At 41.4% G+C, this 72,089-nt stretch overlaps 1 protein-coding gene across 1 annotated transcript; it reads left to right on the top strand.

Moving 5' to 3' along the window:
* The first annotated feature begins 9,769 nt into the window (after positions 1-9,769).
* PPEF2 (protein phosphatase with EF-hand domain 2) lies at positions 9,770-54,845 on the top strand. The gene is made up of 16 exons (XM_049885957.1): positions 9,770-9,824; positions 22,011-22,138; positions 22,290-22,347; positions 24,501-24,676; positions 26,423-26,537; positions 28,208-28,254; positions 29,457-29,623; positions 30,096-30,132; positions 30,227-30,376; positions 36,141-36,527; positions 42,346-42,531; positions 47,186-47,328; positions 49,975-50,081; positions 51,405-51,568; positions 52,193-52,280; positions 54,592-54,845. The coding sequence occupies exons 1-16, from the start codon at positions 9,770-9,772 to the stop codon at positions 54,843-54,845; spliced, it is 2,262 nt and encodes a 753-aa protein (XP_049741914.1).
* Positions 54,846-72,089: the final 17,244 nt, after the last annotated feature.

The raw sequence follows: 72,089 nt of genomic DNA on the forward strand, positions 1-72,089 counted from the left end.
AAACTGGTAATGGGGAACCCAAGGTTGAGAAGGGGAGAGTGTTGACATGTTGTGGGGTTGGCAACTAGTGTTACAAAACAATATGAGTATTAATTGTTTAATGAGAAACTAGTTTGCTCTGTAAACCATCTAAAGTGCAATAAAAAAAATGAAATGGAATGCATAAACATCGAAATCCTAGGCATTAGTGAGCTGAAATGGACTGGTAGTGGTCATTTTGAAACAGACAATCATATGGTCTACTATATTGGGAGTGACAACTTGAAGAGGAATGGTGTTGCCTTCACTGTCGAAAGAACATTTCAAGATCTGTCGTGAAGTACAATGTTGTCAGTGATAGGATAATATCCATACGGCTACAAGGAAGACATGTTAATATGACTATTACTCATATTTATGCACCAACCGCTAAGGCCAAAGATGAAGAAACTGAAGATTTTTATCAACTTCTGCAGTCAGAAATTGATCGAACATGTAATCAGTATGCATTGATAATTACTGGTGATTAGAATGTGAAAGTTGAAAAGAAAGAAGGATTGGTAGCTGGAAAATACGGCCTTGGTAATAGAAATGACACTGGAGATCATATGATAGAATTTTGCAAGATCAACGACTTCTTCATTGCAAATACCTTTTTGCAACAACATAAACAGCAGCTATACACGTGGACCTTGCCATATGGAATACCCAGAAATCAAATCGACTACATCTGTGGGAAGAGACAATGGAAAAGCTCAATATCATCAGTCAGAACAAGGCCAGGGGCCGACTGTGAAACAGACCATGAATTGCTTCTATGCAAGTTCAGGTTGAAGCTGAAGAAAATTGGAAAAGCCCACAAGAGCCAAAGTACAACATTGAGTATATCCCACCTGAATTTAGAGATCATCTCAAGAACAGATTTGATGTATTGAACACTAATGACGGGAGAGCAGACGAGTTATGGAGTGACATCAAGGACATCATACATGAAGAAACCAAGAGGTCATTAAAAAGACAGGAAAGAAAGAAAAGACCAAAATGAATGCCAGAAGAGACTCTGAAAGTTGCTCTTGAATGTGGAGTAGCTAAAGCCAAAGGAAGAAATGATAACGTAAAAGCTGAACAGAAGTTTTCAAAAGGCAGCCCGAGAAGACGAAGTAAAATATTATAATGACATGTGCAAAGACCCAAAGATACGAAACCAAAAGGGAAGAACATACTTAGCATTTCTCAAGCTGAAAGAACTGAAGAAAAAATTTAAGCCTCAAGTTGCAATGTTGAAGGATTCTAGAGGGGTAATATTAAACAATGCAGGAAGCATCAAAAGAAGATGGAAAACATGCACAGAGTCAGTATACCAAAAAGAGTTGGTTGACGTACAACCATCTCAGGAGGTAGCATATGATCAGGAACTGATGGTACTGAAGGAAGTGGTCTAAGCTTCATTGAAGGCGCTGGCGAAATCAAGGCTCCAGGATTTGACGGAATACCAACTGAGATGTTTCAACAAATGGATGCAGCATTGGAAGTGCTCACTCGTCTATGCCAAGAAATTTGGAAGACAGCTACCTGGCCAACCAACTGGAAGAGACCCATATTTATGCCTATTGCAAAGAAAGGTGATCCAATTGAATGCAGAAACTATTCAACAATATCATTAATGTCACAAGCAAGTAAAATTTTGCTGAAGATCATTCAAAAGTGACTGCAGAAGTACATCAACAGGAAACTGCCAGAAATTCAAGCTGAATTCAGAAGAGGACCTGGAACCAAGGGTATCATTGCTGATGTCAGATTCATCCTGGCCGAAAGCAGAGAATACCAGAAAGACGTTTACCTGTGTTTTATTGATTATGCAAAGGCATTCGACTGTGTAGATCATGACAAAGTATGGATACCATTGCGAAGAATGGGAATTCCAGAACACTTAATTGTGCTCATGAGGAACCTTTACATAGATCAAGAGGCAGTAGTTCGGACAGAACAAGGGGATACTGATTGATTTAAAGTCAGGAAAGGTGTGCGCCAGGGTTGTATTTTTTCGCCACACCTATTCAATCTGTATGCTGAGCAAATAATACGAGAAGCTGGACTATAGGAAGAAGAACGGGGCATCAGGATTGGAGGAAGACTCATTAACAACCTGCGTTATGCAGATGACACAACCTTGCTTGCTGAAAGTGAAGAGGACTTGAAGCACTTACTAATGAAGATCAAAGACCAAAGCCTTCAGCATTGATTGCCCCTCAACATAAAGAAAACAAAAATCCTCACAACTGGACCAATGAGCAACTTCATGATAAACGGAGAAAAGATTGAAGTTGTCAAGGATTTCATTTTACTTGGATCCACAATCAACAGCCATGGAAGCAGCAGTCAAGAAATCAAACGACACGTTGCATTGGGTAAATCTGCTGCAAAGGACCTCTTTAAAGTGTTGAAGAGCAAAGATGTCACCTTGAAGACTAAGGTGCGCCTGACCCAAGCTGTGGTATTTTCAATCGCATCATCTGCGTGTGAAAGCTGGACAATGAATAACGAAGACGGAAGAAGATTTGACGCCTTCGAATTGCGGTGTTGGTGAAGAATATTGAATATACTGTGGACTGCCAGAAGAACAAACAAATCTGTCTTGGAAGAAGTACAACCAGAATGCTCCTTAGAAGCAAGGATGACGAGACTGCGTCTTACATACTTTGGACATGTTGTCAGGAGGGATCAGTCTCTGGAGAAGGACATGATGCTTGGCAGACTACAGGGTCAGCGGAAAAGAGGAAGACCCTCAAGGAGGCAGATTGACACAGTGGCTGCAACAATGGGCTCAAGCATAACAAAGATTGTAAGGATGGTGCAGGACTGGGCAGTGTTTTGTTCTGTTGTGCATAGCATCTCTATGAGTCGGAACCGACTCAACGACACCTAACAACAACAACAACAATATTATTCTCCCGTATGTATGTTAGAATGGTTGCATGACCTATGACAAATCATTGTAGAATTTATGGGCTTTTAGGTTATTTCCAACAATTTATATTCTCACCAATAGTGTATGGAGAGGGCCCTTTCTTTCTACTCTCAATAATACAAGGTTTTATCAGTCTTTCAACTTTTAGTCAATTTGTGGAAAAAAATATTAGTCAACCACTGACAAAATGTGAGCTGATGTGAAAATGTTAATACCAGTTAAGAGAGAATTTAAGGCAAAAAGGATTTAAAAGGGCAGAGTGATATTTTGTTTTGATAAGCAACCTTCTACCAAGGAAATGTAACAGTCATAAACCTCCATGTATTGTGTTTGTATAGTAGTCAATGGCAAATTCATAAGGTGCAGCCTAATATCGAATTCCATAGCTTCAAAACATAAAATGCAAAGACTCAGAAATACAAGGAGAAATTACTATCTGTACTCACGGCCTAGGGTAGCTATGAGTACAAATCGACTCGACATCACTGGGTTTTTTTTTTTTTTCATAATAGAAATCTTCTTTCAAAGATAGATCAGGAAAAATAAATAAGGATAAAGAAGATTTGAATAACATAGCTAGCAAGCTTGACCTACTGGATATATGTAAGTAAACAAAGTATACATTTCTTTGCAAAATCCCACGGAGTATTAGTATCAACCTGCTCACCACATGAGCGTCTTATATCAATTGAAAAAGTGTAGGAGCAGTGATTAACATTTAGCCTCTATCCAAAGGAAAAAATACCCATAATGGGAGTAAAAATAAAAGGGCAGAATATTTGAATCAAGTTTTGCAAACAGAAAAGCCAGCAACAACAGATGAATGCCTTAGGTCTCTTGTGTGGCTTTCAGTGGAAAACCCCTGTAGCTCTGGAGTCTCCTCTGTGGGCCCCCAGGCCCCTTTGTCTTGTCAGCGCTTCTATTTCTGGCTAAGGAGCTCAGGCTCTCAGATGAGGCTTGGGAAACACAGCCTCCTAATCCAGGAGAGTAAGAAGATTTAGAACTGTGGCGGAAGTGAGAGGAAGAGAAACTGTCTTCAGGAGTTGGGCCTGGGTGTGAGGGAGACACCTCGGACTATGCAACCTCCCCTATTAAATCCTCCCCTTGGACCTGATCTGACTGAGATGACGCGAGGGGGGAGCCTGGAATGTCCCTCAGGGCTGCGGATGTCCTCATTACCTTACAGGGAAAAGGTATCCCCGACTAAGACTGCACCTTATTTATTAGACCTGTAGGCCTGGAGGAAGTCAGATCAGTCTGGGATCTCGAAGCCAACTCTGAACGCAAGATGGGGATCTTGTCTCTGTGTTAAAGAGGGTTTCTGCCTCACTGTATCTCAGTAAAACTCACCAAAGAAGGTAAGAGCTTTCTTTCTAGCCAGAGGACAGAAATGGATGACATATGAAGGCAACAAACTGAAGTTTTCATGCAGGAAATAAATACAGTTTGGTTTGGGGACTAGTCAGAGAAAAGACCCTTTGTTATCTCATCAGCTCATTCAAGGAGGGCCTTTGCTGTGTGTTTTGGGATCTTCAAGTCTTGGAAGACCAGTCTTCCTTCCATTTCTGGGGTTCACTTAGCAGGCAGATAAACATTTACCTACTTTTTTTTTTTTTTTTTAATGATATCACGTATGGATGAGGCTAAGGCACGTCCTGATGGAGGCAGTGGTGGTTCAGTGGTAGAACTCTTAACTTACACACAGGAGACCTGGGTACATTCCTGGCCAGTGCAGCTCATGCGCAGCCACCATCCGTCTGTCAGTGGAAGCTTGTGTGATGCTATGATGATAAATAAGTCTCAGTGAAGCTTCCAGACTACGACAATCTAGCAAGAAGGACCTGGTGATCTACTTCCAAAAATCAGCTAATAAAATCTCTGTGGATCACAGTGGTTCCATCTGTTTCATTCTGTTGTACTTGGGACCACTGTGAGTTGGGGGCTGACTCATTGTCAGCTAACAACAAGTCAAACCTTAGAAGAACAGGGAGTCTCACCCATGTGGGTAGGCGTGATTGTTACTTGACAAGACAGTGCTGATGGGACACCATTAGGCAAAGCAGTCATTCTCATAAAAGGCTGATCCAATCATCTGAGGCTACTGCAGGCTCATTTTCCGTAATCCTGTGAAGTTTTTTAGGTTTTTTTTTTTTTCCTGAGAATTATTTTACTTCTCCTTTCTATTTATTTTTTTAGTGACTTTTAGGAACTTTCTCTGCTGGTCTGTAGATGACTTCACTTTCTTCTCTTAAACAACCATACTTAATCAGAGACACTTTCTAATTTCTTTCATATGTGGGAAAATTTTGGAAAATATTATTTACTGATTTTTACATATGAAAGTCGTAACAGAGCTATATAACGTTAAAAATGAAAGTCCCTCCCCAACCCCATCCTCCAGAGGTAATTGCTATTAACAGTTTTGTGTGCGCACTTTGATTTTTATACACTTGCTGACTTCTTTTAATTACGTAAATGAGATCAAATTCAGCATACTGCTCTGCAATTTGATTTTCTTCATATAACAGTATATCTTGGGGGACATTTTCATACCATCACAGGTAGGCTTGCCTTGTTCTTTTTCATGGCTGAATACTATACCACTATTTTTAATGTACCATGATGTATTTATTCAATCCTGACCTGATAAATATTTAAGGTACTTTTTATTTTGGAGGAGGGAGGAATTTAAAGAGATTTCTAAGAAGGTTCCTCACCTATCCTTCTCATGACAATGACAAGCATTTACAAAGCACTCATATACTAACTTCATTTTACCCTCATAACCAACTGTATAATGGAGTTACCATTATCCATACCAAAACCAAAAAACCAAACCCGTTGCTGTCAAGTTGATTCCAATTCATAGGGAGCCTGTAGAACTGCCCCATAAGGCTTCCAAGGAGCGGTTGGTGGATTCGAACTGCTGACTTTCTGGTTAGAAGCTGAACTCTTTACCACTGAGTCACCAGGGCCCCAATTAGAGAAAGATGAGGTTGCTGAGCCCAGTGCAGTGATCATGTGCACCTTTGCTGTGATAATGGCCACTGGGTGTCCCCTCCCTCCTTCTACATGGTGTGAAAGCCTGTCCTTTCGTCTTTGATTACCCACTGGACATGAATGTGCTTGGTATCCGTTACAACTGGATGTGCTGCTGGATTAGAGACTCTATTTCTTTCACCTTTAGAGGTTGTTTTAAATAGCTTATTAGTCCATGATATTATCACTTCCTCAATCAACAGCAATGTCATATTTCTATTTCCAATGGGTTTTTAAAAAAAAAATTTTATTTTCTTTTTTGTTGTTGAAAATATGCACAGCATAACATACAGCAATTCACCAGTTTCTACACGTACAACTTAGTGATATTGATGACATTCTTTGAGTTGTGCAACCATTCTCACCCTCCTTTTCCAAATTGTTCCTCCCCAACTAGCATAAGCTCATTAAGCTTCCTTTCTAAATTTTTAAGTTGCTATTGTTAATTTGATCTCATAAACCAAATCAAATCCGTTGCTGTTGAGTCGATTCCAACTCATAGTGGCCCTAAAGAACAGAGTAGAACTGCCCCATAGGGTTTCCAAGGAGCAGCTGGTGTTTGAACTGCTGACCTTCTGGTTAGCAGCCGAGCTCTTAACCACTGCACCACCAGGACGCCAATCCCAGTTAGACTGTTATTTGAAAGAGCACTGTCCTTAGGGCAGACATTCTTTACTAATTGAGCTAGACTTCCTTTTTTTTTTTCACTAATAAAGCTAAACTATTGTTTGGTCTAAGGAGGCCTTAACCTTAGCACAAAGGTTAAGCACTCAGCTGCTAACCGAAAGGTTGATGGTTCAAACTCACACAGCGTCTCTGCAGGAGAAAAACCTGGCGATCTGCTCCTGTAAAGATTACAGCCTAAAAACTCTGTGGGGTAGTTCTACTCTGTCACATGGGTCACATTGCCATTGACTTGATGGCAACAACAATATTGTTTGCTTTAAAGAAGACTTCAGGGTATATTTTTGTTTTAGGGCTTAAAGATTGTCTCAGGGCAATGGTTTTGGGAGTTCATCTAGTCTCAGTGGCTCCAGAGAGTCTGGATTCCATGAACATTTTAAATTCTTTCAAGGGCTTTTTTATAGGGTAGATGATCGGACAAGGTAGTCTTAATGTATCAAGATTTTTTTTATAAACTCTTGTAAGAAACAAGGTGTCTGAAGGACAAAGGAGGAATTACTTAATAATAACAACTTTTGACCCAGCAATAATTGTTGGTTCATGCTGCATTGGGCTAGTATGTCTCTTACTCAAAACCTGTTGCCGTCAAGTTGATTCTGACTTATAGCCACCCTATAGGACAGAGTAGAGCTGTCCCATAGGGTTGTTAAGGCTATAAATCTTCACAGAATCAGACGGCCACATCTTTCTCCTATGGAGTGGCTGGTGAGTTCAAACCACTGACCTTTCGGTTGGAAGCCAGGCACTTAACCACTGTGCCATCAAGGCTTCTTCAGTATGTCTCTTACTGCCTCCTGTATCTGAGGCAGGGACATGTTGTTGGTTGTTGATATTTTAAAAGAAACATGGTGTCAGGTTCAGTCCATGAACATATGGTAAGGCTCTATGATATACTGAGCACTTTAAAGATGTTATTTATAAATTTCCAAGTTACACAGATGAGAAAATGAGTCTCTGAGAGGTGCACAAGTTCAAGTGAGAAACTGATCTCCGCACTTCTAAATACCAGACACTCTTCAATATTCCACAGGACTCTAAAGACAAGTTACCAATGTATCAAAGCAAATTGCAAGTGAGTCGTTGGTGGACTCAATTATTGCTGAAGTCTAAAACTGTTCGGGTCTCTAGGGGGGGTTTGGTTGGTTTGATTGTGATGTCTTCCTGCTTTACTCCATTCTCAGATTTTGGTTTCATGACATTTCTTACAGCTGGTAACCTTTCTGCACACACAAAAAGAGAGTATAGTCTCTCACCTTTCCCCACCCCCACACCTTTGGTTATTTACTCAGAATAAGGTAGTGTAAGCACGGTGAATCTTTCATTTTTCATTTGCAAGGAAAAAGGTAACAATTCTTTGACTAACCCCAATTAGTAAACTTCAAGAACAAAGTAAGAAGGATGGGGTAGAAGTGAATGAGGGGGAAAAAAAAGATGGAAGTAGAATCTACTCTCTGCATTAAGTCAGTATTTCTCACATTGCTTCCTGAAGAAGAGCCAGAGAAAGATTGATTCATCTTTGTTGTGTAAAAATTATTATTGTGTAAAGTTTATTCCATTAATAGTTATTGAACCCCTGCTATGTGCCAGGGGATAAAAATGATGAATAAGATAAATTTTGCTCTCAGGGAGCTCATGGTCTACTAATAGTGAAACACAAAAGGGAAAGTTATGATACAGTATTCTTTCTCATGGTTTTCTCTTTTGTGTTTCACTGTCATTAGACTGGATCTCTGGTGACGCAGTGGTTAAGAGCTTGGCTGCTAACCAAAATGTTGGCAGTTCGAATCCATCAGCTGTTCCTTGAAAATCGTATGGGGCAATTCTACTCTGTCCTATAGGGTCACTATGAGTTGGAATTGACTCAATGGCAATGAGTTTGGGTTTTTTGGATCATTAGACTGCGAGTCTAATCAACACGCATGGAAGCAGCAGTCAAGAAATCAAAGGACGCATCGTATTGGGCAAATATGCTGCAAAAGATCTCTTTAAAGTGTTAAAAAGCAAAGATGTCGCTTTAAGGACTAAGGTGCGCTTGACTCAAATTATGGTGTTACGGGTCGCCTCATACGCATGTGAAAGCTGGACAGTAAAGAAGACTGAAGCAAAATTGATGCCTTTGAATTACGGTGTTGGCGAAGAATATTGAATAAACCATGGTCTGCCAGAAGAATGAACAAATCTATCTTGGAAGGAGTACATCCAGAATGCTCATTAGAAGCAAGGATGGCTAGATTTGTTTCACATACTTTAGACATGTTATCAGGGGGACCAGTCCCTGGAGAAGGGCATCATGCTTGGTAGAGTAGAGGGTCAGCAAAATAGAGGAAGACCCTCAACAAGATGTATTGACACAGTGGCTGTAACAATGGGCCCAAGCATAATAACAATCGTCAGCCTGGTGCAGGACCGGACAGTGTTTTGTTCTGTTCTACCTAGGATCCCTATGAGTCGAAACCAATTCAATAGCACCAAACAACAATGACATATTACAGTATTGCAGTGATGGAGATATAAATTGAATATATAGGAGCTCAGAGGAGGCGATGTCCAACTGGCTTCTTTAAGGAAGGTGGTACCTAAAGTGAGCCCTAAAAAAAAAAAAACCAAACCCATTGCCGTAGAGTCGATTCTGACTCATAGCGACCCTATAGGACAGAGTAGAGCTGCCCCATAGAGTTTCCAAGGAGCGCCTGGCGGATTCGAACTGCCAACCTCTTGGTTAGCAGCTGTAGCACTTAACCACTACGCCACCAGGGTTTCCAAAGTGAGTCTTAGGGATGAGTAAAGAAAGAGAAAGGAAAAGCCAGTATAAAGGTTGAAAACACAGGAGAGAGATAGGGTGACAAATGGAGGGAATTCTCAGAGGAGGAACACCTCATGCTCTGAGACCAAAGAAGTGAGGAGGATGTTCTCCCATGATAGTCTTGCAATTTTTTTTTTTTTTTAAATCACACGGGAGACAAGATTCCTACATAATTTGGTCAATATGCACTAACACTCTGCCTGAATTTCCCTGTTACAGATTTCCTTTTGTCAGCTAACAGCCCAGCCTCCCTTGGATCTTCTATGTGATTACTGTACAAGCACTGTAACTGGGCTATGGGGAGCGGCACCTCCACCCAGCATCACTTTGCTTTCCAGAATGCAGAGAAAGGTATGTGGTTTTCACCTCCCAAGCCAGCCAAGGGTGCCCCAGGGCCACCATTGTGTAGGGAGGGGCTGAGGATAGTCCCTAGAGATTCTCAGCGTAGAAGCAGGAAACCATTACATTTCTCCTCAAACCAACTCCGAGAAATTTGCTTCTTCTTGGTAAACTATACTTGACAGAATTAAAATTAACTCAGTCAGTCTTGTCCATTGTGGTTCAGCACAAACTATACACATACAAGTGAATGAATTAAGATTTGGCAAAGGGGATGAAAGAGCATTCCACGTAGAGGGTACAGCAGGTATAAAGGTCATGAAGTAGGATGAAGTGAGGCGTATTCACAGAACTGAATGATCATTTTGTTTGGCCTGACCTGAACTAAATAAGGGTGGCATAAGATGAAGCTGCTGAGGTTGGTGGAGGCCTCGTCACTAAGGGTCTTGTAGGATTTAAATTTTATCCTAAAGGCAATGAAGAACCATTGTAGAATTTAAAATAGGGAGTTCTATAATAGGATTTAGATATTTAAAATAACCTGGCAGAGCAATGGTTAAGAGATGGGCTGCTACCTAAAATGTTGGCCATTCCAACCCGCCCAGAGAATCTGCAGGAGAAAAGATTTGGTGATCTGCTCCCCAAAAAATTACAGCCAAGAAAAACTCATGGGACAGTTCTGCCCTATCACGTGGGGTTGCTATGAGCCAGAATTGACTTGATGGCACCTAACAACAACAACAACAATTGGTTTCTGTGAAGAAGGGATTAGAGGATTTAATTGTAGAAGGGAGAAGAGCAGTTTGGAAGCTACTGAAATCATTCAATCAAGAGATGATGATGCCGTAGTCCAGAGTCAGTGGCAGAAGAGTTGGAGAGAAGAGGGTGAATTCTGACAATATTTAGGAGATGGAGTTGATTGGACCCAACTGTTTAGATGTATGGGGTGAGAGAGAAGAACAAATCAGGAATGACTTCCAGGTTTCTGACTAGCAAACTGGGCAGATGATGATGCCAATTAGTGACATAAAAAAGGAGATTCTCCTGCATTGAAAAACAAAAACCAATCTTATTGCTGTCAAGTCATCTCCGACTCATGGAAACCCTATGTGTGTAGGGTACAACTGTGCCCTTTTGGAAGCAGATCACCAGATCTTTCTTCTGAGGTGCTTTTAGGTGGGTTTAAACAGCCAACCTTTTGGGTAGTAGTCAAGTGCTTAACTGGTGTGCTACCTAGGGACTCCTTCTCCTCCATTGTGTTGTTATTGTTAGGTGCTACCAAGTCAGTTTTGACTCATAGCAACCCCATGTGACAGAGTAGAACTGCCCCATAGAGTTTTCTAGGCTGTAATCTTTATGGAAGCAAATTGCCAGGTCTTTCTCCCACAGAGGTGCTAGGTGGGTCCAAACCACCAACATTTCTGGTTAGCAACTGAGAGCTTAACCATTAGGAGAACCAAATTTGGCTGAGGGGAAGATGGTGAGTTTATACAGCCTGGGTTTGAGGTGCTCATGAGACATGCAAGTGGAAGTGCAGAGTAGGCAGTTTCATATTCAGATCTAGATTTCAGAGGCGAGATTCGGCTGCTGATATATACATTTGGAAGGTACTTGAGTTTAGGTAGTCATTGAAGCCATGGGGGTGACTGAGGACCTTGGATGAGAGTAAAGACAGAGCAGCGGCCAGGGCCTAGGACGGAGCCATGAGGACCCCCAGCATTTAAGCATCAGGTAGAAGAGAATGAGTCTGCAAAGGAGGCTGAGATGATGTAGCCAGAAATGTAGGAGGAAAATAAGGAGCATGTGGTATCTTACGAGCCAAAAGAAGAGTGTTTCAAGAGTGTGGTCAACCTTCAATGCAGTTGAGATATTAAATAAACGACAAATATGTGTTGAGATATTAAATAAATGACAAATATGTGTATCGGATTTAGTGACATGAATGTCACTGGTAACATTGGTAGAATCAATTTCATGCTGGAGGTAAAATCCAGATTATAGCATGGGTTGAGGAGTGATGGAGAAAAGAAAATGGAGAAACCCTTTAAGAATCTTGGGTGAAAAAGTGTTCATATTAAACAGAGGGTCAGTATTATACAACAACTGGTTAAGAGCCAGACTAACTGGGTTCAAATCTTGGCTCCACCATTAACCAGCTATGAGGCCCTCTTAATCTTATTGAGTCTTGGTTTCCATACTTTTAAACCATACTTTTAAACTTTTAAACCTACTGTCATATTTGCTGTGTTAAATGAGTGAATTAATATAAAGTGCTTAGAACAGCATCTGGCTTATAGTAAGTGTTCTAAATAAGTACTATTCTTGTTGTTAGCTGCTGTCAAGTCGACCAACTCATGGTGACCCCATGCGTTACAGAGTAGAGCTGCTCCATAGAGTTTCCTTGGCTGTGATCTTTACGAAAGCAGTTCACCAGCCCTTTCTTCTGGGGAGCACTGGTTAGGTTTGAGCCAACAAACTAGGTTGGCAGCCAGCTGATTGCAAACCACTCTCGCCATCCAGCACCAAATAAGTTTTAATTACCTATTATCAAAATTTGTGGGCAGGTTGAGAAACAACCCGATGCTAGCTATTTGTTAATTACCTGAATGATGGGATAGAGGAAGTATTAATAAATAGCCTGTGGTGGTCCCACCAAAATGGGATGTGTGGGGAAAGATGAGTGGGGCAAGAAGAGGTGAGTGGGTAGATACTTTTCTATATTTTGGAGAGTTGTTTTAAAAATCAAACTGAATAAACAAATAAATATAAATAAGATAAAGAAAATTCAAAGTGGCACTGACCCTTTTGAAAGGTGAATGGTTAGAACAAGCTGCAGACATTCTCAAAAAGCGAGCATTGGCTGGCCAATCTCTGAGGGAAAGATCTAGAATGTAAAACACAACGGTCAGAGGTACAGAGGAAAGTGTAACGAGGGTGGGTATTTGAGTCAGAAGACCTGGGCTCCGCCTTACTCTTCACTGGCTGTGTGAATGCAACAGCAGCACTACTCTTCAAGGACTCTGTACCTCCATCTGTAAAACGCAGACAATAACTGAAGGCAATAGTTATCCTTTTCTAAGTACTTACTACATACCTGGTACTGAGCTAAATCCTTTACGTGCATCATTTTATCTTCTCAGTAGCCCTGTAAAGTACATTTTACTACTTAACAGTTGCAGATATTATTTCCCTTAACCCTTTTCCATGTTGTGAGTCTTACATGAAATCATGTATGTGGCAGTGCCTCTGTTCCTCCTGGGTTTTCATCCTAGTCCTTTATTTATTACCTGGCAGTGCACACAAGTCTGATGTGGAGGCCTGCAAGCCTCAACATGATATAGACTTAACTTTTCCAAAATTATTACTTTGGAAAAAGATTAATAGCCTTGATTAATTTACCTTTGGAAAACAGTGACCTGTCAATGTGAATGAGGGGGACAGTGTAGGAGGAATAGCATTTAATGTCCTTGGACTGGAAAACCAGGCTGTAGAGAAGCTGGTTCTAACACAAAGAAGAACACAGTAAGTGAGCAAAGACCAGCTTGAAACTGTAGGACAAGGAGATTACGTTAGGATGGGGAAATGCTGACAGCCGCAGACTCGTAAGATTATGGTGAGGATTATATGAGCTCATATGCCTAAGAGCTTAGAACGGGCCCTAGCACTGAATTAAGAATTCAGTAAAGGTTAGCTGTTTTTATTTACTTGACATTGCATAGCTTCAAAACTCTTTTACACCTGTTAGCCCATCCCAAGTTCTCCTTGTCTTTTTTTACTTCATATTATGAAAATTTTCAAGCATGTAAAAGAGTGGAAGGAATAGTAAAATAAACCCATATTCACATCACCTAGATTTAACGTTGACATTTTGCTATATTTGCTTTATCATATTTTAAACTATTTACAGACTTCATAACATTCATACCATATAGTAGTAAAGCAAGTAACAGTGTATGACATTACACCCCATATTTCAGTATGCATGTCCAAAAGAGGGCATTTCCCTGCATAAACACAATACCGTTATCACTCATAACAAAATTAATAACAATTCCTCAATATCTACCACACATTCACATTTCCCCAACTGGCCTCGAATTGCTTTTTTTAACAGCTTGTTTTTGTTCAAAAGAGAATCCAGTAAAGAACCATGTATTGCATTTAGTTGTTACATCTCTTTAGTCAATTCTAATCTAGAATCATTCCTCCTTACCTTTATTTGTTTGTTTGTTTTCATAACTGACTGGTCGATGAGACCAGACCATTTGTCCTATAGGATGTTCCAATTTCTGGATTCGTCTGAGTGTTTTTAAGTGGTGTCATTTAACTTGTTTCTCTATATTCTGTATTGTCTATAAATGAGAAGTTGTATCTAACCAAATGGGATTCAAGTTAAACATTTTGGCAAGAATATTTCAGAGGTGGTGCTGTGTACTTCATTTTGCATCATACCAAGAGGCACATGTCTGTTTGTCCCACTTTCAATGGTGCTAAGATTGATCTGGGTTGAGGAGATGACACCCAGGTCCCTCCATTGTAACGCTGCATTTTCCCAAGAACACCATGGAGTGGTTTTTGAGACCATGTAGATACCCAACTCCCATCAACCTTTCACTACAGTTTATATCTGCACTGATGATCATTCCTGAATATGTTATTTCATTGTTGCTGTTAGGTGCTGTCAAGTTGACTCAGTCCCTGACTCATGGCGACCCCATGTTCAATAGGATCTAACCATTGTGCTTCACAGAGTTTTCATTGGCTGACTTTAGGAAGTAGATGGCTAGGCCTTTCTTCCTATTCTCTCTTAGTCTGAAAACTCCACTGAAACCTATTCAGCATCATAGCAACACACAGCTTTCACTGACAAATGGGTGATAGCTGCATTTGAGGTGCATTGGCAGAGAATTAAATCCAGGTCTCCCACATGGTCGGTGAGACTTCTTCTTCTTCACCACCATTGCCCCCCTTATTTCATTACCAAAAACCTATTGCCGTTAAGTCGATTCCGACTCATAGTGACCATATTGGACAAAGTAGAACTGCCCCATAGGGTTTCCAAGGCTGTAAATCTTTATGGAAGCAGACTATCACTTCTTTCTCCTGTGGAGCAGCTGGTGGGTTCGAACTACTGACCTTTCAGTTAGCAGCCAAGTGCTTAACCACTGCATCACCAGGGCTCCTTGTTATTTCATTAAGGGTTGCAAAATGGTGACTTTATATCTCTGCAATTTCTTCTACTTATATTAGCTATATCAGTCTTTTGTAACAAACAAACAAGGAAACAACCTGATTTCTTTAAAGTTATATATTTAGTGGATCTTAGTCCATCTGATGCCTTTGAATTATGGTGTTGTGAGGACTATTGAATACACCATGGGCTGTCAGAAGAATGAACAAATCTGTCTTGAAAGAAGTACCACCAGAATGCTCCTTAGAAGCAAGGATAGTGAGACTTCATCTCACTTACTTTGGACATGTTATCAGAAGGGACCAGTCCCTGGAGAAGGGCATCATAGTTGGTAAAGTAGAGGGTCAGTGAAAGAGAGGAAGACCCTCAACAAGATGGATTGACACAATGGCTGCAACAATGGACTCAAACATAGCGACAATTGTGAGGATGGTGCAGGACCAGGTCACATTTCATTCCATCATACATAGGGTCTCTGTGAATTGGAACCAACTTGACAGCACCTAACAACAAATTTCATCTGATGTCCATGGGGTATGTCATCAGGAGGGACCAATTCCTGGAGAAGAACATCATATACTCTCTTGGTCAGAGCAGGCATAGGCCCACCCAGATTCAAGAGTAAACAATATGGTCTACCTCTTGGTGGGAGAAATGTCAAAGAATTATGATCATCTTTTTAATCCTCCACAATTCCAAAGTCAAGTCTACACAACAAGGCACATTCAGAGAAGTATAGTTTTTGTCTTTGTCCCCTCCACTCTGTTCCTTCCCTCCACTTAAAAGTAACTACATTAGTTTTTGGTTTATTCTTCTGTGCGTGTGCGTGTGAGTGTGTGTGTGTGTGTGTATGCATATTCATATTTTCCCCCTTTCTTAGATATATGATTGGTGGTATTGTTGTTGGTGCTGTTGAGTCATTTTTGATTGAAAGCAACCCCATGTGTTATGGAGTAGAACTTCCCCATAAAGTTTTCTAGGCTGTAATCTTTATGGAAGCAGATTGCCAGGTCTTTCTCCTGTAGGGCAGCTGAGTGGGTTCGAACAGCCAACCTTTCAGTTTGCAACTGAGCGCTTAACTGGTAATGTCCAGTACATCCTGTCCTGAACCTTGCTTGTTTCACTTAATATATTTTGTAGATTATTCCATAGCAAAATATAGAGATTTTCCTTATTCCTAGAGGTTTTACAGCTCTATAGTACACCACTATATGGCAGAACCATTGTTTTTCAACTAATCTCCCTGTTGACAGATATTTGAATTGTTTCCAGCCTTTTGCTATTACAAATGGTGCTTCATTAAATAGTTTTGTGCATGTGCCTTTTCATATTTTTGTCAGTATTTTTGGTATAGTAGGATTGCTCAGTCAAAGGGTAAGTACCTTTGTAAATTTCTTAGATACTGCCAAATTCCCCTCCAACTGCATTCCCAACAGTAATGTTGAGAGTGTCTGTTTCGTCACAGCCTCATCAACAGAGTGTGTTGCCACGTTTCAGATTTTTGTCAATCTAATGGGTAAGATGTGATATCTCAGAGTAGTTATTAATTTGTATCTCTCTTATTATAAGCAAAGCTGAGCATCTTTTCCTATATCTAAGCCTTGCTCATTTTTTCCTCTGAACTGTCTTTTCATACTTCTTGCACATTTTTTCTATAGAACCTTCGTCCTTTCTCCTTTTTTCTTTATTTTTAAAAGTTCTTTAGTATATAGTAGGGGTATAAATCACAAATATTTTTTCTTTTAGCATCAGCTCAGGGTTTCTTTACAAGGCAAATAACACAAATTCAGCCCACACATGGTGCAGACTCAGAATTTCCATCTCATGAGGAACTCTGTTTGAAGTCAGCTCACTCCCTGCTGTGACTCAGGGCTGGGAGGCAGAGATTTATTGGTTCCCACTGTGGAGGAAACTTCCCTAGCTCCTGCCTTTCCACACAGAGCCCAGTTATAGCTCCCTGCTGTGCACAGAGCCTCAGGGCTCCACTGTCCTCCCCAGGTGGGTGTTAAACCCCAGCTGCCAAGACAGGTGTCCAGTCCTGGTTGACTGGGCTGCCTGACTTCAATGCCCTGCTCCTAGCTTTGGCTATGGGTTCTATCTTTCAGTGCCTGCCCCTCACTTTGGCCATGGATTCTATCTTCATTTCTTACACCTGGAGATTTCCCTTTAATGCTTTTGAGTTCAGCTGTTTGTTAACTTTTTTTTTTTCAAGTTAGTTTATACAGCATTTATTGTGTATTAGGGTGTGAGGGCTTCCTACATCTGCTTTTTGTTGTTGTTCTGTGCCGTTGAGTTGATTCCAACTCATAGTGACCCCATATGACAGAGTAGAATTGCCCCATAGAGTTTCCTAGGCTGTAGTCTTCTTGGTTCGCAACAATGACAGTCTTTCTGGGAGCAGATCGTCAGGCCTTTTCTCCTGAGGAATGGTTGATCAGTTAGAACTGCAGACCTTTTGGTTAGCAGCCAACCACTCAACCACTGCACCACCAGGCATCTTAAGCATGCCATGTCTAACTGGAAGTCACTATTAGGGCCTCTGTTTTCCGTAAAAGAATGTCATTACATTTTCAATGTTTAACTTTTGTCAAGCTTGTATTTCCCTTAGATAAAGGTACATCTTAATAAAGGCATTATTTTTCTTTTTCAGTCCAGTTAGTATAGAGAGATAAGTATTCTTGACAAAGGTAACGGAAATAAGAAGGTGTTACAGATTGAATTGTGTCCTCCAAAAATATCTGTCAACTTGGCTAGGCTATGATTCCCAGTATTGAGTGATTGTCCACCATTTTGTCATCTGATTCGATTTTCCTTTGTGTTGTAAATCCTACTTCTATGATATTAAAGAGGTGGGATTAGCGGCAGTTATGTTAATGAGACAAGACTCAATCTACAAGACTGGGTTGTGTTTTAAGTCAATCTCTTTTGAGATATAAAAGAGAGAAGTGAGCAGAGAGACAGGGGACCTCATACAACCAAGAAACGAGACTCAGAAGAATGGCATGTCCTTTGGACCCACGGTTCTAGCGCTGAGAAGCTCCTCGACCAGGGGAGATTGATGACAAGGACCTTCCCCCAGAGCCAACAGAAAAGAAAGCGTTCCCCTGGAGCTGACACCCTGAATTCAGACTTCTAGCTTCCTAGACCGTGAGAGAATAAATTTGTTTGTTAAAGCCATCCACTTGTGAGATTTCTGTTATAGCAGCACTAGATAACTAAGGCAGAGGGTAACCATAAAAAAAAAAAAAAAAAGAAAAAGCCTCTATTCTATTACATTTCTCTTAAATAATACATTAGTTCTACTGTGCTGATTTAATAAATGCAGCATTGTCTTGGTTCACAATTTTCTGACAGTGTTCTTTAACATGGAGTTTTAACAGCCAGCTGTATTTGTAACTTGCACTCTAGGATTTAGTCTAGTTACATGGCCCAAGCATTTTGCATTGTGCTGTTGGGAAGGGATGAGGGATGTCTAATTATCTAGTGCTGCTAATACAAAAATGTCACAAGTGGGTGGCTTTAACAAACAAACTTATTTTCTTACAGTTTAGGAAGCTAGAAGTCCAAATTCATGGTGCTGGTTCTAGGGGAAGGCCCTCTCTCTCTTTCTGTCGTCTCTGGGGGAAGGTCCTTATACCTTGGCTCTTTGGTGTTCTTCAAGTGGTGTGGCATGTGTCTTCCCCCATCTCTGCTTCTCTCGCTTGTTTACTCTCTTTTATATCTCAAAGGGGTTTGACTCAAGACACACCCTAATTCTGCCTCAGTAACATAATAAACATAACCTAACCCCCAATGACATAATCTAATCCTGCCTCATTAATATAACAAGTATCACCCATTCACAAACGGGATTATAATCACAGGCAGAGGTTAGGATTTACAACATATTTTTGGGGGGACACAATTCAATCCATAACAAAGGGGTTGTTGTTAATTGTTGTTGAATTGGTCTCAACACATGGCGACCCCAGGTACAACAGACTGAAATGTTGCCCAGGCCTGTGCTGTCTTCATTATCATTGGTATGTGTGAGTCTATTTTCACAGCCACTGTGTATTTCAAGTGCTTTCCAACCTAGGGGACTCATCTTGTAGCACTATATTGGACAATATTCTGTTGTGATCATTAGGATTTTCATTGGCTGATTTTCAGAAGTAGATTGCCAGGCCTTTCTTTCTGGTCCATTTTAGTCTAGAAAGCTCTCCTGAACCTGTCCACCATGGGTGACCCTGCTGGTATATGAAATACTGGTAGCATAGCTTCCATGCATCACACCAGTACACAAGCCACCACAGTATAATAAACTGACAGACTAGTGGTAGGTTGAAGGAACTTTGTTGTTGTTAGGTTCCTTTGAGTTTTTCTGACTCATGGTGACCTCATGTGTTGCAGAATAGGACTGCTTCATCGGGGTTTTTTGGCTGTATTCTTCACAGAAGTAGATAGCCGAGTCTTTCTTTGCTGGATGGGTTCGAGCTGACAACTTTTTGGGTAGCAGCCGAGCTCTTAGCCATTGTTGCACCACCAGGGCTCCTGGATAAAGGGGTAGAGGATCTTAAACTGTTCTGCAACTCACAGCTCCCATCTCAACTAAAGCTATGCCAGGCCCCATGTAGAGGTCTGGGAGAAAGAAAAACAGAAGGAGAAAGAGAGGTGTTTCCTGCTCCGCCTGCCCTAAGTTGCTGAAGCAGGACTGAGGACATACGTATATTTAGCGTTGGCAGCACTTGCCTTAAAATTTCCACTGCAAGGTGTTTTGCAAGCAACATTTTCACAGAACCTTGATGTCCACACTCTTCCTCAGCCGTTATTAAAACTTTAGTACACGTAACAAGCATACCTGGGGCTTACTAAACTTGTAGACACCTGGCTTCTATCTGTATAGATTCTGATGCTGTAGGTCTAGGCTGAAGTCCAGAAATATACATGTTTACCAGGAATTCCTGAAGAATCTGTAGCGCATAACCTGGACATTTCATTTACAGTTCTGAACATGGTTTTACAGAATTCAATCAGTAGAACTTCAGCCTCATCATTTATTATTTAAATGAGTGCCCTTGAGAAATACTTATTGTATGAAACCTTTTCCTCCTAGGATATCAAATTTAGCTTTACCTAAATTCCTCCTCCATTCTCTTTTCCCACCCATCCATTGTCTTTCCTCTTAGGGAAATCAGCAAGAATTCTATTAGCTCCCTAATGCAAGCTAAATACATTAAATCAATCTGTCTACTGTTCACGAGGTTGACCTGAGTGAACCCACAGGGTTTCCTTTGTAATCCAGCTTTATCCACAAATACTCCATTCATTCAGGTGGCATATCCAGTCCCTGGAGCTTAAGAACACTCTAATTATATATGTGGACAGCTGTCTCTTTCTCTGGCAACAACACCTGACCACAGATCCTAAACCTAGTATGAAGAATTAGACCTGAAAAATAAATACCCCTCACCCCCAGCCTGTGGTACAAGTTCACTTAGCACCAAACCAAACCAAACCGAACCGAACCAAACCAAACCAAACTCATTGCCATCAAGTTGATTCAGACTCACAGTGACCTCATGTGTTACAGAGTAGAACAGCTCCATAGAGTTTTCTTCCCTATAATCTCAGTAGAAGTAGATTGCCAGGTCTTTCTTTTGTGGTACCAGTGGCTAGATTTGAACCACCAACCTTTAGGTTAGTAGCTGAGGACAAACGGTTTACGCCACTGAGGACCTTCACCTAGCACAGGTCCTGGCAATAGGAGGCAATCAAAGGCAGCCTGTCAGACCAGATACTGTCAGCATAGTTATGGAGGTGTTTTGATGGGGATATGCAGACGGCCTGCCAGAAGAATGAAAAAATCTGTCTTGGAGCAAGTATAGCCAAAATGTTTCTAGAGGTGAGGATGGCGAGACTTTGTCTTGCTTACTTTGGACACATCATCAGGAGGGACCAATCTTGAGGTAGACATTATGCTTGGTAAAGTAGAGGGTCAGTGAAGGAGGAAGACCCTCAATGAGATGGATTGACATAGTGGCTGCAACAACGGGCTCAAATATAGCAACAATTGTGGGGATGGCACAGGACTGAGCAATGTTTCATTCTGCTATACATAGGGTCACCGTGAGAAGGAACCTACCCAACAACACCTAACGATGTAACAAGATGATAAACCCAAATTTGTTGTCACTGAGTCAATTCTGACGCATAGTGACCCTGTATGACAGAGTAGAACTTCCCCATAGGGTTTCAAGGAGTGGCTGCTGGATTCAAACCGTTGACTTTTCAGTTTGCAGCCCAGCTCTTAACCACTGTACCACAAACAACGTGATAGGGAAGCTTTAAAGCCCACAGGGATATCAGAGAACCTGGGAATAACAAGAACAGGACCCAGTAAGCACCTATCACCACCTGCCATAATATTACGTATTCATTTATGTATTTATTGTTTGTTTTCTCCAGTCATCATCTAGTCCAGCCCCTTTTCCAGATGCGGACATTGAGTCCAAACAAGGTGACTCACCTGAGGCCACATAGCTAGTCGGGGCAGTTTCAGGCCCAGAATCCAGGTCTCATGACACCTAGTCTATTGTCACAGTATCACAATGTCCCCCCTTCCCCTGCATTATCCCATCCTTCAACAATGCTGCATCTTTGCAGCCTTTCCGGTTTGTATCTCCTCAGAATCCTGGCAGTCTAACTCTTCCATCTATACCCATATACGGATTTTCCTCATTAAGTGGGAATTCCAGTAAATCTCCAATGATACCGTATAGCCACTGGGCAAGAATGGAGGTGGGGTCGGGGGCAGGGATGGGGAAAAAGCACTGTGGGCAGTGATAAGGCAAATACTTCCACTGGCAGCCATGGATAGTGCTTCTCCCACCATTTTGTCCCCACGTATGTGTGCTTAAACTTTACTTTGAAAAGTACAGTGGGAGAGGATCTGGTCCCTGCCTCTCTGCTCTCCCCAGGTCTAGGGTGGCTCAGCTCACAGACTTGCTTCTCCATCTGTGTCACAGCCTTCAAGGCGGCGGCCCTGATCCAGAGGTGGTACCGGCGCTACGTGGCACGCCTGGAGATGAGGCGGCGTTGCACCTGGAGCATCTTCCAGTCTATAGAGTATGCTGGGCAGCAAGACCAGGTCAAGGTGCGGCGGGATATGGGACTGAGAGGCCTCCAGCTCTGCCTTCCAGCCCCTACTCAGCAAGGCCCGGGGGCTCAGAGGTGCAGCTGATCTGGGCCACTCCTGGGTCTCTTCATTCATCTCTAAAGCCAAGTCTTCTTGGGTTCTTCTGCAGCTCCACGATTTCTTCAGCTACCTCGTGGACCACTTCACCCCCAGCAGCCACAACGAGAGTGAGTATGAACCGCCAGATGGGACAACCTCCTATCTCAAGGTCATAGATGGAGGGTGGGCTGGGGCTGTACAGGGAGGGAGAAGGTGAATCCAGTGATAGCCAGGGAATGAGCGAGGAGGCTGACATAAATGGCTGAGTGGAAATTTACCCTGGGTTTTCCCAGAAGCACACCTGGAGACAAGAGTTTGAGTATTTGCTAAATGCAGGAAACACTGGGAGGACATGGGAAAGAGATTCAGGAAAGGGAAGGCAGCTCTGGGCTGCTAACTGAAAGGTCCAAGGTTTGAATTTACCAGCTGCACTGCAGCAGAAAGATGTGGCAGTCTGCTCTGACTCAGCAGGCTTTGGTTTTGGACTGTATTAGTGTTCTAGGGCGGCTGGAACCAAACAGCACAAACTGGGTGACTTATAAGGTCGGAAATGTATTGTCTCACAGTCCTGGAGGCTAGAAGTCCAAATTAACATGTCCGCCAGGCTAAGCTCCCTCTTCTGGCTCTAGTTGAAGATGCTTTCTTGCCTCTCCCAGCTTCTAGTGGCTCCAGGCATTCCTTGGCACATAGATGCATCTTAACATGGCCGTCCTTTCTTTGTCTCTCTCTGCCTCTTCTCTTTTAAAAGAACACCACTCAGGCTGGATTAGGACCCACCCTACTCCAGTATAAGGGGGCCTGGTGGTGCAACAGTTAAGCACTCAGCTGCTAACCAGAAGGTTGGCAGTTAAACTCACCCAGCAGCTCCTCAGGTGAAAGACTTGGTGATCTGTTCCCATTAAGATTTCAGCCTAGAAAACCATGCGGGGCAGTTCTACTCTGTCTCATGCGGTCGTTGTGGCTTGGAATCGACTCCATGGCACCTAACAACAACAGCTACACCACTGTGACCCCATGTTCACTGAAAACATCATCAAAGACACTATTTCCAAACAAGGGCCACATTCACATGTACCAGGGGTTAGGACTGCAACATATCTTTTGGAGGGACGCAATCCATAACAGCTACTAAGCCAGCAACTTAATGTGACTGGGAAGTAGTGCCAATCACGAGCCTCATTAATTCACCTGAAGGCCAAGAGAACTGGAGACTTTATGTCTTAACTCTTGAGAGTCAGTGGTTGAAGGCTACTGGGGGTGGGGACAGGAGTGTTAATTCCACAGCGTTTCCAGCCCGCCACACCTGGCCTTCTGTGGATCCAGGGAAAAGCCTTCAGGCTAAAGACTCAGAGGCTGACAGTTGGAAGTTGCCCAAAGAGCACTGAAGGGCATCTACTATGCCCACTATATGCACTGTAAATGCCTATGATTTTTTTTCCCCCACATCATGGCTTTTCCCTTTTCTCCTGCTTACAAACCTAGGTCTGCAAATTTCTATACTAAGTCTGTCAAATACTGACCTTTTAAAATAAAAACAGAATGGATATTGTCATGGATTGAATTGTGTCCTCCCAAAATACGTGTCAACTTGGCTAGGCCAAGATTCCCAGTAATGTGTGATTGTCCACCATTTTGTCATCTGATGTGATTATCCTGTGTGTTGTAAATCCTACCTCTGTGATGTTAATGAGACAGGGTTAGAGGCAGTTACGTTAATAAGGACTCAAACTACAAGACTAGATTGTATCTTAAGCCAATCTCTTTTGAGATATAAAAAAAAAGTGAGCAGAGAGACATGGGGACCTCATGCCACCAAGAAACAAGAGCCAGGAGAATAGTGAGCCCTTTGGACCCAGGGTCCCTGCACTGAGAAGCTCCTCGACTGGGGAAGATTGATAACAAGGACCTTCCCCTAGAGCCAACACAGAGAGAAAGCCTTCCCCTGGAGCTGGCACCCTGAATTCAGACTTGTAGCTTCCTAGACTGTGAGAGAATAAATTTCTGTTTGTTAAAGCCATCCACTTGTATTTTGGTTATAGCAGCACTAGATAACTAAGACAGATACCAGCTAATATTTTTATTAACACCAAAACATAACATTTTCCTCCTGCCCATCCTGATCTGTCATCATTTCCCTCTTTCCTTTCTCCTCTCCTATGTTGGAGCCAATGCCATACAGACCAGTCTTTCTTCAACTACTGTCTAGTGAACTACCGTTCATTATTGCCCACTGGACTCCGTGTCTGAATCATAAGCTGTCCCACTTTTTCTGTCCTGATAGGGGACTTCCTGAACCACATGTTCACTGAGGAGAGATTCCTCAAGGACTCCGAGATGGAGAAATGCAGTGACTATGACTCCATTGAGGTACCAGACAATTACGTGGGGCCACATCTCTCCTTTCCACTCCTCCCGGACCATGCAACTGCCCTAGTGGAAGCTTTCAGACTGAAACAAGTAAGTGCACCTGGGCAACCTGGGAATCTAGGCTGCTTCCAACTCTGCGTAACGCGTAGAGGGAGACCAAACAAAACAGAAGGAATGGCCCCGAATTAAAGTTGTTTATGTCACGTGTCCATTAAAGAGATTCCACTTCGTATCTGCTCAGCCAGGGCTTCATGGCCAATCAGCTAGTTTTTATCAGTGGAAAATCCCTAATCGTGTAGTTTCTAGTTGTTTATCCATCTCACAGATAATACTGAGCACTGAGGATACAGCAGTAAACCAAACAGACACAACTCCTGCCCTCATGGGGCTGCCATTTTAGTGAGAAGACAGACAAGATATGGCTTATTAAAACAAATAAGGAAATTATGTAGCATATTAGAAGGTGATAAGAGCTATGGAAAAGAATAAACTAAGTTCTGAGTAGAGAAGATGGCAATTTTATAAGAGTGGTCCAGGAAGGCATCCTTGGGAAGGTGATTTCTGAGGCAAGGTTGAAGGCGGTGAGGGAATGGGCCCTGTGAGTATCTGAGGGAAGAGTGTTCCAGCAGAGGGAGCAAACACAAAGGCCTTGAGGCAGGAACTTACCTGGCTTGCTCAGGGACATCAAGAGGGCCAAAGTGGCTGGAGAGGAGGGAGCCAGGGGAGAGTAATAGGAGATGGAGGCAGAGAAGTGAGGGAGGTGGACTCATTCTTCTGAAAGAGATGGGAGGACATTGGACATTGAGCACAGGAATGCTATAACCTAGCTTGCTTTTTAAAATAATCGTTCTGGCTGCTGGTTAAGAGTATAGAGGCCAGGGAGGCCAGTCAGGAGACTATTGCAGTAGTCCAGGCTAAAGATGATGGTGGCTTGAAACCCTGGTGGCAGAGGCAGGCATGGTCAAATTCTGGCTCTATGCCCAAGACACCGCCCTCAACCCAGTCACATGAAGATAAGAAGATAATTAACTTCAGGAAGAACTCTGATGATGTTTCCCAGTAGTGTCAGTACCATCAGCACCCAAGGACTTATTTACAAGACAGTCATGTGTTTCTCTCAAGCTAAGGCAAGGCAGGATTGTAGACTGGATGTGAAAGGGGAAGTTATTTCAGTACTTGGGGGAGCAACAAATGGGAAGGATGAAAAGCTGAAAGAAGGGCAGAAGATGGTGAAAAAGAAAGGTTCAGTGAATATGGTCCCAGAAGCAGTTAACTAGAGTCACTATTTTTTTTTAAATAGTTTTAGCATTATTTTTATCTATCTGTCTATCATCTATCTATCTATCTATCTATCTATCTATCTATCTATCTATCTATCTATCTATCTATCTATCTATCTATCTATCTATCTATCTATCTATCATCTATCTATCATCTATCTATCATCTATCTATCATCTATCTATCATCTATCTACCTATCATTTATCTATCATCTATCTATCTAGCTATATCTGTCTTGCATTTATCTATCTATCCATCCATTCATCCATCTGTCCATCCATCCATCATCCATCCATCCACCCACCCACTCACCCATCCATCCATCCATTTATTTATTTATTGTGGTAAGTAAATAGGTAACAAAATATTTGCCATTTTAACATTTCTTACATGTACAATTCAGTGACGTTAATTACGTTCATCATGTTGTTCAGCCACCATAGGATTACTTTTGGGATCTTCGTGGCTGAGTCATTAAGCAGTAATGGTGAGGTCCATCTTCCCTCACAGATATCAGTGTTGTTTTGTTCCCTCTCTACTCTTCCTCCTAGTAGCAGCTCCATGCGCGGTATGTCCTGAACCTCTTGCACGAAACCAGGAAGCACCTCATACAGCTGCCAAACATCAACCGGGTCTCCACCTGTTACAGCGAGGAGATCACAGTGTGTGGTAAGGGCCAGTCAGAAACGGCTTTGAACGCTAGACACAGACACGAAAACCCTGCCTGTGGTCAGAGGAGGAAGAAAAGCTGGGCTGGAGGGAGAGTTGATGGCAACTAGGGCACGTTTCACCCCTGAAAACTCACAGAATTTAAGTATTTGTTCCACGTTTACTTAAGAGATTGTGCAGTGAAGGAGAACTGAGAAGGAGGAGGACCCGGCCTGTTTTTTGTTTTTCCAAGCAAATCGGATTTGACCCCAAACTCATCCTTTCCATTCAGGAGAACAAAAGCCCTGCAAATAACCAGACTCACCCTTGGTATGGAGTCCCCATCTGGTGCAAACAGTTAAGCTCAGCTGCTAACCAAAAGGTTGGTGGTTTGCATCCACCCAGGGTCACCTTGGAAGAAAAGCCTAGTGATCTACTTTCGAAAAATCAGTCACTGGAAACCCTATGGAGCACGGCCCTGCTCTGCACACACGGGACTGCCGTGAGTTGGAACCGACATGTGGGAACAGGTAGCAGTGGTGCTTTCCTTGTTAGAAGGCAGTTGATTTGTTCTTACTTGAGCAAGCCCAAAAAGCCCAGTGCCCTGCAAATGATTTCTTCCATCCATGCGTATTCCTCCTTCAGAGAGAAATCCTGTCGACAGCCTTGTTTTCCGTGATATTGTCACATCCACTACAGACTGACGCCCACAGGGCAGGGAGACTACAGTACACCAGGGATTGCAAACTGCCACTCAGGGGGCCGCATCAGAAAAAAAAGTTGCTATCAAGTTGACTGTGACTCATCGCGACCCAGGGTGTGTCAGAGTGCAGCTGTGGTCCATAGGGTTTTCAATGGCTGAGTTTTTAGAAGTAGATCACCAGGCTTTTCTTCCAAGGTGTTTCTGGGTGGACTCAAACCACCAACTTTTTGGTTAGCAGTCAAAGGGTTAACCATTTGCACCACCCCAGGGACTCCATACAAACTGCAGGTATGTTCTGTTTGCCCCTCAGTGTTATTAAATTTTTAAAGTTATTTCCAACATTTGAAAATTGGAGGATTTCATATGAAAATCCAGATTTCTAACTTCTGTTGAAAACTCCGGCTATATTGGCCCAAATACCTGCATGGCAACATTTGGTTACAAGTAAAGAGCAGCCTCCTCCATTAAAAAAAAAAAAAAAAAGATGAGGCAAAATCTCTCTAGTTCTCATCAGAGTTTGCAACCCTGCATTTTTCTGTCCCATTTTTGCTTCAGTAAAAATAGAGACCATTTACCATTTATGGTAATCAAGCAGAAAATATTACACTTCCTACATCCTACAAAAAATTGTGCTTTCTACAAAATTTACTGTGACTACAACAAGGGAAAGTAATATTTGCCCCTATCTTACATATGGTGCCCTGGTGGCATAGTGGTTAAGAGCTCAGCTGCTAACCAAAAGGTTGGCAGTTCAAATCCACCAGCTGCTCCTTGGAAACCCTTTGGGGCAGTTCTACTCTGTCCTATAGGGCCACTGTGAGTTGGAATTGACTTGACAGCAATGAGTTTATGGCTCATCTCATACGTCGAAAATGAGTAGCTGTGAGTTTCTCTGTCAGATTTTTCTGTCTATTTCCTTTTTATAGTAAATACAAAAAACAATGATAAGGGCTATTCAGAACTGATACTTTTATTTTGTCTTTGTTAGGAGACTTACACGGCCAGTTGGATGACTTAATATTTATATTTTATAAGGTATGGATGTTCAAATTTAGTTTCTTTTTTGCTCTGGGGCTTAATTTAGAAGTTCAAATAATGTATTTATTAAATAAATGCTTAACTATTGCTTGGATTTAAAAGATATTATTCACAACCTATATAGCAAATATGTAATATAAAAGTCAGCAGTGCATTATATTCTAGTATATTATTGTAAACTGTTTAACAAATATGAGTAGGTTAATAAATAGAAGGTCTCATTACTCAGCAACTGATTTTTTTCCAAAAACATAATTATCCAAGCAACCTAAAGCTATTTTCATATCCACTTTTAGTCGTAAAATGTTGTAGAGCATATAGCAAAACATATTAACATAACAATATTTTATTGTTGTAATAATACTTTAAGGAGGCCTGGTGGCCCAGTGGTTAAGGTGCTTAGCTGCTAACTGAAAGGTTGGCGTTCAAACCCACCAGCCACTCCTTGGGTGAAAGATGTGGCAGTCTGCTTGCATAAAGATTTACAGCCTTGGAAACCCTATGGAGCAGTTCTACTCTGTCCTAGGGGGCCACTACGAATTGAAATCAACTCAGTGACAATGGATTTCGTTTTTGGGTTAGGTAATATTATTTTAAGAAGCCCTGCAATGTTTAAGCACTTGACTGCTAACTGAAAAGTCAGTGGTTCAAATCCACCAGCCACTTTGCGGGAGAAAGATGTGGCAGTCTGCTGCCTTAATGATTACAGTCTTGGAAACTCTATGGGGTAGTTCTACTCTGTCCTGTAGGGTCGTTATGAGTTGGAATTGACTTGACGACGATGGGAATATCACTTTATACCTATAGAGCACTTTCCAAAGCATTTTCCCATGTATTGTTTAATCCTGATGGCTCTGTGGCAACTATTGTAATTATTGCTAGTTAAAGATAGTGTGGCCAGAACTTAACATTGGCCTTCAGATCACAAGTTTAGTGCTCTTTGCTCCACACCACATTGCAAAATTCTGGTTTTGTATAAAGCATTTAACAAGCCTCAAAATAACCTCAGCCTGGCTGGAAAGGAAATACAAGACCAGTAGAAAGTATGTCCATCTTTTACTAATATTTCACTTTTGGAGGAGACCCTGAAAACACAGAATTGGCCTTAGACCAGATGTGACTGTCAAATGTGAACTAGCTTTAACCTGGTTTCCTATTCCATCCTGGACTCCTCTTTGCCTTATTTCCTTCATGGGAAGAACGGCCTTCCGTCGCCAGAGCGGACCTACGTGTTCAATGGTGACTTTGTGGATCGAGGCAAGGATTCAATGGAAATCCTGATGGTTCTCTTCGCCTTCATGTTGGTTTACCCCAAAGAATTCCATCTTAATCGAGGAAACCATGAGGACCATATGGTGAACTTACGGTATAAACCAAAACATCCTTGGTATTTGATATTTGCTTGTAGAGATTGTCAAAATTTATTTCTCCACAGCTTCTTCTTTGTTAGGACGTGTTTAAAGAAGATTTTTAATTTTTTAAAGTGAAATGCAAATACATCAACATTAAAGAAAAATATTGTAAAAATTTTACACATTATCCTATTCCAATAAAACTATTTTTAATATGTTTCCACATATCTATACTCTTTATTATACAGATAATAGGCATTTATTATAGAAAAAATATACATAAGCAAAAGGAAAAAAATGATAATATGCCATAATTTCTCTACCCATAGATAATGTGATTGTTGTAAATATTTTGGTGATTATTCTTCAGTCTCTTTTCTGCATATTTAAGCATACATATAGAATATGTTTTTAATAAAAATATGATTGTGTTATAGCTATTGTCACTATATTTATTTTAATATCTATTTTTGCTTCTAAATCTAGATATGGCTTCACCAAGGAAGTGATGTATAAATATAAGGTACACTGCCTTTCAAAGCAAAAGTTTCTCTTAGTTCAAATAAACTGAGTGAATTATTTGAAACTCAACATCTTGTTAATATCGTTTTTTTCAGATACATGGCAAGAAAATACTAAAAACACTGCAAGATGTTTTCTCTTGGCTTCCGCTGGCTACTCTGGTTGATGAGAAAGTCCTGATTCTTCATGGTGGTGTGTCAGACATGACTGACCTGGAGCTTCTGGCTAAACTAGACAGACACAAGGTATTGACTAAGGAATAAAATAATGCAAATTTCACCATCATGCCCAGTTTCACTGCCAACATGAAATAAAGTCCATCTCGCATGCTGACTTCAGTTGACTGACAATGGCTGCTTGGAGTGTGGAGAAGGATTGAGAATCCACACCTCAGCTGAGGGCGCAAGTGTGCTGTGATCAGTTAGTGACGTCTGCCATGGACATGATAGTGGGGAGTGGCACCTGGTGTGATGTGTTTGCCACCCCTGTCCTAGATAATTTTAATCACTACTTCTCAATTACTGTCGCTTGAAGAGCCTACCTTTCCCAAATAATTTACATCATCTTCAGTTAAACTCAACAAATACGTATTGAGTGCCTATTATGTGCAGGGAAAGTGCTATTGGCAAATACAAAGATGAATATCAATTTTAATTAAACTCAACACGTATGTCTTCAGTGCTTATTGTGTGCAAGGGAAGTGCTGAGAGAGACAAAGATGAACCAGAGATGATGCCTCCCCTAAAGGAATTTTTAATGACCTGGGGATGGGGGGTTGGGGAAGTGTGAGACAGAATGTATTATACCCAATAACAATGTGTCAGTTTTCCATTTCATTTTGGAAATGGAAGCCTAGAAAGTAGAGATTCTGTCTACTTTTTATTTTTTTGGAACATTTCATTGTGGTTTGGGTGAATATTCACAAGGCAAATTAGTTTCCCGTTTAACAATTGATAGACATTTTGTTTTGTGACATTTGTTGCAATCCCCTCAATGTGACAGCACTCTACCCTCTTCCTCCCTGGGTTCCTCTTTTCCATTCGCCCAGCTTTCCTGGCCCTTCCTACCTCTTAAACTTTACTTTTGAGCAGATGCTGCCCTTTTGGTCTCATATGGTTGATTGCTCTGAGGAGCACGTTCTTCACAGGTGTTATTGTTTACTTTATAGGCCTGTCCATCGTTTGGCTAAAAGGTGATCTTCGGGAGTGGGTTCAGTACCAGGTTTGAAGGGTGTATGAGGGCCATAGTCTCGAGGATTCTGCCAGTCTGTATCAGACCAGTAAGTCTGATCTCTATTTTCTTTTAATCATAAATTCTTACAGTTGAACGATACCTTTTGGCTTCTGTACTCTAACTGCTCATCCCATACAGATAACCCTGCTACAACATCCTTGACAACGCTTGCCACTGTAATTCCAAAGACAGGGAGCTTATTGCCCCACAAGCCAACCTACTCCAGCTTCAGGCAACTGTAATCGATGTAAAAGTCTGTGTTAGGTGAGATATAAATGGGATCATGGCTTTAGAGTCAGACAGACCTGGATTTGAATCTTAGAATTTACAGTTCTTGGCTGGTACAGCAGTTTTGATCTATTTGGTTGTCCAGGGACTTAACCTGTTTATGTCTTGTCACTCTGCCACCCCTAGGATGTCATCTCTTTGCCCTCATTTGCATGGCCCCAGATGTCTTGTCACCACATCTGGGTTCCAAGGGAGGAAGGGAGGAATAGTATACCTACCCTTAAAGATACAATGCAGAAATTGCATGTATCTCTCTGCTCTCATCTCATTGGTCAAAAACTGATTACATGGCTACCCCTTGCTAGAAAGGAAACCGAAAATTCAGTCTTTCTTTATGGTTGGCCATGTGCCCAGCAAAAACCCTGGGTTTTCTATTCCTATGAGAGAAGAGGGTGAAACAAATTTTAGGCAAATGGTAGTCTTTGCCACATATATTCAAGTACAGAAGTATTTCCTTTTCCCCTAAGTAGGTGTGGTGAATAGTTAACCCGTGGCTTATGATGTCAGGTAGAAATAGATAAAAATTCTGGTTTTGCTATTTATACCTTTGTGACCTTGAACCAGTTATTTAATTTCTTATAATCTCAGTTTATAAGTCTATATAATAGGGATATGAGTAACTACATCATACAAGTGTGAGAATTAAATAAAAATATATGTACACATGCCTTATAAAATTTGTACTCAGTAAGTGGAAATTGTATTAATTAGGTTTTGGTGAAGTGACAGAAAATTCCCAACAACAGTGGCTTAATGTTTCTTTCTTATATAAATAAAGGCTAGAGGTACACAGTTCAGAGCAGATATAGTGAGGTCCCAAAGTTGTTAGGGACCCAGACTCTGTTGTCTTGCTACTCTACGGTGTGTATCATGGTCCAGGGTGGCTGCTTGAGCTCCAGCCATGAAGACCACATTCTAAAAAAAAAAAAAAAAAAGCCAGCAGATATTAGGAAAAGCAGAAGAAGGGCATGCTTCTTCCCTTTAAGGGTGTTCAATTACACACAGAATTTATGTTCATATATAATTGATAAGAACTTAGTCATATGTCCACACTTACCTCAAGGGGAAATTGGAAGTATAGTCTTTCTTCCAAGTCAAGTAAGAATCAGAGGTTTTTATTACTAAGGAAGAAGGGTAGGCACATGTTATGGTAGCAACACTCTGCCTTGATCTGCCCCCTTTGGCTTCCAAATTTCCATGCACACCCTTCTTGCCACACTTAGCATGTGCTCATTTCCTCCCTGAAGGGAGTCTACACTCAAGTCTAATCCAGGAATTGCATCTACCTCAAAGTTTAAGCTGTTTGGACTCAAGTTCTATCTGCCAGGCATGGATATGGCTCCTTATGGTCTGGCAACTAAAAGACTATTTATGTGTTCCTGCACACTAAACTCAATGCTGGACGAGGAAAAAGATAACTCCTTGGGAGGTAGGGCAGAGCCGCAACGCTATGAATGGCTCTTTCCCGAACTCTTGTTTACAAAGTGCTCTCTCTCCATCTCCACACTCTCAATCCTTTCATATTGTTGAAGTGAGTGCGGGGCCCAAGAGTTCTAAAATGAGTTCTTTTTCCTTTATCAATTCTGCATATTGTCCTGCGCCTTGTTTGTTTGTTTTTTTTTTTACTTCCACATCTCTTGCACCTTGGTATTTCTCAACAAACTTTCAATTCAAACATCTGTTCAGCTGCGTCTGTGTCTGGAGGTAGGGACAGCAAGTCACAGCAGAACAGAAGATCTTATATAAAGAATCATATTTAATTATGTAGACCTAAGAGAAGTAGGAACTTTGGGAGAGTTTTAAAAAACAACTTATTTTCTGTGGCTTAGCAGAAAGCCACACTTCCCAATACTTGGTTTGCAAAGCTCTGGGGAGGGGTGGTGTACTAATCTGTACAGAATTCAGGAACCACTGGGAGGGAAGAACAGAGTAGTATGGGCTTTAGAGTCAGGCTATTTGCATTCAGTCCTGGTACAGTTTTAGCAAGGTCAGTGGTGGTTCAGTGGCAGAATTCTCACCTTCCATGTTGGAGACCCAGGTTCAATTCCCATCCAATGTACCTGAAGTGCAGCTGACACCTGTTTGTCAGTGGAAGCTTGCATGTTGCTATGATGTTGGACAGGTTTCAGCAGAGCTTCCAGACTAAGACAGACTAGGAAGAAATGCCTGGTGATCTTCTGAAAAGTCAACCAATAAAAATCTTATGGATTACAACCCTGCAATCCCATTGTGCATGGGGTTGCCATGAGTTGGGGGCCAACTTGATGACAGCTAACAATAACAATCTTAGCCTTTCTGTGCCTCAGTTTCCTTATCTGTATGGTATACAAGGATGCTATCTCGGGGGGGTGGTGTGAGGGTTAATCAGTTCATATAAAGTGCCTAGAATAGTACCTGACATTTGAAAAGGGCTCAGTAAATACTAACTACTATTGTTCTCCTTAACTTTCAAAGTTAGGGATGCCTCTTGGGGCAGGTAATAATGTCCTTAAAATAAAATTACCTGAGGGTAGAAAGCAGTGGGGCTGGTAGGCTGGCCCCACCATGAGTTGGCCATGAGGGAAGGTAGTGTTATGAATCAGTTCAGAGTCAATGCCTTGGCCTTACCCTCTCTATGCTTGGCTTGGAACTGCCTAGGAAATAATTAGCACTTGTCCAGTGTCAGAGAATAGCCTCTGTTCTATTTTATTTTGGGTGGCTTCCTCTTCAAACATCATTCAGGTTATGCTGATCCTCTCTGGGTGTCCTTTGTTCATGCCCAAAGCCTGTCCACACTGGGACATGGGTTGCTTATATCACAGTCCTGATTTCTATTTGCAGAAAATTCTCCTTCTTTGATTAAGCAATAGCAGAGAGTTCCCTTTATGAAGCAGATCTTTACCATTCACATCCTTTTAGAAGTGTGTCCCCACACTGTAGCACTCAGGCATGCTGGGAATGTTGTTCTCTCTTTTTGCTTGATGGCTGCAGCTCTGCACTGTGGCCTGACGCCTCTCTCTGACTCCTGTAATCAGAATTCTTCCCACTTGTGTCCTCTCCATTCTCAGCCCAATCCCAGTACCCTGACAAATGTGAGTCAGTGGGAGGGACTATAATCAGCTCCCTTTGGCAAGAGGAATGTTTTCCTGATTAGGTCCAGGCTGAAAATACACACCCTCTTCCCCTTATCTGCACCCCCACAACAGGTGGGATACCATGGTACTTCCTTGAAACACAGTTAAGTGCTGCTTCCCCTATAGCAAAAGGCAAGGTTTTCCTATTAAAACATTTCCCAGTCACTAACCACATTTCTTCTCCTTTGCTTTAGCATCTGTGGAACTACAGAGTTGTGTCAGGAAAGTCAGTAAGGGCTTACCTTTTTGAGATCATTGCTGTTTCCCATTCATGTCTAAAAATCACTAGCCTCCTAGGGGTAAACAGTGACCTAGGTTAGTGGTTCTCAAATTATCTGAGAGTAGAAATTATCTGAAAGACCAAGTTTTTTTTTTTTTAATTTCCAATTTGTAATAGATCAATGATGTTGTTATTGTTGGTTGCCATCGAGTGGGCTCCAGTTCATGGCGACCTTATGTATAACAGAACAAAATATTGCCCGGTCCTATGCCATCTTCACAGTTGTTTGTATGTTTAAGCCCATTATACAGCCACTGTGTCAATCCATCTCATGGAGGGTTTCCCTCTTTTTTGCTGACCTTCTGTTTTACCAACCATGATGTCCTTTTCTAGTGATTGATTTTTTCCAGTGATGTATCCAAAGTAAGCAAGTTGAAGTCTCACCAGCCTTGCTTCTAAGAAACATTGTGGCTGTATTCTAAGACTGATTTGTTCATTCTTTTCACAGATCAATACTTTTTAAAAATGCAGTAATTATCAAACATTAGATAAATGAAATAACAAAGTAAAGACACAAAATATGAGCCCACTGATCATGTGTTGAATTCTCATGACAATATCAAATTGCTGTCCCCTCAAAATGCTCCTTCCTAGAATTTGCCTGCCATCAGGGGAAATCAAGGATTAAAAAAAAAAAAAAGATCAAATATCCTTCCACGTCAATTCAGGGTAGGTTTTTTATCCTCCCCTCCCTCATTTGCTGTTGAGTCAGCTCCGACTCATGGTGACCAGGTATATTACAGAGTATAATTGCTCCATGGTATTTTTTTTTTTAACTGCAATCTTTATGAAAGTAGATCTCCAGGCCTTTCTTCTGCAGTGCCATGGGGTGGGTTTGAACTGCCAAGTTTTAGGTTAGTAGTCGAGCACAAATCGTTTACACCACCCAGGGACCACCAGATTTCTGTAAGAGTTTCTGAAGCTTACTCTCAAGTTCTGAACTTACATTGCCCTGGACCAGGCACACACAATTCACAGACCAAGACTTGTCTGTTGACCCAGGGTGAGCAGCATGACCAAATGGCTGCCAGAGAGGTACTCAGAAAGGGACTACGGCTTCATTCCAGCATCTTTATCTTTTCTGGACATTTTTAGATTGTTTCCACTATGCGGTGCAAAACAAGAAAGAAGAGTGAGAAACTGGCAGAGGATAAGAGAAAAGCCAACCAGACGAGCTCTCCAGGGAGACCCTCCCCGTGGTTTCTCCCTGTGACCCGTTCTCTCCCCTCTTCACCCCTGCATGTCAGCTCCCACAAGGCCCACAAAGCCGGACGCTCCTCCAGCATTCCCTGCAGCACGGCTCTGGGCCGGAAGGAGCTTTCCCGGCAGGTGCGGCGCTCCGTGGACCTGGAGCTGGAGAGGTGCGGGGAGCAGGCAGGCTTCCCCGTGATCCGGGAGAAAGAGGACCCCTTCCTCTTCACGGCAGAAGTGGACCGTGACGCTGGAGAGCTGCTGGAGCCCACGCAGGAGGAGTGGAAGCAGGTCGGTTGTGGCTGGATGCTACTTCCTAGAATTTGGCTGCCATTATTTAAAGAAATGATCAAATAACCTTTTATGTCAATTCAGAATATATTTTGGGGCCCCTCTTTCTCTTTCTCCCTGGGGTTAGAACACCTCATAAGGATATATATTTTTTTAAGTTGCTGTTGAGTCAATTCTGACTTACGGCGACCCCTTGTGTTTCAGAGTAGAACTGTCCTCCGTAGGGTTTCCAATGGCTGATTTTTCTGAAGTAAATTGCCAGGCCTTTCTTCTAAGTGCTTCTGAGTGGACTCAAACCTCCACTCTTTTGGTTAGCAGCTGAGCTCGTTACTGTTGGCATCGCCCAGGGACTCCAGAAAGATAGAATATTTGCCTGCTGACTCAGAAATACCATAAGTGGATGGCTTTAACAAAGAGAAATTTATTTTGTCACAGCCTAGTAGGTTACGAGTCCAAATTCAGGGCATCGGTTCCAGGGGAAGGCTTTCTCTCTCTGTCGGTTCTGGAGCAAGGTCCTTGTCCTCAATCTTCCCCTGGTCGAGGAGCTTCTCAGGCACAGGGACCCCATGTCCAAAGGATGCGCTTTGCTTCTGGTGCTGCTTTCTTGGTGTTATAAGGTCCCCAACTCTCTGCTTGCTTCCTTTTCTTTTTATTTCTTGAGGGATAAAAGGTGGCACAGGGCACACCCCAGGGAAACTCCCTTTACCTTGGATCAGAGGGGTGACCTAAGTAAGGCTGCTGTTACAATCCCACCCTAATCCTCTCAACATAAAATTACAATCACAAAATGGAGGACAACCACATATGGCCTAACCAAGTTAACATATATTTTGTGGGGAACACAATTCAATCCATGACATTCCACCCTTTGGCCCCCCAAAAATCACATCTTTGCAACATGTTTTGCATATTCATCCCATCATATCATAGCAAAAGTCTTAACTCCAAGTCCCAAATCCAAAAATTCCTCTTCATCTGTGAAATCTACAAATCAGGTTATCTGCTTCCAAAGGTACAATGGCAGAACAGGCACAAGCTAGATATTTCCATTACAAATGGGAGAAACTGTAGGAAAAGAAGGGATAACAGGCACCAAGCAAGTCAGCAGAACATATTACATTAGCCCTCAAAGCTTTGAAAATAATCCCCTGTTCTCTGAGACAATTTACACAATGGCCCTGCCCTTCAGACTCTAGGTATTGACTATACTCTCCAGATTCAGAGTGGAGGCCCCTAGGCCCTGGGCTTCAGCTCCGCCTTCCAGACCCACTGGGACAGCAACTCTGCTCCCTCGGCTTTAGACATACCATTCTCCTAGTCCATCTGAGTGGCAACTCCACCCTTAGAAACACCGGAGGCCATGGCTCCACCCTTTGAAACCCCTGAGGCCATGGCCATAGCTTTTGAGACTAAAGCAGCTCAGCTTCTTGGGTTCCTTGTCTCTTCAGCTTCTGTTGCCTGGTTTCTTGGTCTCTCGGCTCCACATCTGCCCTGCTGGGGCAAGCGTTCCAAAGCTCGGTAGCTATACCAATAAGTGCCTGGAGGCACCCCACTCCGCCAGGAAGCCTCAGGTGCACAGGCACTCAGCTGTCTTACTCTTTGGGTTGGCTCCAGTGCCTTCTCGCACTGGCCTCCTGGTTCTGTTGCTTCTGGTTGTCTGCTGTTGCCACTTCTCTGCCGCTGCAGATTCTCTGCTGTGCTGGTCTTTTGCCACTGTCGCAACTCTATCCATTCAATTTCAGAACCACTTCCACATTTTAGGTATCTGTTAGAGCAGCACCTCACTCCTGGTACCAAATTCTGTCTTAGTTACCTAGTGCTGTTATAACAGAAATACCATAAGTGGATGCCTTTAACAAAGAGAAGTTTATTTTCTCACAGCCTAGTAGGTTACAAGTCCAAATTCAGGGCATCGGCTCCAGGGGAAGTCGCCTCTGTCTGTCGGCTGTGGAGGAAGGTCTTTGTCCCCAATCTTCCCCTGGTTGAGGAGCTTCTCAGGCACAGGGACCCCGTGTCCAATGGATGTGCTCTGCTCCTGGCGCTGCTTTCTTGGTGGTATGAGGTCCCCAACTCTCTGCTTGCTTCCGTTTCCTTTTATATCTTGAGAGATAAAAGGTGGTGCAGGTCACACCCCAGGGAAACTCCCTTTATCTTGGATCAGGGAGGTGACTTAAGGGTGCTTTTACAATCCCACCATAATCCTCTCAACATAAAATTACAATCACAAAATGGAGGACAACCACATATGGCCTAACCAAGTTGACACATATATTTGGGGGGACACAATTCAATCCATGACACTCATGGAGTCCCTGTGTGGTGCAAGCGGTTAACACACTCAGCTGCTAACGAAAAAGTTGATGGTTTGAGTCCACCCACAGGCACCTTAAAAGAAAGGCCTGGTGATCTACTTCAGAAAAATTAGCCATTGGAAACCTTAGGGAACACAGTTCTGCTATGACATAAATGGGGTCTCCATGAGTCGAAATCAACTCCATGGCAACTGGTGGTGGTGGTGGAATGACTCAGACCTTTGAGAGTTTTATAAAGCATGGAAAGATATAGCTGAAGAGCTCTACTGCCTGAGAAAACCTGGTTTGGTGACCCAGCATCAAGAGGGTAAGAAGGTAAGCCACAATTTATTGGATACACTTACCTGCTGTTTTCTGTGAATCAGTAAGATGACTGCTTCTGCTCAAAGCCGAAAGGGCTACATCAGTAGCTTCTGTCCTCTGTTATTGGACAGCTAAAAGCTTTCCCTGAAACCCTAGAATTGTGTCACATGGCAACCCTTACCTGCAAGGGAGGCTGGGAAAGCAAGCATTTAGCTAGGCACATTGCTACCCCAACCTGAATCAGAGTTCTGTGAGCAGGGAGGGAAGAGAATGAATATTGAGCAGGCAATAACGGTGCTTACCACAGTAGATGACTCTGGAAGCCATGTACAGGTGACATTTCACTGGGACAAGCCTGTGGCAGGGAGACCCCAGTGGGAGATGATGACAGTGATCTTGTGTGAACTACATGAACTTGTCAGTAGCCAACCATTTTTGACCTATAAAAACAATTTCATATGGGTCAACGAATATTCATATGGTTGGAAAAAGAGGAAAGAATGAAATGATTATTTAAGAGCTAAATGAGCATAACTTCGCGATTGATTGGATGGAGGGTGCTGAGAAAGAAAGAGGAGTTGCAGCTGGCTCAGGCCAGAAACCTCAGGGAAATCGATGGTGAGTTTAGGTTACATTCTGTCTGAGTTATCAATCTGGGCTCTAACACCAACTTAGACAAATCAAATGCCGTTTTTTTCTTTCTTTTTTGTTTTGTTTGTTTTTTTCCCTTAAGAGAAAATTTAGAAAGTATTAAGCGTCAACCATGGAAATATAACCAGTTGTTTCATGTCAGCTATGTAAAAAACAAAAAAAAAATTTTTTTTGTTTTATGTAAGAAGCTAGTGACTGGCAGTATTTTCTGGAGTATTAACAACAGGGTAGGAGCCCCGTGGCACCTCAGAAGAAAGGCCTGGTGATCTGCTTCCAAAAGGTCACAGCCTTGAAAACCCTATGGAGCAGCCCTACTCTGTACACATGGGGTCGCCTTGAGTCAGATTCAACTCAACAGCAACTGTGTTTTTGTTTTTGAACAATAGGGTAGTATCAAAATTGCTAGAAAAATTGCTTAGTTCTTCTGTAAATTTTTTTAAAATGCTGAAATTAAGAAATAAAAAGTCTGATTGTCCTTTCCCAGGACCCCATCTTAGGCCTCGTGAATGCTGCATGGGAGATTGTCTTGCCCACCCCCAGGACTGCTGGCTTCTCTGGGGCAAATGTCCAGGAGCCTGGAGTACTGGCTGGGATGAAAGCTTCAACTGGAGCAGCTTCTTTTTTTTTTTTTAATCTGTTTTAGTTATTGAGCTTTCACATATGATTTATCTTCAAGAAAGTATTCCACCATTTAACAAAAAAGGGAGAGAAAAGAAAAAGAGAGTGGGGAAGAGAAATGAAGAGGAATTGAATAGAAACAACGCTGTCATCTGTCTGCCTAGTGCTCTTAAGTTGCACTTGCTAGTCATATTGCTTGAGTGTTATTTTGGAAATGTATCCTAAGATAACATGCAGAACCTGTAGAAAAGGAAGGGCAGTTGGATTAGTTAGCTGTTTTCTTTGCTTCTAGCCAGTTTCGAATTTAGGAGGATCTTATTCAGACGCCTTCAATTGTAAGGAACTGAAACAATCATTAAGCTGGCTTAAGCAAAAAAAAAAAAAAAAAAAAGGAACCCTGGTGGCGCAGCAGTTAAAAGTTCAGCTGCTAACTGAAAGGGTGGCAGCTCTGTGGGAGAAAGACCTGGCAATCTGCTCCCGTAAAGATTACAGCCTAGAAAACCCTGTGGGGGCAGTTCTACTCTGTCACATGGGGTTGCTATGAGTTGAAAACCTACTGAACAGCACCCAACGACAACAAGCAAAAAAATGCAAAAACAAACCAGTAAACAGCAACAACGAAACAAATATTCATTGGCTCATGTAACTGCAAAGTCCAGTCAGGGAAGGTGTGACTTTAGGGTCTTGACTGATGGATAAGGATTCAGGCTTTCTCTGCTTCTCGGTGCTGTTCTTGTCTGTGTTGACTTCCTTCCCAGGCCGCCTGTCTGGAAGTAGAGTTTTACTGCCTTACTTTAGCAACGCCAGCAAGCCTCTTTTCCAATAGTTTCAGTAAAACTCTAGAAATGGATCGTCACTGGGCTGGCTTATTGCCCACCTTTGAACCACCGTGGTTGGGGGAATAAGGTACTCTGACTGGCCAGGCCTGGATCATGAGCCTACTTCTGGGGATGGCCTAGCCTTACTTGAATAGCATAGGCTGATAATACGGAGAGAGATTTTCCTGCAGAAAAACTGAAGTTCTATTTTATGGAACAATGGATGTTGGACAGGCAAAACGAATTAAAAAACAAAAACTCTACCTTCTAATGCCAATTGTGAAAATTCCAGGGAAGGGTTCTAATTGGCTAGGCTTGGTCATGTGCCCGCCGCATGGTCCAATCATTGTGTCTATCTGCAACCCATCAATTCCAACTCCTAGTGACCCTATAGGACAGACTAAAACTGCCCCGTAGGGTTTCCAAGACTGTAAATCTTGACGGTTGCAGACTGATGGGTTTCTCCCACAGAGCAACCACCAACATTTTGGTTAGCGGCTGAGGTTAACCACCGTACCACCAGGGCTCAATTAAAATCCATTGATACGAGACCAGCTTGTGTCATGTGTGCATTCCTATGGCTGTGAGTCTGTGTGTGCACACAAGCAGTCGTAATGCATTAAACTGTTGTTTGTTTTGTTACAGAAATATTGACTGAATGTATACCTGTCAATTTATATATACATTTTTTTTTTTTTATAAATTGTTGTTAGTTGCTGTCGAGTCGGTTCGGACTCATGATGATCCCATGTGTGTCACAATAGAACTGCTCCATAGAGTTTTCAAGGCTGGGACCTTTTGGCAGAAGATCACCAGGCCTTTCTTTCAAAGCACCTCTGGATAGGTTCGAACTGCCAACCTTACAGCTAGTAGTCAATTGCTTCATTGTTTGCACCACCTGGGGACTCTGTATATATATTTACTGAGTAATAAGAAAAAAAATTCTGGAACCTCAGGGATCCAAAATATAAATGTATGTCAAATATTGATTGCATGGAAATTTATTCAATTAATTTTATCCAAATAACATTTTCTTCACTTTTTCCTCCTGAGAATGACTCAGAATGAATATTTGGGTAGTTTTTAGGAAAGAAAACCATCTCTTGGTTTTTCTAGGTCGTAGATATTCTTTGGAGTGATCCAATGGCTCAGGAGGGCTGCAAGGCTAACACCGTCCGAGGAGGTGGCTGTTATTTTGGGCCTAATGTGACAGAACAATTGCTACAGAAATACAACCTGCAATTCCTAATCCGCTCTCACGAGTGCAAACCCGAAGGCTATGAGTTCTGCCACAACCGCAAGGTGGGTGGACCCTCTGCAGTACCACAAGCTTGTACCGCACAAGCGTGGTCCTTAGAGCTCCCCCCAGGCACAGGTGAGCAAAGGCTCTTGGCTTTGAACAACCTACTGTGTTAGCATTTGTTACCTACTCGCTCAACGAAACTAGGTCCTTTAGAGCTATTTGTCCATGACTTTTATAGCCTCTTTAAAAACTCAAAATTTGATTAAGGGCACTGCTCACCAGTTCCTGGAGAGGAGAGGAAGGGGCAGATATGATCTCATTTCTTGGATGGAAATATGACCCAGTGTTTGCCAACCACGCCTCTGTTCCATAAATCACACTGCTTCCTGTCCTCAAACAACCCTACAGGGCAATAGGACTTTTGCACTGTTTCCCAGGCAGGGATTCAGGATTGTTCCACCAATGTTTGGGAATCACCAGATCCTACGGTATTTGCCCAGCCTAATGCCCCCTTAGGTTAGGGCAGTATTTCTCAAGCAGTGTTCCCAGGAATAACAGGTTTTCATGTGGGGAAGAAAAAAAAGTTTGTAATCAACTAATGTAAGAAATGCTTGGTTGAATGTTTATACAAGTTTCTTTACTGCAAGCCTTCTGAGGACCTTTAATTTCTTAGGTTGATTATAAATCTCCAAAAAGAAATGAACCTCTCTAGCATTTCCCGGCATATTTGACAATGAAAACTTTTTTTTTTTCCCCTCACAGAGCATCTCAGGAGGCACAACCCTCCTTAAGAAACTCTGCTTTGAGGCATCACACTAACTTTAGTAGCCATCTTGCCTGCTAGTTGTAATGGCCGTGCCAGTTTATGGAACCCAGTTTGCCTCTAAGTTGAACCAAATGAAGTCTTTCCTCTGACCCTGTTGTTTTAATTTGGGATAAAAATGTGCAGAAAACGTCTTGTGGTTATGCCCTCTCAGAATTCAAGTTTCTGTTCCTTGAGTCGCAGATATTTTCACAACTCCTGCCCTATTAGCATTACTGAGTTTTTTTTTCCTAAATTTTATTTATTTTGTTGTTGTCATTGAGAATATACCCAGCAAAACATAAACCATTTCAACAGTTTCTACATGTACAATTTAGTGACATTGATTACATTCTTCCAGTTGTGCAGCCATTCTCACCCGTCTTTTCTGCTGTTCCTTCCTCATTAACGTAAACTCTCTTCCCCTTAATCTTTTGAGTTGCTGGCTATCAATTTGATCCCATATAGATAATTTTAAAAGAGCATAATGTTCAAGGCAGACATTTTTTACTAGGTAAGCTAAAAACTACTGTTTGGTTTTAAGACTTCAGGGAATATTTTTGGTTTAAGGTTTAAAGAAAATCTCAGGGCAGTAGTTTCAGGGGTTTTTCTACCCTCCGTGGCTTGAGAAAGCCTGGAGTTCATGAGAGTTTGAAATTGTGTTCTGCATTTTCCCCCTTTTGATCAGGATTCTTCTGTGGAATCTCCGATCAAAATGTTCAGTAAAGGTAGCTGGGTTCCATAGATTTCTTCTGGTCTCATGGCAAAGGAGGCAGCTGTTCATGGAGGCCATTAGCCATACATTCCATGTCCTCCTCCTATTTCTGACTCTCCTTTCTCTGTTGCTCCAGGTGAATAGAGACCAATTGTTGTGCCTTAGATGGCCACTTGCAAGCTTTTAAGACCCCAGGCACTACGCAACAAACTCGGAGATAGAACAGAAGCACTAAACGTTATTAAGCCAGTTCACTGGGATGTCCCATGAAACCATGACCCTAAACCTCCAAGGGATGGAACCAAATCCCATGAAGTATTTGGTTGTACATAAGCAGGCTCAGCAGCTACTATTTTTTGTTTTTTGTTGTTGTTGTAAATATATCAAACAACTTTTGCCAATTCAACTTTTAACAGGTGTACAACTTATCGACAGTAATTACCATCACCACTGACCCCCACTTTTCCTCCTTCCTCCCACCCCTAGTGACCACTAAGAAACTTTGGCCTCTATACATTTTCCTTCTCTTATCTTTTTATATAAGTGAAGTCATACAATATTTGTCCTTTTGTGATTGACTTATTTTACTCAGTGTAATGTCTCCAAGCTCCATCCATATTGTAGCATGTATCAAGACTTCATTTCTGCTACTAGCTGAGTAGTATTCCATTGTATGCATGTATCATGTTTTGTTTATCCATTCGTCTGTTGATGGACATTTAGGTTGTCTCCACCTTTTGGCTGTTGTGAATAGTGCTGCAATGAACATTGGTGTACAAGTCTCTTTTTGAGTCTCTGCTTTTAAGTCTTCTGAGTATATACCTAGAAATTGCTGAGTCATATAGCAGTTCCATTTTTAGTTTTTTAAGGAACTGTCACACTGCTTTCTACATCTGCTGTACCATTTTGCCTACTCACCAGCAATGGCTAAGAGTTCCAGTTTCCCCACATTCTCACCAACATTTGTTTTCTTCTGGTTTTTTGTTTTGTTTTTATCTCAGCCATCCTAGTGGGAGTGAAATGGCATCTCATTGTGGTTTTGATTTGCATCTTTCTGATGGCTTATGACAATGAGCATCTTTTCATATGTTTGGTGGCCATTTGAATGTCCCCTTTTGTGAAATGTCTGTTCAAGTTCTTTGCTAATTTTATGATTGAGTTATTTGTCCTTTTGTCATTAAGTTGTTGAAGTTTTATATGTATTTTGGTTATTAGATTCTTAGCAGAGATATAGTTTCCGAAGATATTCTCCCAATTGATAGCTTGTCTTTTCACTTTTTTGGCAAAGTCTATCGATGAACAAAAGTTTTAAATTTTTATGAGGTCCCATTCATTTATTTTGTCTTTTGCTAAATGTGCTTTTGTTATTATATTAGATAATTCATTGTTAAAAGCTAAGTCTGACAGTATTGCCCCTGTATTTTCTTCTAAGAATTTTATGGTTTTAGGTCCTTAATCCATTTTGAATTTGTTTTTGTGTAAAATTTTTATTTTTATTTTATGATATGAGGCATGGGTCCTGTTTCGTTTTTCTGCATGTGGAAATCCAATTTTCCCAACAGCATTTATTGAAGAGATTCTTCTTTCCCCATGAAGTGGACTTAGCACTGTTGTCAAAAATCAGTTGATTATAGATGTGTGGGTTAATTTCTGGACTTTCAGTTCTATTCCATTGGTCTGTGTGTCTGTTGTTACACCAGTACCAGGCTGTTTTGATTACTGTAGCTATACAGTATGTTTTAAAATCAGGAAGTGTGAATACTACTTTGTTCTTCTCTTCTTCCAATATTGCTGTAGCTATTAGAGGCCTCTTACTATTCCATATGAAGTTGAGGATTGGTTTTTCCCATTTCTGTAAAGAAGGCTGTTAGAATTTTGATCAGGATTGCATTGAATCTGTAGATCGCTTTGGGTTATATTGACATCTTAACAATATTAAGTCTTCCAAACCATGAACGTGGAACATCTTCCCATTTACTTAAGTCTTCTTTAAGCTCTTTCAGCAGTGTGTTATAATTTTCATTATGTAAGTCTTTTAAGTCCTTTATGTCCCTGGTTAGATTTGTTCCTAGGTGTTTTATTCTCTTAGATTCTATTGTAAATGGAATTATTTCCCTAACTTCTCTTTCAGATTTCTTATTGCTGGTGTGTAGGAACTCAACAAATTTTTGTTTGTTGACCTTGTACCCCACAACTTTGCTAAATTCCTCTATTATCTTTAGATTTTTTCTCATGGATTCTTTGGGACTTTTTATATATATAGGATCATATCATCTGCAAATAGAGAATTTTACTTCTTCTTTTGCAATTTGAGTACTTTTTATTTCTTTTTCTTGCATTATTGCTCTGGCTAGAATTTGTAATACAATATTCAGTAGAAGTGGTGAGAGTGGGCACCCTTGTCTTGTTACTAATTTCAAGGGGAAAGCTCTCAGTCTTTCTCCATTAAGTATAACGTTTGCTGTTGGCTTTTCATATGTGTTCTGAAGCATATTGAGGAATCTCTTCTGTTCCAATCTTCTTTAGGGTTTTCATTAAGAAAAGGTGTTGGATTTTATCAAATGCTTTTTCTGTATCCATAGAGATGATCATGTGTTTCTTCCCCTTTGTTCTATTGATGTGGTGCATTGCATTGATTGATTTTCTAATGTTGAATCATCCCTGCATTCCCCGAATAAAGCCCACTTCGTCATGGTGTATGACTCTTTTAATATGTTGTTGGATTCTCTTTGCTAGTATTTTGTTGAGGATTTTTGCATCTATATTCATAAGAGATATTGGCTTTTAGTTTTTTCTTGTGATGTCGTCTGGTTTTGGTGTCAGGGTTGTTTGCCTCATGGAATGTATTAGGGAGTATTCCTTCCTTCTCTATCTTTTGAAAGAGTTTAAATGCTTTAATGACTTTTTAAAAAGTGACCCAAAGTCAGTACAAGGGGTAATAGCAGTCTATGAAATTGGGTTGGGCCATATATGTAAGGTCGGTGGTTGGAACCCATCCAGCACCTCTGCAGGAGAAAGACGTGGAGGCCCGCTCCTGTGAAGATTAAGGCTTAGAAAACCCTATGGGGCAGTTTTATTCTGTCACGTGAGGGTTGCCATGAGTTGATATCAACTCAATGGCCCCTAACATATAGGGTTGACGGTGAAGAGTTCCTTAGTGAAGGTGAATGTCTGTCTTTCTTCTGTTTTGATTTAGGTGCTAACCATCTTTTCTGCCTCCAACTACTATGAAGTTGGCAGTAACAGAGGAGCCTATGTCAAATTGGGGCCAGCCCTAACCCCACATATCGTGCAGTATCAAGCTAACAAGACAACTCACACACTAACCACAAGGCAAAGGTAAGACTTTACAGTGAGCATTTTCAGAAAAACAAAATTACCAATGTTTGACCTTTGAAGTGTCATATGCCACTACATTTATCCAAATTCCAAGTAAGAATTGAGAATTTAGCTGTCAATATAAAAGTCTAGAGTGGACATGAAAACAGAGATCTCCTCTCCTCTGAAATCTCTACATACCCGTCATTAATGGGAGAAACACATTTACTTCCTGCAGAAATTATTCTCAATGGGTTCATCTTTGGTTTGGTAAAGTCTATAACACCAGGTCACTAAGTCCTCCCAGGGTCACCCTTTTGTTTTCTCAAATTCTTAAAGGGTTTACCCATAATCCATAACCTAAGTTTCCATGGCTATCTGGCAGATAGATTTCAGTTTGCACATTTGTTAATAAACACCCCTTTCTTCGTGGGAAGGAAGCAAGTTATGTTATTTAAATGGTGTTTGTTGAGATGATTCTGGGTTCTAACCTAAGTTGAGAGCTTACCACATACTGTGTTACTATACAGATTTAGATATATTATTCCACAATGAACATATGAAATAGATATTGTTATCCATTTCATCTCTATAGATGAGCTCATTGGCTGGTCCATGGTCACACAGCTAGAAAGTGGTGTAGGTAGGCTTTGACCCAGGCAGTCTAACTTCAGAGCCCACACTCTTAAAGACTATGCAGTACTGCCTCCCCAGAGAAGATGCCTCAGGGTGTATAAGCTGCTGGCACATACACTGTGAGTGCTACTGAACAAGCTGCTTTAATTACTTAGCCTAACTAAATTAGAAATCAAAACAAATAGACAAAGTTAGCATACATCCAGTGGATAGACAACACATTCATGTTTCACGTTACCTTGTATGAATGCTGTGAAAGCACATTATTTTAAACCACTCTTGAGTGATTAAGTACTGACTGGCCTCACCTCAAAAGGAAGAATTATGCGGAAATTTAAACTCACCGAGTAATAGTCAAGCCTACTGTGCAGCGAAATCACCTGGGAAGCTTTATAAAATATCAGCCTTCAGAGCCTCACCCCAGCCCTACCAAGTTAGGATCTCCAGGGGTGGGGCCCAGGCACCTGGAACACCACCATTCCATACGGCGTAGGTGTTGTCACTACAAAAGGAATCACTGTGGAGACTCCTATAAATAACATTTCTTAATTTTTAAAAAAATAGTGTGTTTTTAATGAGATAATTAAAGAGCATTCAGCTCTTTGAAATATGCATCAATTGCATTAAATCAAGCACAACGACATCACCTTATTTATCCAGAAGTCACTTACCAAACAACTTCAGCTACCTGAGCACAATGGGGTACTTAGAAATAAGGGGTAAAATATCTCTGAGCAACCATAATTGATGTCTCAGTGTTCACAAACTCAAGATCACGTATTTTTCTTAGAGGAACTCTGATTCAGAATCCATTTACTTTTGGTTTACATCCGCCTCTCATAAGGATAACATAGCCAGTCTGCAGTTTGGCCGACAAGATTTGATTCCTGGCCACACCCCTTATTAGCTTTGTGACCTTGGGCTACTTACTTTCTCTATAATGGGTGTAATAATCATACCTATTCAGTTGGTGTTGGAGAGTTAATGAGATGATCCATGTAGAGCTGTGTATTTATTAAGTGCTTAATGCATGCTGCTTGAGCTAGGGACAGAAAGCCTTATAATCCAGGTAGCTCCTGAGGTCAGTGCCATACTACAGCCCTGCATGATAACTATCTAGACCACAGTTTACCAGAAAAGTTTGAAAGGTTTGTTAAGCCAGTGGTTCTTAAACATTTGGGGGATTTGAAAAGCACATATACTTATATACCGTGAAATCTGGGATGAGTTTCAAGCGGTTTGCACTTATCTAGGGCCCTGTGAAGCCAGGTTAAGGACTGTTATGCTAAACACTTTAAACCTGCAAGGAAAAATTTCATCAATCAAAGCATAATTTTAGCACCTGAAGAGACAGGTTATTTGGTCCTCAGTTATAGAATAGCTGGTTCCTCAGCAAGATAGGACAAATAAAGTACGTTTACCTTTGAGATCTTTTTATAGTCTTGTTCATTCAACTACAGATGTTTATTGAGCACTTACTTTGGGCCAAGTGCCCAGCATTACTCTAATGACCCAATATGAATGGGAAAACTAAGTTAGTATTATTTTGTCATTCACATGTCTAACCTTGTGACTGTTTAACATAGTAATAAATTACAAGGAAAGTATGATAATGACAGTTATTGAGTACTTTCTGTGTACCAGGCATTCATCTAGTTTTTTACATGAATTTCCTCATTTAATCTTCACAACGATCCTGTGAGGTAGGTACCAGTATTATCCCCCTTTTACAGATGGGAAAATTGAGGCATAGCACAGTTAGATAACTTGTCCACAAAGGCAGTCTTTCTCCAGAGCCTGTGCTCTAACCACTACTGTATACTAGAGAGGGTAACCGTAATCTGCAAACAGACCCTATTTGTACACAACTGGGAAAAGAGGGGGAAGAACAGGGAGAAATGAGAGATGGAGCTCTTGCCTCAAAAACCAAGCTCTTGAGATGTTAAGAAAGAGGAGAAATTTGGTAAAAACCCACAGATCTTTCTTCTGGAACTCACTGTTAATTGTGTTCCCCTTCCTCTCCTGTCCCAGGATTAGCAGAGTAGAGGAGTCAGCTCTGAGAGCACTTCGAGAAAAGTTATTTGCTCATTCCTCAGATCTTCTGGGTGAATTTAAGAAGCATGATGCAGATAAAACTGGTAAGACTAATCAAATAAAAGGTTCATAGAAGGACACTAGCCCCAAAATCTGTCTCCCAATAGTTAGGGAATAAGTATTTGTTATTCACAAGAATGGCAAAAAGACCCCTTTGACTGCTTCCTCTGTTTTACTCAACTTACCAAACAGACTAAGACTAGGAAAAAAGCCTTGGTGATCTACTTCCAAAAATCAGCCATTGAAAACCCTATGGATCACAATGGTTCAATGTCATCGTGCATGGGGTTGCCATAAGTCAGGGGCTGACTCAATGGCAGCTAACAGCAATAACAACAACAACGTTCCATGTAGCTTTTCTAAACTTTAAATTCCAGATTTTTAACAGAATATTAACTTGGCCAAATATAGATGGAGATGGAAAATAAATGGAGCCAAGGGCAGAGTGACAAGCAAGGCCAGTATTATGAAAAAATGAAGAAGAAAAAAACAATAGGTGGGGGATGTTACAACAGTACATCAGAGACTAGCAAAAGATCAACTAATTTGGCTTCTTTTTGAGTGTATGCTTATTTACTCTGTATTTTATTCAAAGATCCAAGGGAGCAATTTTGTCTTTGCTCTACTCAATGGAATGTCTAATAGACATTGACTAAACATAGCCCATTAACTAAAATCACAGTAACATTTGTAAATTCACAGCAGTATCTTTTTATATACATACACACTCTCTCTTTCAAGGAGTTTGGGAGGTTTCATATTTTTTTAAACAACCAATGCTATTTAAGTATAATGTTTTATGGTATTATTTCCAGCAGGGTTGCTAGATTTAGTAAATAAAAACAGAGAACTCTGATTTTCAGATAGACCACAGATAATTTTTAGTGTGTGTCCCATTCAATATTTGGGACATACTTATTCTTTGCTGTATGTCTGAAATTCAAATTTAACTGAACATTTTGTGTTTTATCTGGCAGTCCTAGTTTCCAGCCAATTCTGCCATGACCAACAAAAACAGTGCTCCAAACCAAAACCCTCTGCCATCAAGTTGATTCTGATTCACAGCGACCCTATAAGACTGAGGAGAACTGCCCTATAGGGTTTCCAAAGCTGTAATCTTCACAGGAGCAGATTGCCACATCTTTCTCCCACGAAGCAGCTGGTGGGTTTGAACCACTAGCCCTTCAGTTAGCTTTAACGACTGCGCCACCAGGGCTCCCTAAAAATAATGATAAAAATAATGATAGTGCCCATTATTTCCATTACATACAGATAGTGAGAAGGATGTCAGGATCAAAATGTACACACTGTTAGGCAGGAAACAAGACTCATAGATGACAAGTCAACAAATTAAGTCTTTTCTGTAGGTTTAATCACCCTGAGTGACTGGGCAACAGCCGTGGAGTCTGTGTTGCATCTAGGGCTGCCATGGCGGATGCTGAGGCCACAGCTGGTGAGCAGCTCAACAGAGAACGTGCTGGAGTACATGTCCTGGCTGGAGGACTTGGCCAAAGGACAACTGAGCCGTGAGGTAACGGTGTGGTCATGGTGTGTGAAAACGTATTGTGGACCCTGAAGGACTGTGCAAGAACTTTGAATCAGAAACAACCAAATATTGAGAATACACAAAGGAGGATGGGAGAGAAAAGAAAGCAACTATTTGTTGAGTTCGTGTGTTTAAGACTTCGTGCTAAGCGATTTACATATGCTGCCCCGGTTAATCCTCAGGACCGCCTCAAGAGGTAGTATTATCAGCACCATTATACTCATAAGGACACTGCTTGGAGAGGTTAAGTAACCTGCCTGGGATCACGCAGCTTCTAAGCTGTAGAACGGGGATTCAAACCCAAGTCTGTCTAGCTTCAAAGCCCGTTTTCTTTCCTTGGCACTATTCTGCCTCTCCCATTAAAAAAACAAATGTATTTATTCAATACTTACTGAATGTGTAACATATGCAAGCCCTTGGGCTAGGTGCTTCTTAAACCTTTAGATTCTTTGGTAAGCTGAAGAAGGACAGTGGGGATAGGGGCAGGAGAGGAATGTCTTCCATTTTTTCCAAGAGTATATTGTTGCCAGGGTTGATCGTGTGTTAATTATCTATTAGGACAATACTACACATAAGGTATAGAAGGAAAATGAGGTTTTTTACTTGCAGAACATACAGTCAAGCTTGCTGGAAACACTGTATCGGAACCGATCCAACCTGGAGACCATATTTAGGATCATAGATAGTGATCACTCAGGTAAATGCACTCATTATCCTACTGCTTCTCACACATAACTGGTATTTTAACTTTACTCTCTTTAGTACCCTTCCTGGTTATTTAACTCTCCACTCAAGCCTTTTCAGAATGAAGTAAGTAGCTGCCATGCTTATAAATAGCAGAAACTAGGAAAGTCCTTGAGCTGTACAAGCAACCACTATAGTAGAAGGATGGGGTGGAGAAGAATGAAGACACCCTGAATGAGAGCTGATGGGCTCCTCTTACAGAAAGAGTAATTACTAGAAGGCCCGGTATACCATGTGATTGTATCAAAGATGGTGACAAGTAATGAAGAGTGCCTAGAACACAAAGCTTCTCCAATCTTATTCCCAAAAGATTTTAAAAGTTTTGTTTTGAAATAATTATAGATTCACAGAAAGTCACAAAAAAATGTACAGGGAGGTCCTGTGTACCCTTCACCCTGTTTCTCCCAATGGTCCAAAAACTTGTTTTGTTTTGTTTCGTTTTTAATGTTATTACTCTTTTTTAATTAATGTATAATTCACATATCATATCATTTATCCATTCAAAGTGTACAGTTTAGTAGTTTTTAGTATAGTCACAAGATTGTGCAGCTGTCACCACTGTCTAATTTTAGGACATTTTCATCACCCCAGGAAGAAACTTCATACCCATTAGGAGTCACTCACCTTTTAACCACCTCCCCCCTCTCCCCCCGCGAACTCTTGGCAACCACTTCTATCTGTATGGATTTGCCAACTTGGGGCATTTCATATAACTAGAATCATACAATATGTGGTTGTGTGAGGCTTCTTTCACTTAACATAATGCTTTCAAGGTTTGTCCATGTCATAGCATGTTTCAGAGCTTTATTCCTTTTTATGGCTGAGTAATATTCCATTTTATGGCTATATCACTTTTATATATCTAACCGTTGATGAGCATTGGGTTGTTTCCACTTCCTTACTGTGATGAGTAATACCATTGTGAGCATTTGTGTACAAGTTTTTGGGTGAAGAGGTGTTTTCAAGTCACTTGGGTATATACCTAGGAGTGGAATGGATAATGTGGTAACTCTATGTTTTGACTTTTGAGGAACTGCCAAAATGTTTCCCACAGTAGCTGCACCATTTTACATTCCCACCAGCAATATATGAGGGTTCCAGTTACTCCACATCCTTACCAACGCTTGTTACTTTTTCCGTGTGTGTTTTCTTAAAATAAACAGCATTCTGGTGTGAAGTATCTCATTTAAATTTCCCTAATGACTAACAAAGCTGAGCATCTTTTCGTGTCCTTATTGGCTATTCGTATATTGGTCATTTGCATTTCTTCTTTGGAGAAATGTCTATTCAAATCATTTGCCCATTTTTAAATTGTGTTGTCTTTTTACTCTTGAGTTAGAAGAGTTCTTTATATAGTCTGGATCCTAGACCCTTATCAGATATATTACTTGCAAATATTCAGTCCCATTCTGTGAGATGACTTTTCACTGTTTTGATAGTATTCTTTGAAATTTTAAATTTTTAATGAAGTCCAGTTTATCTATTTTTTATTTGGTTGCTTGTGCTTTTGGTGTAGTATTTAGAGAACTGATGCCTAATCCAAAGTTACAAAGATTTACGCTGATGTTTTCTTCTAAGAGTTTTATACTGTTAGCTCTTACATTCAGATCTCTGCTCCATTTTGAGTTAATTTTTTTTATATGATGTGAGGTAGGGGTCCAGATTTATTCTTCTGCATGTGAATATCTTAGTGGTTCCAGTACTATTTGTTGAAAAGAATATTTTTTCCCCATTGAATGATCTTGGTACTTTTGTAAAACAATAATAATAATAAATCAACTGACCATAGGTGTATGGGTCCAAAGGCTTTTTATAAGCAGAATATGTTAGTATATTCTGGGGATGGTTTTATGCAGAGTTTCTCAGCAGCAGCACTATTGACATTTTAAGCCTGATAATTCTTTGTTTGGGGTCCATCCTATGCATTGTAGGATGTTTAACAGCATCCCCAGTTTTACCTGTTAGATGCCAATAGCACCCCTTCCCCAGGCATGACAATCCAAAATGTTTCCAGACATTGCCATATGTCCCCTGGGGTGGGGCACAATTGCCCCCAGTTGAGAACCACTGGTGATTAGTGTTTTTTTTTCATCCCCTTGGAAGTTTAAATGAGGTACTAGGAAATCTATAGAGGTTTGTGTTGTTGGCCTTGGATGTCTTCATCAGGTTGACAGTAGGCAGCAGGTTACCTTACAAGAATGTCAGGGGAAATGAATATTGAAACCTAGTCTGACTCACTGAAATGACTTCCTCCCTCTGGTAAGGGTTCATCTCACTGGATGAGTTCAGGCAGACCTGGAAGCTGTTCAGCTCTCACATGAACATTGACATCACGGATGACTGCATCTGTGACCTCGCCCGGAGTATTGACTTCAACAAGGATGGCCACATCGACATCAATGAGTTCCTGGAGGCCTTCCGCCTGGTAGAACAGTCCTGCTCCGAGAGCAACACCTCAGATCTCCCACAGACCACCAACACCGATGACAGTGGCTGCAGTAGCCCAAGTGCACACTAAGGACAGCCTGGTCTTAAAACAAAACGAAAGAATAGCTTGGTCTTGCCCAGAGTGCCTCATAAGCAATGTTGAGCTTAGGGCTGGAATATCGCCCTTATTCCCCATGGATTTGTAAACTTTATGATGAGAATTTATGCATCAGAATCACCTGTGAACTTTTTTTTTTTGATGGAGAAGGGTCAGTGTGTGTGTGTGTGTGTGTATGTGTGTGTATACAAAAACCAAATCCATTGCTGCCGAGTTGATTTCAACTCATAGCAACCCTGTATCTCAGTAACTTCACAGGGTAGAACCCTATGTATAAGCCTTTTTAATTCTGAAGCCCACCACAGCTAAGAACCACTGTAATTCAATCCCCTCGGATTTTCATTTTATATCTTTTATTTATTGTTTTAAATATATGATATTGGTAAAGGAAAGTTATGAAAAATTATTTGTATAATCCCATGACCCAAACATATGAATTGTTTCTATTATTTACTTTTTCTTACTTGTTATAACTATAATATTTATATAATCTTATGTTCTGCTTTTTTGTAAATTCACATCTAATTGTAAACACTTCCCCGTGTCGCTGCATAATCTTTGTAATTATTGGTTTAATGGCTGCATACTTTTCTTTCAGGCGAAGGCACTATACTTTATTCACTCATCCTCCAACTGTTAAACATGTGCATGTTTCCAGCTTTTCATTGTTATAAATAACCTGTGATTTATGACTTTGTGCCTATGGTTTGTTTTCTTAAAAGAAACTTTTCAATTATACATTTCCTTAGGATAAATTCCAGGAATGGGGTTCCTTTGTCAGAGGATGTAAATGTTTTTATGGCTTGACACATATTGTCAGATTGCTCTTCAGGACTAAGCATATCAGTTTCACCATAAACTCACCAGCATTAAGCGTGATCGTTTCTAATTTTTGCTAAAGGTGAGCAGTGGCACTTCCATTGTATTTTAACATGCATTTCTTTGGTTAGTATTCAAAACTGTCTCTCTTACCTCATTTTACTTGTGAACTAATTGAGATCCAGAGAATTAGTAGGGTCCCTGGTGGCATAGCGGTTAAGTGCAACCACTGCTAGCCAAAAGGTTGGCAGTTCGAATCCACCAGGTGCTCCTTGGAAGCTCTATGGGGCAGTTCTACTCTGTCTTGTAGGGTTGCTATGAGTCGGAATTGACTCAAGGGCAATGGTTTTGTTTTTTTTTTTTTTTTTTGGTGATCTTAACAACAGAGCCTGGACTGGAACCGACGTTCCCTGGCTCCATCTCGTGTTCTTTCCAGTTTTATCCATGACATATGATCTGTTTGGATCGGTTATGAACAATCCATGGTCCCTCTGTCCTCTTCTCTTGTGTGGCAGACAGAGTATTAGGTGACCCCTAATGATATCCTGCCTCCTGGTATTTATGATCTTGTGTAATCGTCTCCCTGTGCATGCAGGCAGGACCTATGACTTGCTTCTAACCAATAGAATATAACAAAGGTGATGGATGTCACACATGGGTGATTAGACTTCATTACATGGCAAGGATGATGAGTGTCACTCTTGCATCAGATATAAATAAGACTCTGTGCTTGCTGACTGGAGCTAAAGGTTCTCCTTGCTGGCTTGATGTGCAAGCTGAGGAAGCCAATATGGCAAGGAATTGTGGGTGACCTGTGGGATCTGCAGGCGGCCTCCAGCCAATGGCCACAAAACCCGGGGCCCTCAGTTACACAACCACAAGTAAAGAATTAATTCTGCAAACAACCTGAGTGAGCTTGGAAGCAGATTCTCCCATTGTTGTACCTCTAGATAAGAATGACACCTGGCCAACACCTTGATTGCAGCCTGTGAGACCCTGAGCAGAGGACCCAACTAAGCTATCCTGGACTCCTGACCCACAGAAGCTGTGAGATAAATGTGTATTATTTTCAGCCACTAAGTTTGTGGTAAAAGGAGCCCTGGTAACACAATGGTTAAGCACTTGGCTGGTAACGAAGAGGTTGGCAGTTCGAACCACCCAGTGACTCCATAGGAGAAACGACCTGGCGATCTGTTCCCGTAAAGATTACAGCCTAGAAAACCCCATGGGGCAGTTCTACTCTGTCACGTAGGGTCGCTATGAGTCGCAATCAACTTGATAGCACCTAACAACAACAAATTTGTTATGCAGCAAAGGAAACAACTCACCTTGGTTCCTTGAAAACTTTTTATTTTCCTATTCTACCACCCAGAAAAATCTGGACTTCCATCCATGGATACAATTCAGAGAAGAGTCAAGGTCCTTTTTGGTAAAGTGTTGAATGAATACATATGATCTATGGATTTATCTTGCCTGACTAAGCAACTGAGAGCCCAAGTATAGGTGGTAAGTGAATGTTTACATCTGTTTGAAGTGTCTTGTGCAAACAGCTCCAATTCAACAAATAAAGTGCTCATTGTTTTTGAAATATTCTCCTCATTTCATTATGATTAAAGGTAAACAAATATTCTTAGTAAGTAAGTGTTAAGCTCAGGAACGACTGGGTTAAAGCCCTGGAAATTTACTCATATATAGGGATATAGGAAGGAGAACAGCCCATGAAACCAGGTCTCTCCAACCAAAGGCAAGAGTGGGGCTTATAAAGGCAAAAGTCCCCAAAGCTTCATAAGGTAAAGTGATCAGCTGGTTCAAACAAGTCCTTGGCTTGTCAGTTCAGGATTGGTTGGTTGCAGTAGAGTTTGGTGGTGTCATGGATTGAATTGTGTCCCCCCAAAATGTGTGTCAACTTGGCTAGGCCATGATTCCCAGATTGTGTGGTTGTCCTTCATTTTGTGATTCAAAGTGATTTTCCTTTGTATTGTAAATCAGACCTCTATGATGTTAATGAAGCAGGATTAGAGGCAGTTAGGTTAATGAGGCAGGACTCAAATCTACAAGCTTAGGTTGTATTTTAAGTCAATCTCTTTTGAAATATAAAAGAGAAAAGCAGGCAGAGAGGCAGGGAGAGCTCATACTACCAAGAAACAGGAGCGGGAAGAATAGCTGGTCCTTTGGACCGGGGTCCCTGTGCTGAGAAGCTCATTTACCAGGGCAGATTGATGATAATAAAGACCTTCCCCCCGAGTCGACAGAGAGAGAAAGCCTTCCCCTGGAGCTGGCACCCTGAATTCAGACTTCTGGCCTCCTAGACTGTGAGAGAATAAATTTCTCTTCGTTAAAGCCGTCCATTTGTATATTTCTGTTATAGTAGCACTAGGTGATCAGGACAGGTGAGGAGGTTGCTAAACCCTGAGTTCCTTTCTTGAATCTGGGTTACACAGTCACAAATTTATGTTAGGCTGTTTTTCTGCCATTCTAACCAGTTTTCTGGGGAGCTGTTGCTATGGTTCCTTCTTTGGGGGGCCTTACTGCTTGCTGTTTTACACCTTTCAGTCTCAGTGTCCTACAAGTTCTACGCACATACTCAAGGCTCAGAGAACATTTCCTTTATCCGTTAGCAATTAATTAGTGAATTAATAGAGGGTTGGCTTCAAGAGTCTTAATTTAAAAGAAAGCTAAAAATCGTACTCAGAAGAATTAGCAAAATCATTTCCCTAATCCAGTGATTTAATCTTAACAGCAAATTAAAATCATCTGGGGAGTTTTTAATAAATACAATGCCTGCAGGCCCCATTCCAGACCAAATTAACAAAAATCTCTGGGTGAGAGGTCATGGAATTGGTATTTTAAAAATATTCCCCCAGGTGATTTTAAATGTGCAGCCAAGCTAGAGTACCACTGATCTAATTGGTTTACCCTTCTGTTTAAAAAACAGAACAAAACAAAAACCAAACCCACTGCTGTTGAGTTGATTCCAACTCATAGCAACCCTATAGGACAGAGTAGAACTGCCACACAGGGTTTCCAAGGAGCTCCTGGTGGATTCGAACCACTGACCTTTTGGTTAGCAGCTGTAGCTCTTAACCACTGAGCCACCAGGGTTTCCTTTTTAAGTGAGGGGTAATTATTTGGCAAGACGTTACAGTTATTTGCACTGTTATAACTAGGAGAGATTAATTCAGAAACCAAACATTTTTAGATTTAGATGTGTACACAGCTAAATATTCGCAATAGTATTAACAGACACAAGAAATCTTGATGCAGACAGATTAAACACACATACTTCTCCAAGAATTAGGTCCCTGGATGGTGCAAACAATTTGCACTTGACCATTATGCTAAGGAGCCCTGGTAGCCCAGTGGTTAAGTGTTTGCTGCTACCAGTCACTCCTTGGAAGCCCCATGGGGCAGTTCTACCCTGTCCTATAGGGTTGCTGAGTCAGAATAGACTCGGCAGCAACGGGTTTTACTATCTTAAGGTTAGCAATTCTAACCCACTTGGTGCTGTGGAAGAAAGGCCTGGTGATCTGCTTCTGTAAAGATTGCAGCCAAGAAAACCCTATGAAGCAGTTCTACTCTGTAACACCTGGGGTCACTTGACTGCAACGAGTTTCTAGTTTTTTTTTTATCTTCAAGAATTATTAATTTTTTTTTTACTCAAAATTTACATTAATCTTTTTTTTTAAGTTGAGACATATAAAAATTGATTGGAACTTTAATAGCTTTTTAAAAAAATATGTATGAATCCAGTCAAGCTGTTGTAGGTTTCCATATGCAAATGTTATTTTTCCTTGGACTTTAGACCAATTGCTGACCCGACATCTCCACCTGAATATTCCTTGGGCATCTCAAATACGACATGTCCAAACACGACAATCATTTCTCCCCCACCCTGCTCCTTGTCCTGGTTTCTGTATCTCAGATTGGTGCTGCCACTGCTTACCTTGTCACCCACATCCCATCAATTTTTAAGTCTTGGAGAGTCTACTTTAACTTTCTAAATATCTCTGATCAATTCCTTCTTCTCCATCCCCACTCCCTCTGCCCAATGCAAGCCTTCACCATGTCTGGCCTTCTGCTACAGGCTTCCACTTCTTTGAGCCGCCTGCTTCCAGTTTGGTTCCCTCAGTTCCATCCTCCACAAGTCTCCAGAATGATCTACCTAAAGCACAAGTCTGACTGTGTCACTTCTCTGACAATATTTCTTAAGCGGCTCCACAAACCCATAGCAGCAAAAAGTCTAAGCTCTTTATTATGTAACACCAGGCTCTCTGCGTGCTCTGTCCACTCTACCATCTCCTTACTTGCCCTTTACACTCTAACACACCCTACTATTCCTGGTTTGGGCCTTTTTCACACATTATTCACCTCCCTGGCACACCATCCTTTAAATTCCAGTGATCCATTTCAGTATTTATCTTACTGGACTGTCTTAGTCATCTTGTGTTGCTATAGCGGAAATACCATGAGTGCATGATTTTAACAAACAAATTTATTCTCTCACAGTTTAGGAGGCTAATAGTCCAAATTTAGGGTGCCCCCCCAGGGGAAGGCTTTCTCTCTCTGTCAGCTATGGGGGAAGGTCCTTGGCATCAATCTTCCCCTGATCAAAGAGCTTCTTGACACAGAGACTCAGGGTCCAAAGGATCCACTCCACTCCTGGCTCTTCTTTCTTGGTGGTATGAGGTCCCTCTCCTCTCCGCTTGCTTCTCTCTTTTATATCTCAAAAGAGATTGACTCAAGATACAACCTAATCTTGTAGGTTGGGCCCTGTCTCCTTAACATAACATTATAGGATTTACGACACATAGGATAATTCCATCAGGTCACAAAATGGGTGATAACCACACAATACTGGGAATCATGGCCGAGCCAAGTTGACACACATTTCTGGAGAACACAATTCAATCTATAACATTGACCTGTCAGCAGCATTTGACAGCATCCAGGACATTACTCCCCTGGTTTTCCTGTCTCAGTCTTCTTGGGTGTCTCTTCCTCATTTCCTTGAAGTCTCAATTTTGAAATGTCCCCAGGCTCAGTCCTTGAACCTCTTTGCTTCTCTCTCTACATTCACTCTTTTGTTGATCTTATCCAGTCTTGTGGTTTTAAATGCGATCTATATGCTTAAGACTCTTAAAGATATATCTCCTGCCCATGTACTGCCCTAACACATGGATATTTAATCGGCATTTCAAACTTAACATTTCCAGAATAAGTTCCTTATATTCTCCCCCAAAATCTGTTCCTCTTGTGGTCTTTCTCATCTGATTGTCAGTTCCATTCTACCTGTTTTCTCAGGGCAAACAAAAACAAACCCTTGGAATAGTCCTTGACTTCTGCCTTTTATCATCTCCCACCAAACCAAAACCAAACTTGTTGATGTTGACTTGATTCCAACTCATAGCGACCCTATAGAACAAGGTAGAACTGCCCCATAGGATTTCCAATGAGCGATTGGTGGATTTGAACAGCTGACATTTTGGTTGGCAGCTGAGCTCTCAACCAGTACACCACCAGGGCTCCCAAGAATTGAACCCATTCTTACTGCTTCATTACTAACATCCTACTCCAAGCCATATTATTTCTCACCAGCCTCTCTACTTCCTCCTCTGCCTCTTGCAGTGGTTCTCAAATTTTTAATCTGAGGACTCTTTTGTGGTTGTTGTACTTAGGTGCTGTCAAGTTGATTCTGACTCATAGTGACCCCATGTGACAGAATAAAACTGCCCCATAGGGTTTTCTAGGCTGTAATCTTTATGGAAGCAGATTGCCAGGCCTTTCTCCTACAAAGCCCCTGGGTGGTTTTCAACCATCAACCTTTTGGTTAGCAGCCTAGCACTTAACTGTCATGCCACCAGGGCTCCTTGAGGGCCCTTTTACACTCTAAAAAATTATTGAAGATCCCAAAGAGCTTTTGCTTATGTGAGTTGTATCTGTTGATATGTACTATATTAGAAATTAAAACTGAAAAATATTTAAAACACTTACTAACCATTTAAAAATAATTATAAGACCATTTCATGTTAATATAACATATTTTTAGGAATAACTCTATATCCCAAAACAAAGTTTAGCGAAAAGAATGGCATTGTTTTAAATTTTCCAAATCTCTTTAATGCCTGGTTTAATAGAAGACAGTCGGATTCTCATATGTATTTCCACAGTCAACCTGCTATGATATGTTTTGTTGGCTGAAGTATATATGAAAAAATACTTTACAGTCTCACATAGACATGTAGTTGAAAAAGGGTAGAACGTTTTAATAACCTTTTTTGGATAATTGTGAATATTCTTCTTTGATACTTCGCTAAAACTTGACAAGTAGTAATTTCTTAAAGATTAGTAGAAATGTGGAATCTGAAACTATATCAACAACTTTTCATACTGTCAATCAATATTGTACAGCCAAAGACCTCCAGGAACATACCTGTAATTGAACAAAGTTGGGCTTTTTGGGTGTTCCAGCCCAGAAAATAGAAGCCTCACCTGATAACACATGGAGCAGAAGAATCACCAGCTGAACCAAATTAACGCACAAAATTGTGAGATAAAATACATGGATATTGTTTTAAGTCATTCCCATTTCATTTTTGATGATTCCCTGTTTTCCTAGATTCATACTTCCTACATTCCATGTTCTGATTATTAGTGGTTGTTTGCAGCTGTTTCCTCTCAGTTTGAGTCTTGCCGTATCAGCAAATGAAGGTCCCGAAAGCTTGACTCCATCCACATCATTAAGGTCGACTCTACTTTGAGAAGGCAACCCTTCCCCAGTAGTCTTCTGAGTGCCTTCCTACCTGAGAGTCTCATCTTCCAGCACTATGTCAGACAATATTCTGCTGCTATAGGGTCACTATGAGTCGGAATCGACTTGATGGCACTGGGTTTGGGTTTTTACTCACAAGGTTTTCAGAAGTAGACCGCCAGGTCCTTCTTCCTGGTCTTAGTCTGGAAGCTCCCATGAAACCTGTCCACCATGGGTAACCCTGTTGGTGTTTGAAATACTGGTGGCAAAACTTCCAGCATCACAGCAACAGACAAGCCACCACAGTACGACAAACTGACAGACAAGTGGGGGAATCTCTGGGTTAATGTCCTAAAATATTTCCCAGTCCCAGACTAAGGGATTCTTAAGAATTATAAGGATCTTTCAACATTAAGTACAACTTTAAAACCACTTCTCTGGCAGATATCTGCCAAGCTCTGCTGAAATGCTTCCAGGGGGAAGGTCACTGCTCCTAGAGGCAGCCTAGTCCCATTTTTGGAGATACATATGAAGGTCAGCCTGGAATAAGGATATGGAGTCAGAAAATTTGGGCTTCCATTCCTAGCTGTGAATTGGGAGGTTATCTGAGCATTCCTGGCCACACTGAGCTCCCTGCCACGCTGCTGTTCAGGAGGTCAGAAGAGCCCTAACTACCTGCACAGGACAGGTGTGTTGGAATTCAAGAGCTAATTGACACAAAAACAAAAATATGGAATTGTCTTATCGCCATAGCCCTTATCTTAGTCTTAAGGTAAATGACAGACAGCTGAATGTTTCTCTGTTATTCACTGATCATAAACAGTTTTAATTTCCTCACAGATGACGATTTTTTAGGTATACATTTTTTGGAAACACATTATATTTTCTTTTATTTAAAAATTATTTTAAAATTTTAAATGTTTAAAATGTATCCAATGGATCCACTATTTTATTCTTCTTTTTTACTATATTTATTATTCTGTTTTTCTTATATTTATAGCAAATAATATTGGTTTTAAAGTTAATAGTACTGGGACAATGCTTCCTTTTAAAATAAAAATAAGAAAGGTGGCGAGAGTTTGGGAAACGCTGGTCCTGCAGGGAAGTCCAAACACTGTGACCCAGCTTGTGCCCATCTCTGCAGTCTCAAATCTGAGCTACTCACTGCCTTCACCTGTGTGCCTGCCGAAAGAGCCAGTTACACACACTCCTGTGATTGGCTGACAAGCCAGCCTCCCCCACTCACCGGTGAGCTTAATAAGACATGGCAGGTTTCCTGTCCTGCTCACCATTTGGTCTCCAGTATCTGACTGGGCACACAGGAGGCACTCCATAAATATTATTTGAGTTAATGAATATTAATAAGGGTTAAAAGAGTTCTTCTCTCTAGATTGGACTCTACCACCAGATTACAAAATCAGAAAGAAGATTGATGGTCAGAAAAACAAAATGTATCACGTAGAACCCAACCTAGTGATGGCAACAAAAACCTTTTTTTTTTTTTTTTTTTAACAGAACTATAAACAGCCAAGCTACACAAAGATTTTAAGTGAAAACGTTCAGGGGTTGTGAGCACTTGAGGACAGGCACATTCATACATTGTTGGCAGAGATGTAAATTGGTGCAAAAATGGCTCGTTCTCTTTAACCCAGTAATTCTGCTTCTAGAAAACTATCTTCAGAAACATGCTTAAGAGTGCAAAAACCATATGTACAGAGACATTCCTGGGAACATTGTAATAGCAAAAGAACTGGAATCTACCTCAAAGTCCATTAATGAGGGGTGAGGTAGATAAATCATGGAAACCCACCCACCTTCTATGTAATTCTATGCAGCCATTAAAAAGAAATGACCTTGAAGATCTCCAAGAAAAATGAGAAATGCCAGGACAGTGGAGTAGATCCCAGTGGTATAAAAATGTATGTTTATATAAATGTAGTATGCACACACACACATATAAATACCTGAAAAAACACATCAAACTATTACCTGTGGTTACTCTTCCACTTTTCTATTCAAATTGTGCAACAGGAAAGTTTTGAGTGAAAAAACAAATCTAATTGCCAAGTCTATTATTATTCAGTATCCTATGAGGTTTCTCCTATGATCATGTGATACTTTTGTAATAATAAAAAAAAAAATTACAGCCAAACTACAGTTTGATATCTCTTTTTTAAAAAGAGCCACTACACTGGGTGATGTAAGAGGCTAAGCGCTCAACTACTAGCCGAACCTTTGATGGTTTGAACCCACCCAGGGGTGCGCCAGAAGACAGGCCTGGTGATGTGCTTCAGAAAGGTCACCGTCTTGAAAACCCTAAGGAGCACAGTTCTACTCCGCACACTTGGGGTGGCCATGAGTCGGCATCTACTCCACGGCAACTAACGACACCCTGGTAAAAAATTTAAACGCCACTAGATGTCGCTCTGAGCAAATGTTCTGTGTCATAACAGGCACAGCTAGAAAAGGCTAATCCCTTACCGCTAACGACTAGAAACAGCGATGTTTTCCCGTCGGAAGGAATTGCTGATTCCGGGAAAGCGTCCGCAGGGAACGCCTGCATGTGCTCCTGCCGGGTGGTGCAAGCGAGGGAAGAATGAGGGCACGAAGGCAGAGAGGTGGAGGCGGGACGGCTGAGGAGGGCGGGAGTTAGAGAAGGCTGGGAGACAGATATCCCTGCAGAAGCTGCGCACGCCGTGGCCATAGTCCCTGCAGATAAACTCCTAATTACGGGCCGTGAATTTATTTATGTGTATTAGCTATCTAGCCTTGACAATCGGATTTGTTTCCCTTCACCCAAAACCCGTCTAGCAATTAGGAACGATGCAATCAGCAAAATCTGGACTGGGAAACTCTACTGGACAAATCACCTGGTTTCTTCAACAAATAAACGATAAGGAGACAAACCAAAAGGGGAAATTTGCATATTAAAAGAGGCTTAAGGAAACATCCATCTTAATCAGAGAAACTTAAAAAAAAAATCAGAGATGTGTGAATACTGACTGGATAGTTGATGACATTAAGGAATTATTCTTTTTTTTATTGTGCTTTTTTTTTTAGATGAATGCTTACAGAGCAAATTAGTTTCTCATTAAATGATTAGTGCATATTATTGTTTCGTCACATTGGTTGCCAATCCCACAATGTGTCAACACTCCCCACTACTCCACCTTGGGCTCCCCATTACCAGCTTTCCTGTCCCTGCCTGCCGTCTCATCCTTACCCCTGGGTTGGTGCGCTTGTTTGGTCTTGTTTTGTTTTATGGGCCTAATCTTCAGCTGAAGGGTGAACCTCAGGAGTGACTTCAGTACTGTGTTAAAAGGGTGTCCAGGGACCATACTCTCGTGGTTTCTCCAGTGGCTGTCAGACCCGTAAATCTTTTTTTGTGTGTGAGTTAGAATTTTGTTCTACATTTATCTCCAGTTCTGGCCCAGGGCCTTCTATTGTGATCCCTGCCAGAGCAGTCAGTGATGGTGGTCGGGCACCATCTAGTTGTGCTAAACTCAGTCTGGTGAAGCATTGTTCATTTTTTAGGTATGACAATGACAATGGTACTGAGGTTATTTTCTTAGGGCACGATTTGAACCAGATGAGGACCGTTGCAGTCATTAAACTGCCAAGTGGGAATGAATTTATAAAAACACAGTCTATTTACTAGTTTTGCTAGTTCATTTATTCACACATTCATCCCATAAACATTTACCAGGTGGACCAAATGCCAGACACAGTCTTAGGCACCGTGAGTACAGAGACAAACAGGACACTAGCCCTTTTTTGTCTAGTGTCAGTGTTTCTCAACCCTGAACACACATTTAAAAAACACTAATGCCTGGTCATCACCCCAGACCAATTAAATCAGAATCTCTGGGGTTGGAGCATAGGCATAACGATTCTCAAAAAGCTTCTGAGGTCATTCTACTGTGCAGCTAGGACTGAGAACCATTAGTCTAATCTTTGATCAATGAGTGGTTCTGAGATAGTCATTAAGAAGACTATTGTTGTTAGCTGCTGTCAAGTTGGCCCCCAACTCATGGTGACCTCATGCACAATGGGCATAAGAAACTTGCCCACAGGGTTTTCACTGGCTGATTTTCAGAAGTAGATTGCCAAGCTTTTCTTCCTAGTCTATCTAAGAAGACTGGGTCCCAGTTTATATAGCCCTCAAGTTAATTTTAATAACCAGAAGTGCCCTCCAGGTGTTCATTCCCTGGAGGGGCAGGTTTGTCCTTTGTGGTCATGTGGCCGCATCTACCTCCCAGTTGCTGGCACTAGAGCCAGTCAGTTTCAGCTATCTCTAGTGGAATTTTCCATTGTGTCTGTCTTCCTTATAAGGGATTTATCTTTTTTGATTCTAAAAGGTTTTGAGTTTTGTAAACTTCCAAGTTTCAGATATGAGCAAGGGAGACTGGCCAGAGTTCCTGAGTCACTGTCCAAGTCAGACTTTCTGGAGTTTGCAGCCCTGAGTCATGCTGAACCCTGAACCATGGGGTTTGAGGTAGCTTGCAGTGAGCCTAACCACACCAATCCATCCAGCACAGAATTCCCCAGCAGCAGCTTCCTGTTTGCTCTTCCCCATTTCGTTTCAGGGGGGTCTGAAAAGAGCACAACGTGATCACTTGGAATGCCAAGGAAAGGAAAGAAAATCTTGGGTAGGAGTGTAAAGTTTCTGAAGAGATAGAATAACGCTGTGAAAACAGAATTCCAGATTCTCCAAATCCCTTTACTAGATGTTTACTGAGTTATTTCAAACCATGGAATAAAGACTTCTTTGCAGTGGGGATCTGATTTTACTTCTTCCCTCTACAGATCCAGGCATTTTTCTTCCTTAACACACACTCTCAAAGTAAAGTCACCTGGGTGGGATCTTTCTGCACGTGATCTGGAACCACAGACCTCAGGTGATGTCCCAGCTCTACTGCTGACCAGCTGGGTGACCTCAGGTAAAATACTTAGATGTTCTTCTACCTGTGAAATGGGGTTCATGGTAGTGCCTGCTTCATAAGGCTCCTGGGAGAATTAAATAAGACATGGAGAATATTTAATACAGTGTCCACCACACAGTAAGCTACAATTACATTTTAGACATCCACTAGACTAAAGCTTCCCAAACTTTAATGTGCATAGGAATCACGTGGATGTCTTATTTAAAAGCACATTCTGATAAGACAACAGAAGTATAAGCAGCAAAAGATAAAATAGACAAATGGGACTTCATAAATATTAAATATATCTGTTCATCAAAAGATTTTATCAAAAAAGTAAAAAAGACATACTACAGAGTAGAATAAAATTCTGGGGAACCATATATCCAATAAAGGCCTAATACCCAAAATCTGCAAAATACTACAACTTAACAACAAAACAAAAAGACAAACAACCCAATCAAAAAATTGTCAAGGAACATAGACATTTCACCAAAGAAGATAGTCAAATGGCCAACAAGCACATGAAAAAATGCTCAAAGTCACTAGGCACTAGGCAAATGCAAATCAAAACCACAATGAGATACATCTCGATAAGAATGGCAATGATCAAAAAGAACAACAACAACAAAAAGGAAAATAGTAGGTGTTGGTGAGACAGGAGAAACAGGAACCCTCATCCATCATTGGTGGGAATGTAAAATGCTGTGGCCTCTGTGGAAAACAGTCTGTCAGTTCCTCAAAAAGTTGAACATAGAACTGCCATATGACCCAGCAATTCCACTCCTAGGTATATACGCAAAAGACCTGAAAACAGCAACATGAACAGATATGTGTACACCAATGTTCGTTGCAGCACTATTCACAATAGCCAAAAGATAGAAACAACCAAAACGTCCATCAATGGATGAATGAATAAGTAAAACGTGGTATATACATACAATGGACTATTACTCAGCCATAAAGAGGAGCGAAGGCCTGATGCATGCCCCAACAGGGATCAACCTTGAGGACATTATGCTGAGCGAAATAAATCAGGCACAAAAGGACAAATACTGTATATCACTTATATGTGATATTATATGGAAGACTTGTTAACCTGCAATATGCAGATGACACAGCCTTGCTTGCTGAAAGTGAAGCGGACTTGAATCACTGATGAAGATCAAAGACTACAGCCTTCAGTATGGATTACACCTCAATATAAAACAAAAATCCTCAGAACTGGGCCAATAAGCAACATCACGATAAATGGAGAAAATGTGAAGTCAAGGATTTCATTTTACTTGGATCCACAATCAATGCCCATGGAAACAGCAGGCAAGAAATCAACTGACTTACTGCATTGGGCAAATATGATGCAAAAGACCACTTTAAAGTGTTAAAAAGTAAAGATGTCACCTTGAGGACTAAGATGTGCCTGACCTAAGCCACGGTATTTTCAGTCGCCTCATATGCATTTGAAAATTGGAGAATGAATAAGGAACACCAAAGAGTTGATGCCTTTGATGGCGTTGGTGAAGAATATTGAATATGCCATGGACTGCCAAAGGAATGAGCAAATCTGTCTTGGAAAAAGTACAGCCAGAATGCTCCTTAGAAGCAAGGATTGTGGGACTTCATCTCACATACTTTGGACATGTTATTAGGAGAGACCAGTCCTGGAGAAGGACATCATGCTTTGCAAAATAGAGGATCATCAAAAAAGAGGAAGACCCTCAACAAGATGGATTGACACAGTGGCTGCAACAATGGGCTCAAACACAGCAACGATTGTGGGGATGGCGCAGGAGCTGGCAGTGTTTCATTCTGTTGTGCACAGGGTCGCTAGGAGTCGGAATCGACTTGACAGCACCGAACAACAGCAACAACATCATTTATATGAGATAAATAAATATATAGAAATCAAAAGTATTTTCTGGTTATGGGGGGGGAGGAAAGGAGAAAGAGTAGGTTTTTGCTTAGAGTGCATCGTAGGTATGTTAAGGGTGGTGGGATAGTTTGGAAAAAGAGAATGAAAATGATTGCACAACTTGAAGAGTGTAATCAATGTCAATGAAGTGTACATGCAGGAATTGATGAAATGTATGTGTTGTGTGTATATTACAATACAAAAATACAAAAAAAAAAATTCCCATTTAGTAGCATTCCTAGCTATCACCTAGGTGTGCTGAAGACCAAATTTGAGTAGCAAAGTCCTGTAGGTAATGGACCACCACCATCAAATTTGTATAACTCTTTACAGTTGACGTAAGGCATTGTCTATGAGATTCCCATAGTGACAATACCTAGGACTGTGTCTAGACCAAATGTAAATATTCCTTGCCCGCAGATAACACCTCGTTCTTGGGTAATAGACCCTTTTATCAAATCGGGGCTGTCTCTCTGTATAGATAAATATGATCTTCATTGAAGGCCTCCTCACTTTTTCCTGTTTTGACCACTTTTTTAGGCCAACTCTCCCAAGCAAACACTTCCCCATTAATGCATACGGTTTGGGTAAAGACAAGCCCTCCAACCTAAATAGGGAGGATTTGCTTTTGTTTTTCCCACTGGATGCTTGTTTCCTCACAGTCTAGAGGGGGGTGGGGTTTTCTTTTTCAAACGTTTTTGTCTGCATTTACCATCTTTACTAATAAGGCACATCAAAAATGGCTTTGTCATGTCTGTTGAATGGGGGACAGACAGTACTCATTGGAGTTTTAGTCTACTTTGTTTAGTTGTCACTGTTACCTGTCAGCAAGTAAAAACAGAACTGGAAGCTCACAAGTCCATTGTGTAAGCTGCACAGTCAACATCATCCCCAAAAGAAGAGTTCTCACGGTATGGCCCTACTTAAGCTAGTGAGTGATTATCCCTCCTAAAAAAAGACCTACAAATATGACCCTAACTAGTGTATTTGCTATCAGCTGTTTCCTGTACTGGAAGTTCATGTAAGTTTAGACTTTGCCGTCCGTTGGGTGCTGTCAAGTGAATTTTGACTCCTAGTGACCCCATGTAACAGTAGAAATGCTCTGTAGAAGGGTTTTCTTGAATATAATCTACAGAAGCAGATCACCGAGTCTTTCTCCTGCAGAGCCCCTGGGTGGATTTGAACTGCCAACATTTGCTTAGTAAAATATGGCATGGTAGAGGTGCCTGACCCCCTCTAACTTCACAAGGGGAAAGGATAATCAAGATCAACAGCCCAAGGCTGATTCCTGTGAGGCAGAGGTCAAATATACCTCCTCTTGCCAGTCCTATTTACCAATTCTGACACCATCTGTCCCTCCCACAGCATGCTCTACTTCTCTGCTGAGTTCAGTAATTTGTTGCAATGGCCACTCAGAACTCATAGACAATACTCACAATTATGAGGTCTATTAGGAATTTTTTTTATTAGGAAAGTAACAGGTTACAATTCAGGTTCAGGAACACTCAGGATACAGCTCTTCCATCAGGACAGCTTCTTCTCAGCCGTGCCTGCAGGCAGGTCTCTCCCTGACCCTTGGCCCTTCAGCCCCTCGGTCTGGCCTTGCCCTGCTTGAGCAAGTGTTACCAAGCTCTTTCGGCTCTGCCAATAAGTGCCCAGAAGCACCCCACTCTGCCAGTAAGCCTCAGCCAGAAGGCATTCAGCTCTAGCTCTGTGGAGCTCTGTGGGTCAGCAAACCTATCTCCTCCACCATGTGCCTGGTGCCAGAAACCCTCCTGCCCAAATGCACTCAGCTTTCTCCGTTGGCCAGGAAGCCCACTGAGCCGTCTCCTGCTGCCATTTCTTTGTTGCTGCCTATTGCCGTGTCCGATGTTACAGCTCTCCCTCTTTGTCTTCTGTTACAGCTACTCTTTCTCAATGTCTCCCTTTAAGCCTGAACAGATGGGAACTGACCAATCCCCTTGTTAAGGTTCCATATACCTCATTTGCGTAGTCCTACCTACTCATTTGGTGAGAGTTACAAAGGCTATGGCTAGAAGGGCCATATTAATTAATTCACTGCACCGTAGTTAGCAGCTGAGTGCTTAACCATTGTGCCACCAAGCTCCTTGCTTAGACTTTGGGCTGTCATTATTATACATTTTTCCTCAGACCCTGCTGCTGTGTCCATTTTCTGAGCTGTGGGGAACAAATACAAGATCACTGGGCCATTCTTAACTCCATCCAAAAGAACAAAATATTCCGTCAGCTTTCCCGTTCCTAGAAGGAACCATGTTGCAAAATCCAAAGTGTCTACATCTGGACTGTCCAATAATAGAATGCCCTAGCAACCAGCAACAGCAGGAATTAGGGGGGCCTCAAATCTCAAAGATGGTGGAAGGTAGGACAGGCATGCCAGAGTTCAAATCCCTTAGAACAGTGGTTCTCTACCCTGGCTCCACATTAGAATCATCTAGGGAGTGGAGGGTTTTAAAAATATTGATGCCTGGCCTCCATCCCAGATCAGTTGAATCATAATACCCATGGATTGGACCTAGGAATCAACAATTATTTTAAAATGTGAGTCAAATGTGCAGATATGTTGAAAACCTCAGCCTTAGAGCTTTTTAGCTTAATCAGAGCAAAAATTATAGTTGGAGACAAAGAGGCTGAAGCCACAATCATCACAAAGTGTCCTAAGACTGCAAGGATTTTATTACCAAAAGGAAACAGTGTCTGAGATAAGCAGCGCTTCTAACCACCATAATTGTGTTGTAAGTGTGTTTACCCCAAAAGCAAGGATAATTTGCTCTTATGTAAGAGCACTGAGCCAAGGG

Source organism: Elephas maximus, chromosome 5 (assembly GCF_024166365.1).
Source record: "Elephas maximus indicus isolate mEleMax1 chromosome 5, mEleMax1 primary haplotype, whole genome shotgun sequence".
In the NCBI taxonomy this organism is placed as follows: domain Eukaryota; kingdom Metazoa; phylum Chordata; class Mammalia; order Proboscidea; family Elephantidae; genus Elephas; species Elephas maximus.

Coding starts and splice junctions, on each gene's coding strand:
- PPEF2 (XM_049885957.1), top strand. CDS start 9,770: ATGGGGAGCGGCACCTCCACCCAGCATCACTTTGCTTTCCAGAATGCA. Junction 22,139..22,289: donor GGCAGCAAGACCAGGTCAAG/GTGCGGCGGGAT, acceptor GTTCTTCTGCAG/CTCCACGATTTCTTCAGCTA. Junction 30,133..30,226: donor AAGTGATGTATAAATATAAG/GTACACTGCCTT, acceptor CGTTTTTTTCAG/ATACATGGCAAGAAAATACT.